At 39.0% G+C, this 72,089-nt stretch overlaps 1 protein-coding gene across 1 annotated transcript; it reads left to right on the plus strand.

The window, feature by feature from the left end:
- The first annotated feature begins 11,984 nt into the window (after window positions 1–11,984).
- On the plus strand, window positions 11,985–43,547 carry has2 (hyaluronan synthase 2). The gene is made up of 4 exons (XM_062064314.1): window positions 11,985–12,108; window positions 32,413–33,039; window positions 41,585–41,686; window positions 42,500–43,547. The coding sequence occupies exons 2-4, from the start codon at window positions 32,413–32,415 to the stop codon at window positions 43,424–43,426; spliced, it is 1,656 nt and encodes a 551-aa protein (XP_061920298.1). The 5' UTR covers window positions 11,985–12,108; the 3' UTR covers window positions 43,427–43,547.
- Window positions 43,548–72,089: the final 28,542 nt, after the last annotated feature.

Here is a 72,089-nt window from a genome sequence, read left to right on the forward strand (position 1 = left end):
ACTTATTCAATAAAAATATAGAAAACACCACCGGCAGCGGTAAAGTTTAGATCCATGAAGGAAAGAAGAAAGTGAATGAATGTTTATAACTAAATACATTTACATATACATAAAAATGTGTTTTCTTTTATATATATATTTTTTGAATTAAGTAACGTTTATGACAACCTTTGTCCAAAACACAATATAGAATGTGAGATATAACAGGCTAATGCATACATTTATCATTTGTTTTCAAAACGGTTACAAAAAAGTGAGACCCCAAAATTTTATTGAGGGACACCATTTTAAAAATTCCTACCACCAACACTGAAAGTGGGTCACTTACAAGCTGGGGTACCACTGTACTTGACCCCTGTGCAGGTCCTCAACATGATTCCATTCTAATAACATTTTGGGAGGAGGCCGACATTTTTCCCTTAGGTTTAAAAAAGATTATTGTAATGTTCTCTGCAGAGATGCAAGGGAATAATGAAGTGAAAGTTGCGATGTATTGAGGAGCACAAACACATGGTACCAATTGGATTTGGACTCCTGGTGTAACACTCAGAGAAGAGAGCGGAAAATAATCCAATGCAAGTCTCTTCAATACAAGCGTCACACCCAACTCAAATCCTTTTTTGTTGTGTGTGTCTGTTTCTAACATGATCCCACTAACCACATGACCCGTCATCCCGTCCTCTAAACTGTGGCCCGTTCTTGGTGCATCTTTGGTTGATTTTTTTGAGGAAAACCCTACTTAAAAACCAAACTAGATAGGTTTGTGTTTCTGCTTCAATTTTACTATGCCATGATTTATACCACTCAGCCTTTAAAACAAATGTGCTTTAAAGCAATTCCACACCTTGTAATAATATAATAAAATCATTTATGGGCAGATGAGCGGGTTTAAACATTTTTCTTTTTTTATTTAAGCAAGATGAAATACCTTAAATTAAGGTAACACATATTTGGTAAGTAGGGCTGTCAAGTGATTATTTTTTTAAATCAGATTAATCACACTTTTGAACTTTGATTAATCATGATTAATCACAGGTTATCATTTGCTTGCATAAATAAAATGTGCTTCAGTAAACACCCCAGTATTTGGATACACATGCAATTTTGTAGTCATAGAATGTCATACATGTGTGTCTTTTAAATGTTTTACTGAACAACAAGTCATTGATCTGCTCAACACTTGGTGACAGTAAGTATAGTAAGAATTAAGTGCACATTTTCAAAATCTTAGCAATAATATTGCAAACAAGGTACAGTTACTAATGGATGATGTAGTAAACACACTCATAAACAACTTTACATAGTGCACCATTTATATCTGCATTTACTCTTCTTTAGTTTAACTAGTTTTTTAAACAAACATATTTGCCTTTATTATTTATTTATTGTTTCAATGCTTTGGAGCATATGTTTTTTTCTTCTACTTTGTCTTCTTCTTCTCCAGATTTTTGCACAGTTTTCATCCGATTCAAACCATTCCGACTTCAAACTGTTCAGCCTATTCGGGAATCGCAGGCTTTTCCAAAAATTCACAGATTTCCCATAATTCCCGGTTTTCTGGGACATTTTTCCCATTTAAAATTTATTTTTCAAACTTTCACCATTTCCACACCAATTCACACCATTCCACTTTCAACACATTACACCATCCTGGAAATTCAAACTATTCTTTTTTCCAAGTTCAAAAAAATTCCAGGATTTTCCAGAATTCCTGGTTTTCCAAAGCCCTATTTCCACCCTTTTTTCTGGCGACTAACTCCTTCCACATTTTTCCAACTCATTCAAACCGTGCCACCGTCAAAACAATCCTCTTAATTAGGACAAAAAACAAAGTTGTTTTTTGAACTGGAAAAATTCCCGGTTTTCCCGAATTTCCAGAAATTCCGTAATACCATTTCTCAATTCAACATTTTACTACTTCAACATTTCTCGACCGATTGAAAAAATGTCAACACCAACCATTTTAACTCATTCAGAACATTCAAGTTTTTTACCATTGTCAAAACATTTTCTGAAATTCTTACATTTTGGGGAAATTCCCATTTAAATTAATTGGACATTCTTCAAATCACATTTTTCATCTGATTCAAACTGTTATTACAAAGTATTTAGCCTGTTTGGGAATTGTGTGCTCTACTTCAACAATTCTAAAAAACATTCCCAGATTTCCCATAATTCCTTTTTTTTTTAATTTTCCCCATTCAAAATTAATTGTCCATTTTTCAAACTTCCACAATTCCCACATTTTTTAACCTATTCAAACCATTCCAACATCAACACATTCCATTCATCCTGGACATTCAAACTAACACTTTCCCAAGTTCCAAAACCAAATTCCGGTTTTCCCGGAAATTCAAACTCTTCAACATTCAAACTATTCTGACTCTTCTCACCTTGGACAAAAACTATTCTCCCCTCCCCCTTTAGGCAGGAGACTACAGTCCATCCAGACCCACGCCTCCCACCACCTGAACAGTTTTTTCCCCTCGGCCATCAGGCACATGAACAATATCAAGATCTGATAGCTCAGTTACAGCTCATTTTTTTACCTATTCTGTGTTATATCTGTTTTATGTTGCACGATTGCACCAAGAAAAATTCCTAGTTTGTGAACCCGTTCTCAAACAATGGCAATAAAAATTATTCTGATTCTGATTCTGATTCTGATTCTGATTCTGATTCTGATACTACATGTTGTCAGCATTTCAGTTCAACTTCAGCATTGGCGCATTCACAGGTGATTCTTTCAGGAATTACCTCATCTAGTTGTATTTCCAGTTTTAACTGTAAATAATAAAAGATGGTCAAATACAACCAAGAAATACATATACAGTGTAAAGTATGAAATAAATTGGAGCATAACGCATTAGATATTAAAGAGCTCCTGGTTGCATGCTGACACAAGGTCATGTTGCAGATGTGCTGTCATCGTCTAACGAGGCTGTGAATCCGCTCACTAATCGTGTTTTTCTTCGACGCTTCATCGGAAAAGCGGTGATGAGAGTCCTCATCGCCCTGAGATCGGTAGGTTGGAGTTCAAATCCCAGCCGAGTCATACCAAAGACTATAAAAATGGGACCCATAACCTCCCTGCTTGGCACTCAGCAACAAAAGGTTGGAGTTGGGGGTTAAATCACCAAAATGATTCCCGGGCGCGGCGCTGCTGCTGCCCACTGCTCCCCAAGGGGATGGGACAAATGCAGAGGACAAATTTCACCACATCTAGTGTGTGTGTGACAATCATTGGTACTTTAATCTTTAATCTTTAATCATTCGTCGGCTGTGTTAAAAAGGCGAACTTCAAAATGTGGCTGTCAGAAAAGTCCCACACACAAAATATCAAAGGAGAGAAAATTATCGTGAAGACAGACTTTTCACAACCTCTCCAGCGCCCTTAAACACCTGCGGCCTTTTATTCAACACTTGATGGTGCTATGGGGGGGCGACGCTGACAAAGACCGCAGAATGGGACACAGGTGGAACCTCAAGTTTATACCTTTCTCACTCTGGGGTTAAAAACATGACCATTGACACCGCTGACATTTCAAGCAAATCATCTCCACATGAAAACACTTTGTAGGCTTTACAGATGTTTAAAACCATAACAGAAATCCTTAATGGTCATACAAATGAAAAAGTAAAAGTACTCAACGTAATGATTAAAGACAAAGTCGTATTGCAAAATGAATTTGCTTTCCAGGTGATCCTCCACTGATCTCACTTTTTGACAATAAGGGATGATGGCTATGTGGAGTCATTTAACATCATTTAACTTCTGGTGAATATTTTTTCCAGGCAGCACGGTGGAGCAGTGGTTAGTGCTCGTGCCTCACAATAACAACACGAGAAAAGCCGCCGAACAGTCCTCTATATTGCATGCCTTAACCAATTAAGTCACGCCCTCGTCTCGGGCCTACTGGGCGTGAGACCTGGGTCGTGTCCGCCACAAAACTATAATTAATAATAAGAGATGTGTTTTAAATGGAGGGCCAGTGGTGAGTGCTCGTGCCTCACAGCGAGAAGGTCCTGTGTTCAATTCCCGGGCTCAGGGTCTTTCTGTGTGGAGTTTGCATGTCCTCCCACCTCCAGACATGCACCTGGGATAGGTTGATTGGCAACACTAAATTGGCCCTAGTGTGTGAATGTTGTCCATCTGTGTTGGCCCTGCGATGAGGTCCAGGGTGTACCCGCCTTCCGCCCGAGTGCAACTGGGATAGGCTCCAACCACCCCGCGTCCCCAAAAGGGACAAGCGGTAGAAAATGAATCGATGAATATTCTTCCCTTAACATTCTTGTCTAAGCTACAGTCCTTCAAAAGGGATAATTAGCACACAAAGCAAAATACGGCCGTCCCGTCTTTCTTACGTCCAGTTAGTTCCTGGCTTGTCTGCAGTGAACACATTTTCGCAAAATAGGATTATTTTATTTTTAGAACATAAAAAAACAGTACATCTCATTCTAAGTACACATTTTTTAACATAGTTTGAGCTCTCTATACGTGAAATAACACCCATATAGTCGTCTTTACACTTGTTTCACCCAATATAGTAGCCTTGAGTGTGTTCTATTGTAGTACTCACTGGTACCCCGGAGGATTCTTTAAGCGTCATTGCTATGGCCACCACCCGGCCACTAAAACACGGAGATACTTCATCACATCCTGGGTAATTTCTCTTAAGTTACAACTGGAAATATGTTGAAAATGTGTGTTGTCCTGTCAAATAAGTGAGGAGGAGGATGAAAATAGTGCCCAATGACTTATCTTTTGTTAAATTTGTGAATGAACACAAGTGCCTGTGCAAATATTTAATCAGAATCAGAATCAGAAATACTTTATTTTCAGCACAATCCCATTCAAGAGCAAACAAACATTACAAGGAGACAGAACAGGATCGCAGACGCTTCTGCCAACTTCCGGCACCTTACAAAAAAGGTGAGAAACAGGTAAACAGGTAAAAAAATATATATATTCAGTCTTAGCCTGGGCCCCTGGAGAGAGGGTCCAGACTGAGGCCAAGGGGGAAAAAAAGAACCTCATAGCCATAGCACACATAAACATGTGTGTAAGAGGAAAACATCAAACATCAAAGAACACAAAGGACATTGATAGTTGATGCATCCACAATGTTCGCTCTGAGAAATGCTGTGCTAATGCACTATCAAGAAGAGATTAACCGACACATTTATATTCTATTGCCGTGTTGGTGGTCTGATGTTGCTCCCGTCCATTTCCAGGAAGTCAAAGTACTTGTGCATTTCCTTGTTTAAATAAAGAATTAGCAAGGTGAGCTTCGTATGTAAGTTAAAAAAGCAAAGTTGCATGTGGTCCCAAACAACAGGTGGCCTTTGCGATAATAGGGTCCATCCCTCTGACTAGCACGGTTGTGAATGGATCCACAGGAGCTTGGAGGCTATGTGTTTTTACTTCCCTGTACATAAACAATGCAGATCTGTAGGGGGTTTCTGCAGGCCAGATTTTTCCTGATCACTTTGGTTCGAAACATACTTGTCACACTTGTCGTGTGGTCCATTTATGGTATCATTGAGAGCCATGCAAAATGCAACATTTCATTGATATTGCACACCGCGTTGCCTTAAATCAGTCAGTCTCACAAATTGCCCAAGAAATCAACCACAATCAGTCTGTATAACATGCTGCCTTTTTGGTTTGGTTCTGAACCTCCAGGCACTGAAAGTTGTTTACTGTTTATCTGCAAATAGAGAGAGGAAGTGAGATCTTATCCCAAGTGGAATCTGAGGATGCTTTGGAAGACATGTTAATGCCAGGTGTGAACGGCGGCCTTGGAGACTATTAGTTCCGAGTAGAAATTTTGGTTGTGATGATTCATTTTCCGAGAGGTCGAAACATATGTGTGATAACTATATTACTGATGATTTTGTTGCTGTGTTTTGATTAAAAAACTAAGACCTCACGAAACAATGTTCTTCACTTCACAGCTGTGACAGCCTTTACTCATCATGGAAGAGAACTTCTACAGGATTTCTATCAGAGGACAATTAAGTTGAACAAGTAATCCTGCTGACTCACAATCTCTTTTTTATTCAATATCAAAGATATTTTATGCGGTTTAGGTCAGGATTCCTGAATTCACCCACACTGAACACATTTAACCATTTTGGAATGAGCTTGGTCTGCTAGTCCCACAAAGTTGAATCCACAGAAATTGTTCCAAACGTTTTGAAAAGCGTTATTTGATGAGAGAGTCATTGTTGATTTGATTGTTGGATTATGATACATTTGTACCGCCAAAGTAAGCTGCCCATGCAAGGCAAACGATCATGTATGCAGTATTAAGTATTTTGTGGAATATGGGTTTAAACAAACAAAAACATTTAAAAAAGATTCATCTCAATTATTTTGCAGTGCCAAATATACTGTAGTGGTTCACAAAGTTTGATTTCATGCATCTGCAGTGGGATTAAATCACACTCCGTATGTTTTTCATCACCCTGTCATCAGGGGCGTAACACCAAATTCTGGGCCCCCATACACAAGACTCCTAAAGGACCCACCAGGCCTGCCGAAACCTAAAGTCGCTACCCCATACACACACTTGGTAGGTTTACAAGCACTAAAAAACTCATTATTGCATGAATTTGGTTCAAACCAGCTATTTAAAACATGCCATCCATCCATCCATTTTTTCTATCGCTTGGGTTGGGGGGTGAGGGGGGGGGGTGCTGGAGCCTATCTCAGCTGCCAAAACCTTAATTAGGTTTTTGCTTCATAATAATGGGAACAATATATATTTATTTTTTTATCAGTTGTTGTATTTGTTTTTTCTTTTGATTGATTTACAAAAAAAAAAGCCAACAAAATTAATATAACTTGGCCTGAATATGAATTTAAATAATCATATAATCTATCATTTTTCACTTAAATATGATAACTCGTCTGTCAAGTGTTTCCGTTACTTTATACATGCAATTATTTACAGGGGTTAATATGAATAATAATACTGCATCATTATTATTGTGCTTATATTATCATTAGTGCATATCCTGGGGGTTAAGTTTCCCCCTGTCTTTAAAACTTAGTGACGCCTCTGTTTCTAACTTTAATCGAGGGTCCTTGAATGCACCACTATTATAGGAAATGAGACACAAAAGTGAAACTTGTACATAACTTTCTCCTATGCTGCCACAAATAGGTGTATTATATGTTTACCTTTCTTCCATCAACTCGTCTTTGTTCCAAAATGCTGGTGCTGCATGTGAATGCTTAAAGGTGAGCTTTTAATGACATAATGATGTGGCCATGGATGAAGTGCTGGCTGTCCAGAGTCGGTACCCGGGGTGGACCGCTCGCCTGTGCATCGGTTGGGGACATCTCTGCGCTGTTGACCTGTCTCCGCTCGGGATGGTGTCCTGCTGGCCCCACTTTGGACTGAACTTTCACAATATTATGCTAGATCCACTCGACGTCCATTGCACCGGTCTCCCTAGAGGGGTGGGTTGGGGGTATGGCGTCACCCACATCTGCGGTCCTCTCCAAGGTTTCTCATTGTCATCCCACTGGGTTGACTTTTTCCTTGCCCTGATGTGGAATCTGAACCGAGGATGTCGTTGTGGCTTGTGCAGCCCTTTGAGACACTTGTGATTTAGGGCTATATAAATAAACATTGATTGATTGATTGATTGATTGATGTCTGTGTTGAGTTAAATGCTCAAAGTTAGGTTTGCTGCTTTCCATGTGAAATAAACAATTTTACATGTTTGATAGAGGGTTGTAGATAGTCTTAGACATTCTTATTTTGATTAAAGCACCCTTATCATTGAACTTAATGGCTGTATTTATTTCATCTTAACATTTACCTACATATATGTCATTTTCATAAACTAAATATTTTAAATTTAAATCAAACATTATCAATTATGTAAGTAAATTGCGAGGGTTGGACATAATTGTAAGGCCGCAAATACTTTTGCCGGGATTGGTGGAGTTCGCGTGAATTGGCGATTGCAACATTGCAAATACCTGGAGTGTCTGCTTTATTGTAAATTAGATTTACAGTATTTGCAAGTTTATCTGTGTGTAGTAAATTTCAATAAGCAAAAAAAACCATCAAAATCATATAATATTACATACTGTAATTACATCACCAACTAATTTTTACCATTGTGTTACATGGCCTTTCCTTTTAACAACACTCAGTAAACATTTGGAAACTGAGGAGACCAATTTTTGAAGCTTTTCAGGTGGAATTCTTTCCCATTCTTGCTTGATGTACAGCTTAAGTTGTTCAACAGTCCGTGGTCTCCGTTGTCTTATTTTACGCTTCATATTGCGCTACCCAATTTCAATGGGATACAGGTCTGGACTACAGGCAGGCCAGTCTAGTACCTGCACTCTTTTACTACGAAGCCACGCTGTTGTAACATGTACAGAGTGTGGCTTGGCATTGACTTGCTGAAATAAGCAGGGGCGTCCATGAAAAAGACGTTGCTTGGATGGCAACATATGTTGCTCCAAAACCTGTATCTACCTTTCAGCATTAATGGTGCCTTAACATATGTGAAAGTTACCAATGTCTTGGGAACAAATACGCCCCCATACCATCACAGATGCTGGCTTTTGAACTTTGTGCCTATAACAATCTGGTTCTTTTCCTTTTTGGTCCGGAGGACACGACGTCCACAGTTTCCAAAAACAATTTAAAATGTGGACTCGACAGACCACAGAACACTTTTCCACTTTCCATCAGTCCGCTCGGGCCCAGCGAAGCCAGCTGCGTTTCTGGGTGTTGTTGATAAATGACTTTCGCTTTGCATAATATAGTTTTAACTTGCATTTACAGATGTTTTCAGTGGTTTTCTGAAGTGTTCCTGAGCCCATCTGGTGATATCCTTTACACACTGATGTCAGTTTTTGATACAGTACCGCCTGAGGGGTATAAAAGTCACAAGCATTCAATGTTGGTTTTCGGCCTTGCTGCTTACATGCAGTTATTTCTCCAGATTCTCTGAACCTTTTGATGATATTACGGACCGTAGATGGTGAAATCCCTAAATTTCTTGCAATAGTTTGTTGAGAAATGTTGTTCTTAAACTGTTCAACTATTCACAAAGTGGTGACCCTCGCCCGATCCTTGTTTGTGAATGACTGAGTATTTCACGGAAGCTGCTTTTATACCCAAACATGGCACCCACCTGTTCCCTGTTCCCAATTAGCCTGTTCACCTATGGGATGTTCCAAATAAGTGTTTGATTAGCATTCCTCAACTTTCTCAGTCTTTTTTGCCACTTGTGCCAGCTTTTTTTGAAACATGTTGCAGGCATCTAATTCCAAATGAGCTAATATTTGCAAAAAATAACAAAGTTTACCAGTTCGAATGTTAAGTATCTTGTCTTTGCAGTCTATTCAATTGAATACAAGTTGAAAAGGATTTGCAAATCATTGTATTCTGTTTTTATTTACGATTTACACAACGTGCCAACTTCACTGGTTTTGTATATATATATACTGTATATATTCATATGTAACCGGTGGTCTCGTCTTCTGCATTGTGTGTAGAATGAACATGACCGACACCAGGGGTTGCCGCTCAGCCATACTTTACTTGTGTTACTGATAATACAGAGAAAACAGTTGTTGTCAATAATTTTCTGCCAATCGTCAAGCCCCTCTCCCGTTATCGTGGACAAAAGGGCAAGTTTCGTACAACAGTGAAATAAAAACATACCTGGTAATACAGAGAATACAATTGTTGTCAGTAATTTTCTGCCAATCGTCAAGCCCCTACACAAATATAACAATACATCCATCCATCCATCCATTTTCTACCGCTTGTCCCTTTTGGGGTGGCGGGGGGTGCTGGAGCCTATCTCAGCTGCATTCGGGCAGAAGGCGGGGTACACCCTGGACAAGTCACCACCTCATCACAGGGCCAACACAGATAGACAGACAACATTCACACTCACTCGGGCCAATTTAGTGTTGCCAATCAACCTATCCCCAGGTGCATGTAGAACAAGAAAATGAACTCAAGTTCTTAACGAAAATATAAATGCTTTTCTGTCGTCACGTGGACGCCTACCTCTCCCCGTTATCGTGGACAAAGGGGAAGTAGGAAGGCGTGTCCAAAGAGACAGGTGTCACAGCAATTATTGCAGTAGGAGGGACAACAAGACAATGGTTCCACATTGACAAAACATCAAACAACCTTCAGGCATTTACACGTAACTTACACATTTTGTGTAATTACAACAATAATAAAACATTATATAATACATTATTTACATGACATAATTGACCATGTTACACATACCTCAACTTAAGAGTGCCCCAACTTAAGAGTGTTTTGAGATCAGAGCTGTTTCTCGGCTAATTGTTATGCTTTAAGTTGCAAGCAATAATTTGAGTTACAAGTATCCCCGCCATTAATGTCACAGTTACCATGACGTTACTAATGAAAAGTGTCACTCCTGCCTGTTTTATTAAGCCCAGAGAGAGGTGTCATGTCTTTGAGCAGGCAAAGTTTTCACCTCAGCTCATACTGGATATTGTGTATAGTAAAAAGCCTACTTAGCACAGTTCCAACACAATTGACATCATCATCATCACCATTTCTTTTTATTCCTTTCATGAAAATGCATATATCCAAGCCATTTACACTTCACACTTCCATTGTTTTGTGTTTCTTATACATTTCCATGATCAGAAAGGAGCAGATTGAAGAATAATATTCTTATATTTATCCGCCCCCTTTTTTTTTAAAACAAATTATTTAGAAGACTTTATCACTGTTCCCTCCACCAACACCCAAACTCCAACATACTTTTTAATTTTCATTTAAGCATTTTCACAATGACGCGTCCAATCAAAATCAAAAATCAGTTTGATATAATTCCAGTTTTGTCTTTTTGTAAGTCCTTTTAAATTCAAAAATATTTTTGCAACTTTTTAAGTCTTTCTTTAGAGAATCCCATGCTTTCACACCAACAACAGACACGCACATTTGTTTCAAACTTGACAGGAATGGAGCATAAAAAGCAATTGCACAAACTTTTTTTTACTGTCTCAGCATTTTCATACAGCTATTGCATCACTGAGTGACTCCCGCCCAGTAAGCACTTGTAGCTGCAGGACTATTTCAGACTCCATGGTTCTGAGTTGCACAGCACTGCCTGCTGACAAAAGCTTGCAACTGCGCCATCACGTGACCAAGGGTCCAGCTGCAACGACTGCAGCTGCATTTCTCCCACAGATGACTGCACTGTTATATCTCCACATCCAGCTGCATGTGGCCAAGTTATATCCCTGACCATTTAACAAGACATCTGTGATCACTGCAGCATCACTGACAGTCCCTGTATACTCACACTGCTCATCTCCATTTAATAGGGACATCAGACAGTATACACTTTTTCAAGGAGCTAATTGATGAGGAAAACAAAATCCACTTTTTTAAGTGCCAGACAAGGCACAGACATCCTCCCTCTCACTCCCTCCCCCTCTTTTCCTCTCTCAATGATCTTGAATGAGTGGGTCTCTCTCTCTCTCTCTCTCCTTCTTGCTTTCCTCTCCTCCTCCTCCTCACACACCCCCAAAAACCTCCCCCTCTTATTAAAACAACAGGCCAACCTGGTGCAAGCCGGTAAAAAGGGCTCTGGGGCAGCTGAAACACGACTTTGGGGCCACTTCTTCTTGGATGCTGCTGGGGAAGATTATTCTCACATGCCCACAGAGACGAACAAGCACAATTTGCATAAACTTTTCTTTGTTTTGTTTTGACCTTCTATTTAAAATAATGATGCTGTCAAATCTGACAGCTGCCCTTTTTTCCCATGTTTTGAGAATATGATTGATGGGGAACATATTTATGATTTGTATACGTTTATTTATGCTTTTCTATCTGGATGATGCCAAAGTTGACTGACATGTTGGCTAGACCACGCGTTGCAAGGATGCTGACTGCACAAATCGGTCAATATTCTTGAGCGTCTAACTTCAAGAACTTTTTTTTTTTTCTTTCAAAGCACATTTGAGAGGATCCATGAGAGTCTCACAGTTATCCGGTGAAAATTTTTTGACACACCACCGGAGTTGACCGCATCTTTTCCCCCTGCAGCAGCTGCTGCCTCAAGGTAGGTGGCATCATCACTGCCATCGTTATGTTGCTGCCTCTAACAAGCCGTATTTGACCATGTTTGACTCGGAAAACATAGATGACGTTCACAGTTTAGTTGTCTAAAAGAGCGCACATGCGTAAAAGTGCATTATAGGCTGATTTTACAATGAAATAAAATGTTTCTTCCTTATAATCACATCCTTTTCAAAACGTTCCAAATCTTTCTGAAACTGCAAAAAGTCTCATTAGAAGTCTAAATTGTGTGGGTCTTCGCCAGCTGTGCGTGCGCGTAAAACAATGTCAGCGCAAAAAAACCCAACTCATTTTCATTCATAACTAAACGGTAATTAAAACCAGTCCCTGAACGCAGCATTACGTCATTCGCTAGAGACGTATGCGCCAATGGGAGGGCTTCGTTCGGATGCCGTTTACGTCATTAAATGCGCGCGCAGTTCAAGACATTTCATTTAGACCACGTTTGGTTGCTGTTTATACAGATTGTGTTTAATAATTTAAAGAAATGACTTCTCATCCACTTTGGTAGTCATAATAGACAGTTAGTGGTTGATAAATGTGTATTATGTTAACTTATAAGAATAGCGTGGCTTCTCTAAACGATCCAAAAACACAATTACAATGAAACAAATGCAATATGGAAATGCTGCAAATTAACCCTTTGGGGGCATTTTAATTATCTTCAAAGTGAAACAAGACATACAAGTCTTTAAGTTTTTGTAGTGATCAACATTTTTTGTCTTACTTACATGTTTTAAACTGTTTTTTGGCTAAAATGTCTCAATGAACTTCAGTCCTAAACAAAATGTATATATATTTTAATTTTGACATAGTGTAGGTCTTTTGGTAAAATACTGTCACAGGTTTAAATTTGTAAATTAAAACAAAAATGTATACTAATAGACAACGGTGACATCAATTGATCAAAAGACCTTTAAAGGGTTGAAATAAAATTGACAAAAATATAGATTTTTTTTTTTATAGATTTGAAGAGGACTGAAGTTGAGACATTCGAGCCAAAAATAGGAATCCAAAATGGTTTTATGCCCCTTGAAAACTGAAGGGCTTGTATATCCTATTTGGCTTAGAGTCTTGAATGAGTATTGGGCGTTCAAATTTAAAAATGAACAAAAAGAACCCCATCCTGGGAAAAATCATGTATAAGGGAGTTACACAACAAAAATGATGCCCCAAAATACAGCAAAATGTACCGAAAAGACAACAACATCAGCCTTTGTCCTGTGGAGTTTAAAACATGCATTTAAACATAAAAACTGCACCATCAAAAGATACCATGATTACACACCAACTTTGTGTCTTTGTTACACTGACAGTAAAGTATTTATCTAACTAATGTTAACATGAAGACATCCCATTTGCAGCATTTTTGTTAGTCGTGTGTGTTTTTGTCAGTTGCAGAATTTTTATTTTGCTTTTTTTTTTTGGAATATTGCAACACAATTGCAGCATTTAAAAACAAACAAACGTTGTATGCGTTGTATGATGTTTGTGCGATTTCTGTTTGGGACCATTCTTCAGCGTTCTAAGAGACAATACACCACTAAACTCTTGTCAATATGTCCGTGTGCAGTTTTTGTCATCTTTGCATATTGACCTAAACCAAATGAATGCTAACATATTGTCCCTCTCATATTAGCCCTCGGGGGAGTTTGCAGCCTGGTGTCACAGAAAGTACTTTCCCATGCAGCAATGCACTGCAGATGTGTGTTATTGCAAGAGAGTGTTAGAAGTCTTGTTCACAGTCAAATACGCAGCTCATCAGTGTTACAGGATGTGCATCCAAATAGAGCAGAAAGCAGTTTAAAAGAGTAAGGCATTCCATGACTGGTCCCCATTAGGGCTCACGTGCCATTAGTGTGTGAGGGTCCCTTCATTGCACGGGCCCGAGGGGGCTGCTCGGTCACAACTGCATACTACATACATCACCACCTAGCTCATTTCTTTTGTACAAAAGTACGACAAAGGCAGCACTGCAGCCAAACAGTAAGAGTGAAACGGTGCCAGTCAGAAGGATGGAAATTATTATTATTATCATCGCAAAGGCCTCCTATTATTTGGGACCACATGCAACTTTGCTTTTTTAACCAGCATACACATCTCACCTTGCTACCTCTTGACTTGAAACAAGGAAATGCACAATTACTTTGACTTCCTGGAGGCCAGTAAGGTTGTGCAGCGCTTCACCACCTCATTGTGAGTCACACTGATGACACTGCTGAGGTTAAAGATTGACGGTATGCTGCAAAATAACCCAGTTACTACATGAACTGGTGCTTTGTAAGCTTCCTTTTTTAATCAAAACAACCCAATGTTGTCATTTACATTAATTCTTGGAGCTGATTTTTTTTTCTTAATCCCTTTGCCAGTGTGATATCCAAGATGATATCAATAGTATTTTCAACCAGTTAGCTGTCAGACGGTTGTCTTACAAGCAGAATAGCATTGTTTTAAGCATCTGAGTGACATAAGACAGACCCAGGTTGGATTTAACAAGTAGCATCAAAAAGTTGCTTAAATATACTGTATTTTTCGGAGTACAAATCGCACCGGAGTATAAGTCGCGCCTGCCGAAAATGCATAATAAAGAAGGAAAAAAACATATATAAGTCGCACTTTAGTATAAGTCGCATTTTTTGGGGAAATTTATTTGATAAAACCCAACACCAAGAATAGACATTTGAAAGGCAATTTAAAATAAATAAAGAATAGTGAACAACAGGCTGAATAAGTGTACGTTATATGATGCATAAATAACCTACTGAGAACGTGCCTGGTATGTTAACGTAACATAACATGGTAAGAGTCATTCAAATAACTATAACATATAGAACATGCTATACGTTTACCAAACAATCTGTCACTCCTAATCGCTAAATCCGATGAAATCTCATACATCTAGTCTCTTACGTGAATGAGCTAAATAATATTATTTGATATTTTACGGTAATGTGTTAATAATTTCACACATAAGTCGCTCCTAAGTATAAGTCGCACCCCCGGCCAAACTATGAAAAAAACTGCGACTTATAGTCCGAAAAATACGGTACTTGAAATGTGAGTGTGGATTTTTACCAATGGAGTTATTGTTGTGTGTAGTCTGTGGTCTGTTATGAGGCATGTACGGTGCATGCACTAAATGCTAACTAACATATGCATTTACCGTACAGGCCAAACGTTTGGACACACCTTCTCATTCAATGCTTTTTCTTTATTTTCATGGCTATTTACATTGTCACTGAAGGCATCAAAACTATGAATCTGGAGTTATGTACTTAACAAAAAAAAGGGGAAATAACTGAAAACATTTTTTATATTCTAGTTTCTTCAAAATAGCCACCCTCTGCTCTGATTATTTTTTTGCACACTCTTGGCATTCTCTCCATGAGCTTCAAGAGGTAATCACCTGAAATGTCTTTTTTTCACTTCACAGGTGTGCTTGAAGCTCGTCGAGAGAATGCCAAAAGTGTGTAAAGTAGTAATGAGAGGGTGGCTATTTTGAAGAAACTAGAATATAAAACATGTTTACAGGTATTTCACCTTTTTTTTGTTAAGTACATAACTCCACATGTGTTCATTCATAGTCGTGATGCCTTCAGTGACAATCTACAATGGAAATAGTCATGAAAATAAAGAAAACACATTGAATGAGGAGAAGGTGTGTCCAAACTTTTGGCCTGTACTGTATTTTGAGGGATACCGTTACCAAAGTGCTATATTTACACGTGTCGCACAAAATTTAAACACAGACAAACGTCTGCGATAAGATTACTTCCCAGCTGACATGAGTGTCATTTGCCAGAACCCTTAACCGCGGACCACAGTGGACACAGAGGAAAGCCAACTCCACCACAGTGCCTCCCCGCCACCCGCCTCCCCTCTTTAGGCGCCCGCCCCCCTGCCCCCTTTCTGCTAATTCCAACCCACTTTCTCACTGTTTAGTCTGAACAGTGCAGCTCTCTCCGCCTTCTTTTTGAATCGCTCGGCTCCTTCATCCTGCCTTCACTATTACTCATTCACAAAAAAAGCTCCATCGAAATGAAGATGTCCCCAGGCGTTCGACAGCGGAATTTGAACTTGAACTTATTCATCACCCCATTGTAAATTACAGTGTGTCCGGAAAATATTTGCGGCGTTTCACTTTTTTTTTTCCACATTTTGTCATGTTACAGACTTATTCCAAAATGGAATACATTCATTTTTGTCCTCAAAATTCTACATGCAATACCCCATAATGACATTGTGAGAAGTTGTTGTTTTTTTCACTGCATTTGCTCAACACTTTGTTGATGCACCTTTGGCAGCAACTACAGCCTCAAGTATTTGCTCGGCACACCTACCTTTGGGCAGCTTGGCCCATTCCTCTTTGCATCACTTCTCAAGCGTTGATTTTAAATACATTTGAATGGATTAAATGGGTTATACCTGTATAGCACTTTTCTACCTTCAAGCTACTCAAAGCGTTTTATTGCGTTTTCATCCAGGATGTCTCTGTACATTGCTGTGTTCATCGTTCCCTGTATCCTGACTAGTCTCCCAGTTCCTGCCTCTGAAAACCACCCTCCAGGGGCATGATGCTGCCACCACCATGCTTCACTGTAGGGTTGGTATTGGTCTGGTGATGAATGGTGCCTGGTTTCCTCTAAAGATGACGCCAAAAGAGTTCAATCTTTGTCTCATCTGACCCCAGAATTTTGTTTCCCATGGTCTGAGGATTTTTCAGATGCAAACTTTTGACTAAGAAATGGCTTCCGTCTGGCCACTGTATCATACAGGCCTGATTGGCGGATTGCTGCAGAAATGGTTGTCCTTCTGGAAGGTTCTCCTGTCTCCACAGAGGAATGTTGTCCAGTTCTTGGTCACCTCCATGACTAGACTAAGATGAATGCAGGAATGTACTGAGACATCCTGGATGAAAACTAACACTTCCCATCCAACCTAATGGAGCCTGAGAGGTGCTGCAAAGAGGAATGGGCGAAACTGCCGAAAGATAGGTGTGCCAAGCTTGTGGCATCGTATTCAAAAAGACTTGAGGCTGTAGTTGCTGCCAAAGGTGCATCAACAAAGTATTGAGCAAAGGCTGTGAATACATATGTGATTTTTTGTAATTTTTTAATCAATTTGCAAAATGTTTTAAACACACCTTTTCCTAATGTCATTATGGGGTATTGTGTGTAGAATTTTGAGGACAAAAATTAATTTGTTCCATTTTGGATTTCTGCTGTAACATAACAAATTGTGGAAAAAGTAAAGCGCTGTGAATACTTTCTGGATACACTGTACATCTGTTCAATAAAAAAATCAAAAAAATAGTGACCACTAGTGATAGCTGAATCCGTTGAAATATTTCAATGGTTTCGGTTGTATTCTATTGTATTCCCAATAGGGTTTGAATCATTGCAAGCGTAACTATAAACATAACTTTTGCAGGGTGAAGTAAAATAGATAGTCACAATCAACTCCCTGTCATGTTGTGAGATTTTACGTCCGCCAGTTGGCGCCTTGTCCGTCTGATTCCAATCACGTGAAGGAGGGTTGCAGTGTGTGCACAACAGCACACTGTAACCCCTACGACATGCAGGAGGGAAAGGAAAGTTAGTCAGTCGGTTTCCATGCCCTAAAATAGTCTGATTTCTGAAATAAATTGGCATGAAGTAAGAATTCTACTTCACGTGGCTATAAGTCAATCTGATCCTGTCTGTGTTGTGTTGGCCCGCAACATGCTGGGGGAAAAAAAACAGTTAAAATGTAATAAAAAAAAAGAGCAAAAAGATGTAACGTAATGACAAAAAGCTGAAAATGTTATACAAAATTTGAAAAGTCTACTTTATTGATTCCTTCATGAGAGTTCCCTCAGGAAAATTGAATTTCTCTTGCAGGAAGGTGCTACGAATACAATTGGGATAAAACATGTCATTAATTTGTTGATGTTTTACATGCAAAATGAGGCTTCCTAAAAATTGCCAGGCCCTACACAAGGGGTCCCCAAACTACGGCCCGTCAGCGTCCAAAATCCGCCCCGCGAATAATTTTTGTACTGGTACCAGTACCAAAATATTGGTATGGGGACAACACTAACTTCTTTGTCATTTCATATTCAAAACGGTAAAAAGAAACCAAGCATTAAGGAGATGAAACCAAATCAGGAAGAAGCTGAACCAAGTAAACTGAATGAGATAGACTCTTTAGTACAAAATATCTCAGCCAATAAAGCATCCAAAAGTTATATTCTCCACCATCCTGCATCAACTGTCTGGAGGCCCATTTCTACATTTAATGCTTTTTAAATGCATCCTGCAATCCAGCACGCACGCACGCACGCACACACACATTTTCTAGTACCTAAGGTCTCTGCTGAGTACTGCTGAAATAGGCTTGACCATAGATTTCAATTCATACAGTGCATTTATTACACCGTTACATCTTTTTACGTTCCGTTAGGCCTGGAAACTGGGCCTCTGCCCACAGGGATTGTTCCTATCACCCTGTGTGCAGTGCACATACTGTACATACACATGCTCAGAAGAAATAACACTACTTTATGGCCTTTATACTTACATAACATTTATACGAGTTATTGCAGCTTGTGGCCGGAAGGCTATGATACATCACCACATTCCAGTGCTTCCTGCGTGATTCCATATTCTACGCAGTTGCTGTTCAAATGTTTCCAAGCTGTCTTCAACACACGCTATTAAGTCATCTGAATGTATGCTTTGAAAATTGTATTCATTTTAGTAACAAAACTACTATTAAAGCTGCTGTGCTAACAGGTAATATAGATTCCATCTATTCCGCCAATAAAGCCCTCTAAAAAACACCTAAAAACCTCCAACAACGTTTTATATACATGTATTATGTAACAAAGTAACAGGTGCATTCGTAATACCATGTAATATTTACTGTATTTTGACCATATTATGCCTCGCATCTCAACATTTGCTATTTCTTTCACTAACAACTACTGTTCATGCTATAGTGAAACACTAAGCATCATGTAGCACTATTGCTAAGTGCTAAGCAGGAAATACAAAGTAGGAACAAAATAAAACAATCACTTACTGTACAAATTCTGCTCTCACTGGGATGCCGACTGACATAATCTTTACATCTTTCAGCACAATGCTTGTGTTCCTCGTTTAGATGATGAATTCATCATAATCCTCATGCTTCAGGTAAATAAAGCTGGGAGCAAAAAAGCGTCTTTACGCGTCTTCCTCATGATGTCTTCAGGTCTAAGTTGAATTTCAAAGTAGACCAACGTCTCGGCTATTGAACGCAACCTTTTTCTATACAGGTGTGAGGCTTGATTTATGATCTAGCACACATCAGTATGTCAATACTTGCATAAGCCAGTTGCCTCAGTGACCAAGGTACCAAGGTTACTAAAAGTAGTTCCTTGGCATTAGCGCTTATGATAGCAATGTTGCTAATACTAGGTTAATATGCCAGTCGCGGCATGTAAATGGAGTGTTGTTACTGGTTTTGAATGGTACTTGCGTTTTTTTTTTTTACAATTTAAAATACACAGAAAAGATAATTTGGTTCTGGTTTCACATAGGTGTTGCGAAAAAAAGTGGAGTTTCTCTTTAAAGGCCTACTGTGTACTAATCAGAGCCAATCCGAAGAAACTTACTGTGTCCCCTCTAAAAAAGTCTAAAGTTTAGACAAAATAACCTATTCTGTAACAATAATAACACTAAAATAACACACATTTGATCACATGGTGAGGGCATCACACTCTCTGGCACTACGACATCAGAGCATCCGTCAGGTTTGTGCAAGCAAAGTTGGAGCATGACCCCCGGATGCAGAGATGGCAGGTAAAAATGTAGTCAATGAGAGCAAGTGTGGCTCGGAAGTGCACAAAAGAGTCTACACTTGTTGGGATAGCAAACAATGGTCAAGTCTTCTGCAGAAGAACAACATAAAAACACTCTGATTGGCAACCAGGGAGAGGTGTGTCCTGATTGCCCATCAGGGACACAAGTAACACCAAAACAGTATAATAATAACCCTCAGTCCAAACTGTCCTTGAGGATTATGACCGCATCGATAAATTATCTACCTTAACCTAAATACAGTAGGTCTACGTAATGCAACATTTCAACTGCCTGGGGAGCTTTTTATCCAGAAAAAAACATGTTGCCAAAGAAACAATAGATAATGACATCACGTTGTCAGAAGTTGTAAAATATTGCGATTTTTTTTTACACAGTTTAATAGTTTGCAGTGTAAAACGTGTATATTAAAAGTACTAAATACACAAGAAGGGAGACACAATAGACTGCCTCGGATTGACTCCGAACAGGAGACAGTAGGCCTTTAAAGTGACCAATTAGAAAAGAGGGGAGTGCCCGTTGCTCAATCAATCAAAGTCAATCAAAGTTTATTTATATAGCCCTTAATCACAAGTGTCTCAAAGGGCTGCACAAGCCACAACAACATCACTCAGATCCCACATCAGGGCAAGAAAAAACTCAACCCAATGGGATACAATGAGAAACCCTGGAGGGGACCATAGATGTGGGGACCCCACATCTGCAGGGAGGCAATGGGTCCCATTTTTATAGTCTTTGGTATGACTCGGCCAGGGGTTTGAACTCACGACCTTCCAGTTTCAGGTCGGACACTCTAACCACAAGGCCATTGAGCAGGTGGCCTTGTGGTTAGAGTCAACTTCAACAAAAGTGCTTTTTGCTCATTGGCAGTACGCTGGCCTCTCACACTGGCGACCTGGGTTCGCGCCCCGCTCGGAACAGCGGTAACAAACACAAACAATCACGACACAAAGCTGAGCTGTTTGTGATGAACAGCTATGAACACCAATCATTACATTCCGCCATCAAGCCCGGAGGTCCCTGATTGAGTGGGGCCCTCGGGCTTCAGCCCAGGTAAGCCTGTGCATTAATGCGGCCTTTGACATAACTGGACATAAATTACCTTTTGAATGAATGGACACTAGCACAAACAGAGCAGTGCACGTGTTGATCAACGGAATGTTAGAGAAAACCGCCAAAGTGACATCTATCATTCCTCAACAACTTCAAAGTAGAGCAGTGCTCCATAAAGTGCAAGCTTACTTTCATGCTATCATGATATGAAAGAAGTAAAAACTGTAGTTTTCCGGAATTCACTGCTTGATACTTTCTCCAGCTCAGCAGATATTCAAAGCCGTAACAATTCCCAAATGAGTAATATTCAAACGTCAAGGCTGCTGCTTCTACAAACACATCCATCTGTAGTTGGGTTGCTTGGCCGGGTTATCTCAGATTTTTTTTTCTTCACGATTTTAAACAGTAAATGCAATCTCCTCCAGACCAATTTTAATATCAGCGAAACATGAGCTATTTCATATTTCTTTCATACAAACCATGCACTCTCCTCCCATGCTTGACGTTATTGTCACTTTGTGTGAGTTCGACTCAAGAGATTGTTCATGACATCACTCGGCGTCCAAAGCGCTGACATCAACACACAATAAATGGTCTTTATGCATTAATGACCGTCTCAGATCCTCCTCATTTTATGTGACAGGACCCGGGGTCCAAGTTTAGAGTATGCCGTGGGCGTTAACTTCCACACCGGCCCACTTGGTGGTCTGACCTTAGCGTTGGATCGTACGCCCAAAAGGGCTTATGACAAGCTGCAAAAGAACAAAGCCCCCTCACAAGTTGCCCGGTTTCCTCGCCAAATTCCCGAATTCACACATATCTGAAAAGTCTGACACCTTGCAGTTTGCCACACAGCTTTCGGCAAGGACGCCACAGCAGAAGAAACGGAACGGCTTACCCAGCGTAATCATTTCATGCATGGGAAGTGCTTGTAAATAAACATGCAAGGAGTCACGGAGCAACAAATTGTGTGTCAAGTCTGCATGTCATCCATGGGGTTGTGTAGTCTGGCTTCAAGCAGGATCTCCTCACTTCAAAACAAGCTAAGGTGTTGAGGTGGAAACTCTAAACCAAAGGCGTCAAACTCAATGCCCGGGGTCCAAATGTGGATAGCCACATCGTTTTAAGTGGCCCACGGAAGGCTGGAAATTATGTGCGTTGATAAGACATATTTGTTCCTTTAATTTTGACAGAAGAATTGCATCTATTGCAAACAATTGCATGAAATAAAAAAATTTGAGAACAATCTGACCATGCAAAAAACATTATATTAACAAACGGGGGTGTCCAAAGTGTGGCCCCCAGCTCCAGTTTTGTTGGCCCGAAGTATACTGTTGGACAAAAAAAATAACAGTGAAAATGTGTGTAAAAAAAATTGTGATGTAATGTGAAAAAAGCTGAAGATTTGATATCAATAACTTCTTCCATTAAGGGTCTCGTACTGAAAAGTCAAAGTATACATATTCTTTTTGTTTCGCAAAAAAAAGATTTAAAAAAAGGTGTTATTATTAGTTATTTATAGGCCCTAGTGTGTGAATGTGAGTGTGAATGTTGTCTGTCTATCTATGTTGGCCCTGTGATGAGGTGGCGACTTGTCCAGGGTGTACCTCGCCTTCCGCCCGAATGCAGCTGAGATAGGCTCCAGCACCCCCCGCGACCCTGAACGGGACAAGCTGTAGAAAATGGATGGATGGATGGAATATCAAAATTTTGCTTTTTCTCATTACAATACTTTTTTGTTATTTTAATGTTGTTGTTTACCTGTGTAATAATTGATAATAGTACACTCTGTCACCTATAACACAAAGCTGAAACTATAGACTATAAACATGGGACCCATTACCTCCCTTCCTGGCACTCAGCATCAAGGGTTGGAATTGGGGGTTAAATCACCAAAAATGATTCCCGGGCGTGGCCGCCGCTGCTGCTCACTGCTCCCCTCACCTCCCAGGGGGTTAACAAGGGGATGGGTCAAATGCAGAGGTTAATTTCAACAATCATTGGTACTTTACTTTACTTTACTTTATAAGTGTTGTCTTCAAACATATGAAATGTCGGTTTTAGCAATTGTTTTTACAAAATATATCTGTGACGGCCCTGCAATTAGGCGGCGACATGTCCATGGTGTACTGTGCCTTTCGACTGAGTGCAGCTGGGATAGGCTCCAGCCCCCACGTGACCCAGAGAGGGACAATCGATAGCCAATGAATGGATGAAAAAAATACATCAAAATGGTTCCCGCATACTTAGACTTTTACTGTGCGGACCCTTGTTTCAAAAAGTTGCGACACCCCTGTATGGTTAACATATATTCCAAATATTTTTGTTAGAATAAATAGCGAGTACATTATTCATTAATTTGTACGTAACATTGGAATTATTAAATCCATTCGGAATTATGTAATAACATAATGAGGCAATATATATATATATATATATATATATATATATACACACAGGTATATATATATATATATATATATATATATATATATATATATATATACACACAGGTATATATATATATATATATATATACACACAGGTATATATATATATATATATATATATATATATATATATATATATATATATATATATATATATATATATATATATATATATATATACACAGGTATATATATATATATATATATATATATATATATATATATATATATATATATATATATATATACACAGGTATATATATATATATATATATATATATATATATATATATATATATATATACATATATATATTAGGGTTGTACGGTATACCGGTATTAGTATAATACCACGATACTAATGAATCATATTGGGTACTATACCGTCTCTGAAAAGTACCGGTCCACCACCCCCCCGCGCCTCTGTCGTCGTCACGTCGTGACATCGTGACATTGCTGGTTTACAAGCAGAGGAGCATGTTCGGCAGCACACAATCACGGAGTACTTACAAGCAGACACAGTGTGTAGACAGAAAAGGGAGAACGGACACATTTAGGCTTAAAAACTAACGATAAAGGTGAAGTTATAACACTGAAAGGCCTTCAGGAAGAGGTACTTTAAGACATGGCTAGCTAGCTAGCGGCTAAAGTCCAGCCCCAGTCGGCATTGTTTTAGCTACTTCTAAATCACTAATCCTCGCCTCCATGGCGACAAATAAAGTATGTTTCTTACAAGTATCATCCCTGCAGGACGAGGAATAGCTAAACATGCTTCACTACACACCGTAGCTCACAATGTAAACAAACGCTATTGGTGGATCTACACCTAACATCCATTGTAATGATACCAATTGCAGGAGCGTATCTACTACTATGATTACGTCGATATTTTTTGGCATCACAACATCTTCTTTCGTTTAAAAAAAAATGTATATTTTGTTTATAAACTCTGGAAATATGTCCCTGGACACATGAGGACTTTGAATATGACCAATGTATGATCCTGTAACTATTTGGTATAGGATTGATACCCAAATTTGTGGTATCATCCAAAACTAATGTAAAGCATCCAAACAACAGAACAATAAGTGATTATTACATTTTAACAGAAGTGTAGATAGAACATGTTAAAAGAGAATTTAAGCAGATATTAACAGTAAATGAACAAATAGATTAATAATTAATTTTCTACCACTTGTCCTTAATAATTTTGACAACATAATAGAATGGAAAATGACACAATATGTTACTGCATATGTCAGCAGACTAAATTAGGAGCCTTTGTTTGCTTACTTACTAATAAAAGACAAGTTGTCTTTTATGTTCACTATTTCCATCCTTCCATTTTCTACCGCTTGTCCCTTTTGGGGTCGCTGGGGGTACTGGAGCCTATCTCAGCTGCATTCGGGCGGAAGGCGCTTACACCCTGGACAAGTCACCACCTCATCACTGGGCCAACACAGATAGACAGACAACATTCACACTCACATTCACACACTAGGGCCAATTTAGTGTTGCCAATCAACCTATCCCCTATTTTATTTAAGGAAAACTTGCAATAAGAAACATATGTTTAATGTACCGTAAGATTTTTTGGTAAAATAAAGCCAAAAATTAAATTTTTTGTGGTCCCTTTTATTTAGAAAAGTATTGAAAAGTACCAAAAAGTATCGAAATCATTTTGGTACTGTTACCGGTTCCAAAAGATTGGTATTGGGACAACACTAATATAATATTCACTGTAAAATGTGGCCCTCTGAGAGCAGCCATAACTGCAATGTGGCCCTCAATGAAAACGAGTTTGACACCTCTGCTCCAAACCCTCAGTAGGTGTTAATGTGAGCATGTGGTGAGTTGTCATGGTGGTATCATAATATGACATTTGTCACATTGTTATCCCATTGTGTTAGAATTACTACTACGTTGGTTGACCATAATGCATTTCATCCAAAGTTGATCCAACAAGAAAGGGTGAAGGGGTTTATTCTGCTTTAATTGTCTTGTAAAGTTGCATACACATGTATAATTCACACATATACACAAGCTGTGGGGGGTGAAATGCACTCTCAGCATCGAACAATTCATGTGTCTTTATATAAACAATACAGTTTGTTGTGGCGTAATGAGCTTTTATTTGTGCATTTGTCTTCAGTGAGCATGAATACAGTATGTATCAGGGGTTTTATAAAAGAGTGTTTGACATTAACAGCCTCGCTATGTGCCAGAAGAGGTCTGCTGCAGTGCTTGGGGGCTTCTCATCCAGTAATCAAATGAACAAGACATTATGTTGTAGCCAAGAGTTTACTGGACTGCTCTGCGGTCGGTTATTTGCTTCCTTCTGTATCGTTCTTTTCATGTCAATCAGCATCGCTCTGCCCTGGCTGTTGGATAACTGTATCGTTTATCCATTGCAATGTCTTTTCAGATTATTATAAGCTTTTATGGCAATTTGTGTCCCATTTACACAGAAGAGCAGCTGAAGTTCCGAGGTAACTGATGTTTAACTTTACAATCTCTGTGATTACCTGGTATCAGGTGGGGCTGCAGGTATTGATTATTTTAGTAATCGAGTAATCGATAAACTACACTTCATAAAAGGCTTGCCATAAACATCATTCTTCTTTTCCAAAAAATGCACATCATCAACATTGAAATTGCACTTTTAACATGTGCACACTAATAATTGCAGTAGCTATTGCAGTAGCCATGTGGGTCTGCACACCATTTTGTCTGGATTTGATCAATTTGTATCAGTTGCACTCATTTAAACGATTAATCCAAGCAACAGAATATAAATCAAATCTTATTTCTAATCATAATAATCAATGAATCACCGCAGCCCTACTAGCATCAGGGCTATTGAGTTTTTACTAGGGTTGTGCTGATCAATCGGCCAATGATCAGTATCGGACTATTTTGATGAAGAAGTATGCGATCGCTTTTAATGCCTTTTCATGTCGATCACAAACAAGAGAAGTATCCCATACTTCCTTTTTGTAAAGCAAATCGGTACAGCAGATATGGGCATCTACATCAATAATATGATTTGATTGAGTGACTGGACAGGACAATTTTAATACATTTTTATTACTTGGGACATTCCACGGGCCATATTGTGGACACTGGCCCATAGTTTGGGGACCCCTGTCCTAAGCTAATAATAATCAAATCCGTTACGAGAAATGTATTAATATCTTAAGAATCATTATCAAGTAGTATTATCACTGGAAGTCAAGGCTTAACATTTTACATGCGGAGAGCAAGCAGGAGCAGGAATGCTAATAGGTAAGCTAACCTAGCTTTAAACAACACCTTGGTAAAGTTTAAGAAGTATAGATGGAACTCAGGTCAGGGTCAGGGTAAACTTTATTGTCCCGTTAAGGACATTTATCTTGGGCATTGTGTTACATTATTGCTTCATAAGGCATACAAGATAATCACATCAAAACACAAATCAGTACTAGTGTATATAGTGTCTATACATATAATGCATATGTTCCTTTTGACTGTACATGTACTGTAAATGTAGAACGTTGTGGACCCCGACTTAAACAAGTTGAAAAACGTATTCGGGTGTTACCATTTAGTGGTCAATTGTACGGAATATGTACTGAACTGTGCAATCTACTAATAAAAGTTTCAATCAATCAATCAATCAAAAACTTATTTATATTTTTCACATGTGAATAATGCTGTATAATAGACTGAATTTATATTATTCACATGTAAAGAATACCCAAGTGTTTATTGTCTATTGTGAGTGAACTGTGGTGCTGAATTTCCCCCAGGGATCAATAAAGTACTTTCTATTCTATTATATTCTACGTTTGTATTAAAATGGCAACACAGCCACAACAACTGTGACAATATATAAGTAAAATATAATCAACTAATATACCAACAACTGGTTGTGTCAGCCTTGTCCCAGTTAACACACCACACATTAGAGGAGAGCGGATAGATCCATAAATTGGTGGTGTCGATATCATTATATGATTGATATGCCAGTGATCCGTTTGCTAATTTTGTTTTCTGAAAACTTTTTTTTTTTTTTTTTTTTGTTAATGTTTACCTCAGGGAATAATTTCCTGGACACAGGAAGATTTTGAGGGCAAAACCTAAAAGATTTAAATGAGCAGTCGATTGTAGTTTTTGCTTTTGTTTATTTATTGTGTACTGTTGACTTTGTTTTGATCAAAAAGTCTATGTAATGAAATAGAATAAGCAACTAGTTGTAGGATTGTTTTGATATAAAATATGACATGAAACTGTCAATAGTACTTAGCATAAATACATCCAAAAATGCACAGTTAATGCATTTGATCAGTATCAGCCAATCGCTTTCGTAGATGTTTGATGTGGGAATCGGCAGCATAAAAACATGATCGAAATATCCCTTCATGTCTGACACAGTAATACGATACACAAATCTAATGCTATCGTCATTTAAAGAAAACAAAGAAAAGCACAACATCTAATTAAAACCACTGACATGCCATCAGTACAATCTGAAGTTGGTCTCCCGGAGACAAGATGATATTAGGGTGGTTTGTTGTGTGTGTGTGTGTGTGTGTGTGTGTGTGTAGGTGTGTGTGTGTGTGTGTGTGTGTGTGTGTGTGTGTGTGTGTGTGTGTGTGTGTGTGTGTGTCTGTGTGTGTGTGCGTGTCTGTGTGTGTGTGTGTGACAGGCGCAGCGTTTTTAGGGCAAGAGTGGCAACAAGGTTTTTTTTGTGTGTAATTGCAGAAACTTTTGGATGCTTGTTTTTCATTTTAAGTCAAATTGTTTTCATGATTTCTCATCTGCTGTTGGACTTGTGCGTTTTCCTGCGTTTTGGTCGTATTGTTTATTCCACTTCCTCTCTGCCGTTTTACCTGTGGTTTGAGCTGTGGTGTACTCGGCGGAGTGACTCAGATGGTAGAGCGGCCGTCCAGCAAATTGAGGGGTCCTGGTTCGATTCCGGCTCCCGTCATCCCGGTCACGGCTGTTGTGTCCTTGGGCAAGACACTTCACCCACCTTTGCTAACCCTGGTGTAGGAATGTGAATGAATGTTTGGTGGCGTAGGCTTCTCTCAGTCTACCCAGCAGCTGTGGCCACAAATGTAGCTTACCACCACCGACGTGTGAGTATGGAGTGAATGAATGATGAGTATTCAGTTCTCTGTGAAGCGCTTTGAGTGTCTAGAAAAGTTAAAGTACCACTGATAGTCACACACACACTAGGTGTGGTGAAATTACCCTCTGCATTTGACCCATCCCCTTGTTCCACCCCCTGGGAGGGGAGCAGTGAGCAGAAGGTGGCCACGCTCGGGAATCCTTTTGGTGATTTAACCCCCAATTCCAACCCCTGATGCTGAGTGCCAAGCAGGGAGGTGACGGGTCTCATTTTTATAGTCTTTGGTATGGCCGGGGTTTGAACTCGCGACCTACCGATCTCAGAGCGGACACTCTAACCACAAGGCCACTGAGCAGGTTGTGCAGTATAAGTGCAGTATAAATCAAATCCTTGAGACACCTGCCCCATGTTTGCAGTAAGGAGTGTCCCCTACTGGTGAATCAGGAGATGTTGCTGGTTCATTGCTTATTGCGTTGTAAAGTGTTGCATATTTCCTGCACACTGCTCGTATATGTTTTTTGGGTTGTTGTTTTTTTTTTTTTACCATAGTTGCAACTTTATTTTGGTGTTCCTAATAAGAAAACATTTTTTCCCTGCACATCATCTACCTGTTTCTGCACCTTGGGGTCACACCATCAGCCATCATGCGAGCATGTGATACTCTTTCCCCATCCCTCTCTCACACCAGAGTGTTGAGCAGTTTCTTTGTACCTTATTTTTCAAATTAAATATAGTCTCTTATTGGCAATATTAAAAAATGGAGATTCATTTATATTACACTCAATATAATTATTTACCAATCGACAAGAAAATGCAAAGTTTTGCTTCTGAAAATGTTCCCTACCGGTGGGTGGAGACTCCTTGCATTTAAGGACATAGTCTTGTTAGAACAGAAAGAAGCTTTCCTCCACTGTTCCCATCAAGTTAGAAGGATAAAATTGCCCAAAAAGTTTTGGGGGACTGCTTGGTTATAATTCAGGCAGAAATAAATGGTAAATGGGTTATACTTGTATAGCGCTTGTCTACCTTCAAGGTACTCAAAGCGCTTTGACACTATTTCCACATTCACCCACTGATGGCGACCCATCAGGAGCAGGGGTGAAGCGTCTTGCTCAAGGACACAAAGGAACATGACAAGGTTGGTAGTAGGTGGGGATTGAACCAGGAACCCTCAGGTTGCTGGCACGGCCACTTTCCCAACGGCGCCACGCCGTCCCCGAATAAAACTTCTAGCCTAACCTCAATTGCTTCTTTACTCCATTCATATTTGTTGACTAATAGTTTATAGCAGTAATTGTTGTCATTTTTCTTCTTTGCAAGTATGAGGAGACACAGAGTAAATATGCAGCACTGGAACTCCCAAAAAGCTATTTGTCGTTTTCTTCCCACGGAGATATAAACAGATGACATCACAGGGTGGTCCGCTCTGTGCCGAGCCACGCTGAGTGGGTCTCCGTAGGTTTGCCAAACAGATGGAGGTAGCAACATAATGATTGCTGGAAACAACACTGCGAGCGCAGTCATTTCATAGAAGACTGTCATTCATAGCTGAGAGGAATAAACAGAGGATCATCTTAATTTGCTCCCGCAATAAAAAAGAAAAAGAAGTGACTTGTTGGATGAACACAGCTCCAAATCAGGAGAAGAATTTCAGTTCTTGTCTACTGTTTAAACTGAGGATTAGGGGATTTTGTTCCCGGCCTTGGAATACACTATAAATCAGTGTTGTGTATCGTGGGATTATATTTATACAATCTTATAACTGCAATTAACTTTATCATTAAATACTGCTGGTGTTAAAACATGTTACTGCATCTTTTGTAAGTTGCATAAGCTAAGGCAGGGGTCCTATATCGGTGGCCCGTGGGCCAAATATGGCCCGCCAAAGCCTTTCATTTGCCCTTCCAAACAACACCCAAATAATAAACTTAAACAGTTTTACAAAGAAAATGTGTATTCATGGAGGAAGTCCATCTTGGGTGGCTGGTTTGCTCAGTGGGTAATGAAAGGGGGACGTGGGTTCAAAAGTGAATGGTAACATGCAGGGCCATAGCACCAAATTCTGGGCCCCCATACACAAGACTCCTACAAGGTTCTCCATCCCACCCTAAACCCAAAGTTGCCGCCTCATACACACTTAGTATGTTTACATGCACTAAAAAACAAATTATTATTTGGATTTGGTTGGACCGTCTTTTAAAAAAAACAACTTAATTAGGATTTTGACTTTTTAAAGTTGAGGTTAACATATCTAGAACATATCTAGATAAACCCTCTAGATACACACACACACACACACACACACACACACACACACACACACACGCACACGTACGCACACTCACACACACACACACACACTTCAATGGGTTTTCTTTATTTTCAAAACTATTTACATTGTAGATTGTCACTGAAGGCATCAAAACTATGAAACCTGTGAAGTGAAAACCATTTAGATTAGATTTGATTAGATTTACATTTATTGGTCCCAGTTGGGGAAATTCATTTTCACTGCCGTACATTTAAACAATAGACATTACACATCACAAAACAAAAATACATTTAAGGTGACTACCTCTCGAAGCTCATCGAGAGAATGCCAAGAGTGTGCAAAAAAGTAATCAGAGCAAAGGGTGGCTATTTTGAAGAAAGTAGAATATAAAACATGTTTTCAGTTTTTTCATCTTTTTTTGTTAAGTACATAACCCCACGTGTGTTCATTCATAGTTTTGATGCCTTCAGTGACAATCTACAATGTAAATAGTCATGGAAATAAGGAAAACGCATTGAATGAGAAGGTGTGTCCAAACTTTTGGCCTGTACTGTATGTAAGTGTATATATATATATATATATATATATATATATATATATATATATATATATATATATATATATATATATATATATATATATATATATATATATATATATATATATATATATATATATATATATATATATATATATATATATATATATATATATATATATATATATATATATATATTTTTTTTTTTTTTTTTTTTTTTTTTTTTATTATTTTTTTTTTTTTTATTTATTTTTTTTTTTGCCAGCAACTTCAATATGAATTGGCCACAACATGAAATAATCATATGACCCGTCATTATTCACTTACATATGAATATAGATTAGTAAGGTTTCCCTTTATTTCAGAATGTAAAGTCGATATTACCTTATACACGTAGGATTATCATCTGTGGATCATGTGAATCATAATAATACATCATTATTATTGTTATTACTATATTTTTATTTGTGCATCTCCTGGGAGTTAAAGCTCTATTCGTGTCTTTAAAAACTAGTGATGCCTCTCTTTTTTTAACCTCAATCAATGGTCTTGGAACGCACCACAGTTACAGGCAATGAAATGTGAAAGTTGTGCATAACTTTCTCCTATGCTGCCACAGATAGTTTTCTTATATGTTTACCTTTCTTCTATCACCTCGTTCCAAAATGCTGGTGCAAAGTGAGAACTTAAAAGGTGAGCTTTGATGACATTGAGTGAGGGGTTCCATGCTAGTTATTTTTGCTAGATTTACATGCATTTTTGAAATAAACTCAACTCAAACAACTCAATATTCTTGTTTTTACTGAGATAGTATAAATATTAAAATCAAATTTAAGCACTCATAAATTAAGCTTGTTTTTGCTTCAATATTTATTGTTCCCTTGAAGATTAAATGGTCCCCAGAGAAAAAAATAGCATATGGACATGTTTTAACTGAATTAAAGGACTTTAAATGTACTAAAATGAAGGATTTTCCCCTCCATGCACAATTACTAATTCTTAAAAACAAATATTTCCCCAGATGAGTTGTCAACGAGTCCTCACCTACCTGCGGATATTTGGGACCACCATGTTTGGCGTGTCCCTCTTGGTGGGCATCTCCACGGCCTACATCATGGGCTACCAGTTCTTCACCACAGCCCACAACCACCTCTCCTTTGGACTGTACGGAGCCATCTTGGTTGTCCATCTCATTATCCAAAGCCTGTTTGCACTCCTAGAACATCGAAATATGAAGCGGTCCTTAGAGACGCCAATCAAACTGAATAAATCTTTAGCGCTGTGCATTGCCGCGTATCAAGAGGATCCAAACTACCTGAGGAAATGCCTGGTGTCAGTAAAGAGGCTGACGTACCCTGGAATCAAAGTCATCTTAGTGGTGGACGGGAACTCGGATGAAGACTTGTACATGATGGACATTTTCAAAGAAGTCATGGGATGGGACAAGGTCGCCACATATGTGTGGAGAAGTAACTTTCACAGCAGGGGCCCCGAGGAGACGGATGAGAGCTATTCTGAGAGCCTGCAGCAGATATCCAGACTGGTGCTTAACAACAAGTGCGTGTGTATCATGCAGAAGTGGGGAGGCAAAAGAGAAGTCATGTACACCGCCTTTAAAGCGCTCGGGAGGAGCGTTGACTATGTGCAGGTGAGAAGGTGCAACACTATCATGCAAGAAAAACATCATTAGTGGTTTAAAAACCACTGCAGTGAGAACTGAATTCCACATTTGTCTGTCTTTTCATTGTCAATCCCTTCCAAAGGGTCCTTCTTATGAAAACCGAAAACCATTGTTCCCGTGGGGAACAAAGTCACTCCAGTTAATTTGTTAAACAAACTCAAAAATGTTAACTCAAACCACTTCTTATGTAGATAATTATAGTTTTATACACAGAAAACAATGAATAATGCATATAAATGACACATTAAAGGCCTACTGAAATGAATTTTTTTTATTTAAACGGGGATAGCAGATCCATTCTATGTGTCATACTTGATCATTTCGCGATATTGCCATATTTTTGCTGAAAGGATTTAGTAGAGAACATTGACGATAAAGCTCGCAACTTTTGGTCGCTGATAAAAAAAAGCCTTGCCTGTACCGGAAGTAGCGTGACGTCACAAGTTGAAAGGCTCCTCACATTTCCCCATTGTTTACACCAGCAGCGAGAGTGATTCGGACCGAGAAAGCGACGATTACCCCATTAATTTGAGCCAGGATGAAACATTTGTGGATGAGGAACGTGAGAGTGAAGGACTAGAGTGCAGTGCAGGACGCATCTTTTTTCACTCTGACCGTAACTTAGGTACAAGCTGGCTCATTGGATTCAACACTCTCTCCTTTTTCTATTGTGGATCACGGATTTGTATTTTAAACCACCTCGGATACTATATCCTCTTGAAAATGAGAGTCGAGAACGCGAAATGGACATTCACAGTGACTTTTATCTCCACGACAATACATCGGCGAAGCACTTTAGCTACAGAGCATCGTGCTTGAATGCAAATAGAAACAAAATAAATAAATCCCTGACTGGAAGGATAGACAGAAAATCAACAATACTATTATTGGGGTATATTGGGGTGGTGTAGTTCGGTTGTTAGAGCGGCCGTGCCAGCAACTTCAGGGTTCCAGGTTCGATCCCCGCTTCCGCCATCCGAGTTACCGCCGTTGTGTCCTTGGGCAAGACACTTTAACCACCTGCTCCAAGTGCCACCCACACTGGTTTAAATGTAACTTAGATAATGGGTTTCACTATGTAAAAGCGCTTTGAGTCACTAGAGAAAAGCGCTATATAAATATAATTCACTTCACTTCACTTATTAAACCATGGACCTGTAAATACACAAGTTAATGCTTTCCAGCTTGGCGAAGCTTAACAATGCTGTTGCTAACAACGCCATTGAAGCTAACTTAGCAACAGGACCTCACTGAGCTATGATAAAAACATTAGCGCTCCACCTACGCCAGCCAGCCCTCATCTGCTCATCAACACCCATGCTCACCTGCGTTCCAGCGATCGACGGAAGGACGAAGGACTTCACCCGATCATCCGTGCGGTCGGCGGCTAGCGTCGGCTAGCGCGTCTGCTATCCAAGTCAAAGTCCTCCTGGTTGTGTTGTTACAGCCAGCCGCTAATACACCGATCCCACCTACAACTTTCTTCTTTGCAGTCTTCATTGTTCATTAAAGAAATTGCAAAAGATTCATCAACACAGATGTCCAGAATACTGTGGAATTTTGAGATGAAAACAGAGCTTTTTTGTATTGGATTCAATGGTGTTTCTGAATACTTCCGTTTAACTATTGACGTCACGCGCATACGTCATCATACATAGACGTTTTCAACCGGAAGATTAGCGGGAAATTTAAAATTGCACTTTATAAGTTAACGCGGCCATATTGGCATGTGTTGCAATGTTAAGATTTGATCATTGATATATAAACTATCAGACTGCGTGGTCGGTAGTAGTGGGTTTCAGTAGGCCTTTAAATGGATAAATGAACATTTAAAATAACTTTTACTTTTATAAAAGTGACCTATAAAGATTTTCTTCTTTCCTGATTTATAAATGTTGTTAAATGTTGGATACTCGTGTTAAACAAAAACAAAGCATCAAATCATAAGGTTCAAGTGATGATAGTTCATGACATTATGTTTCATGGTGCGCTGATTTTTCCAGTATTTCCTGTCCAGCGCTCATATTTTGCTTTCCATTTCCTGTCTGCCCTCTTTCTCAGCCACTTTATCGCTGGCTTGAGCATTGCTTGATTGATTGATTGATTGATTGATTGAGACTTTATTAGTAGATTGCACAGTACAGTACATATTCCGTACAATTGACCACTAAATGGTAACACCCGAATAAGTTTTTCAACTTGTTTAAGTCGGGGTCCACGTTAATCAATTCAGGGTATAAATATATACTATCAGCATAATACAGTCATCACACAAGTTAATCATCATCAGAGTATATACATTGAATTATTGACATTATTTACAATCCGGGGGATGGGATGTGGAAGGGAGTTGGGTTAGGTTTGGTTGACATCAGCACTTCAGTCATCAACAATTATATAATCTGAGAAATGGAAATTGAAACAGTGTAGGTCTGACTTCGTAGGATATGTACAGCGAGCAGCTTGTACTCACCTCCTCTTGATTAGTGATCAGTGGCTCATCAGGAGAGTTAATCTGCCAGTGTCACCTTCCTCACGACGCTGGTTTGTTGACTAATGTCAATTGTGTACCTTCAGATTTTTGCCTGACTAATTAGTCCTAATTAAAAGACCTTATTTTCTACACCTCACCTACCGTGTCTTAGTGGCGGGCCATGCGTTTCCCACCTAGGCCTTCAGTGATGTCCTACTTCAAAGATTACCTCTCAAAATACCATAATTTATGTCACCACATGACCATTGCTGGAGAAATACTATACAGAAACACATTTAAGCCCTACTGGTTATTTTCTAGCGCATTAAAAAAAAGCAATTAAAACGCATCAGCAATTAAAACATATCTTATGTGGTACTGTCAAAATTAAAATTGCAAAAAACATACACTACCGTTCAAAAGTTTGGGGTCACATTGAAATGTCCTTATTTTTGAAGGAAAAGCACTGTACTTTTCAATGAAGATAACTTTAAACTAGTCTTAACTTTAAAGAAATACACTCTATACATTGCTAATGTGGTAAATGATTATTCTAGCTGCAAATGTCTGGTTTTTGGTGCAATATCTATATAGGTGTATAGAGGCCCATTTCCAGCAACTATCACTCCAGTGTTCTAATGGTACAATGTGTTTGCTCATTGGCTCAGAAGGCTAATTGATGATTAGAAAACCCTTGTGCAATCATGTTCACACATCTGAAAACAGTTTAGCTCGTTACAGAAGCTACAAAACTGACCTTCCTTTGAGCAGATTGAGTTTCTGGAGCATCACATTCGTGGGGTCAATTAAACGCTTAAAATGGCCAGAAAAAGTGAACTTTCATCTGAAACTCGACAGTCTATTCTTGTTTTTAGAAATGAAGGCTATTCCACAAAATTGTTTGGGTGACCCCAAATTTTTGAACGGTAGTGTATTAAAAGTGAAAAATAAAATATTTGAACTCACTATTCGACGCCATATAAACCTGTGGTACTGGTTTTCCAAATTTCATCGCCAGTACAGCTGAGCTTGCTTCCGGGGTTGGCCGACATCGTCTCACAAGATGTAGTTTCTCTTTAAATATCCTTGTTGAAAATGGCCTTGCAAATATATATCTGCCACCTAATCAACGTTTTGTTCTCCTTCTCTGCTATCCCGGTCTGGCTACGGCGCAACACTTCCTGCTTCCTGCTAAATTGAAACTTGTGAATGGATACTCACTTTGGAATGACAAGTGTGTATCCAATCACAGTCTCGTTAACATCAGGCTACCTAGATAGGCTACTGTCAACAACTTGTGATCTGATTGAATGCAGCTGAGATAGGCCGCAGCACCTCCCGCGTTCCCGTAAGGGACAAGCGGTAGAAAATGGACGGATGGATTAATGGATGAATGTTTTAGTATAGAGACATTTAAGATTCTACAGGGGTTACTGTGTTTAGGTTTATGAAATGTTTATTTACTTTTAATTATTACTTTTAAGTTCTACTGCAGTCATTTATAAGGCTAAAACAGACAATGTTCTTCAATGATGACCAATCAGAATTTAACTGAATCTTTAATCTATGTTTTTCAGCAAAGACACAGTTACAATATTTTGTTCAATTTGTAATTGGCAGAAGAAACCTTTTAGCTATGATGTTAACACAAGTCTAAATACAACTTTCCTTGTTTAAGGCTCTCCTATAAAAGCACTGACTGTTCTGAAGCCAGCAATGTTAATACCCAAACTAAGGAGGCAGATGTTGTCGTACGAGGTGTGTTTCAGAGTGAGTTCATGGAGTAAAATGACCATTTATAGAGAAAATTGGTCAGCTACAAAAGCACCACAAAGACAGAAAGTGGACAGAAGTTTGAAGTTTCTTTTGCTCACTGGTTTTTGTCATGAGCCGATGCCGGGTCATGCTTTGTTTAGTTTAGTATTTCCTTAGTTGTTGTTTAGTTCTGGTTCAGCACTCTTGTTTGTTTTCTTTGTTGCTATGGGTGATGATTTTTGTCACCTGCCTCTGATTAGTGGTCGGAGCGCTCACCTGATCATGGTCACTAATCAAAGAGCTATTTATTCCTGCCTGGCGCCATACTCTGCCTGGCGGTCTTGTTCGCAATACGTTGGCATTGGTTTTCATGAGAGTTTTGTTATGATCATGTTTTGGTCTGTTAGTGTGACTACCTCAGTTCTGTTTTCAGCACCCATGGGTTTGTGTTTTAGTTGCCATGACTGCAGATTAGTTTCACCTGCCTCGGATTAGTGTTTGGGACGCTCACCTGCTCCTGGGCACTAATCAGAGAGCTACTTATTCCTGTTTTTCGCCACAATCAGTCTGGCTTCCTTGTTTGCACTACGCAACAGTGACGACGTCTTTTATTTGCTTCCATGCAACCCGTTACGTTAAGTATTTTCTACGATCTTTGATTCCTGTTCCTGTGCTAAGCTTCGCCATAGCTCCCACGCTATCGGCACGCTTTTCGGTCTTTTTGTATTTTTGCATGATTTCATGGACAATAAATCAATGTCTCACCTGCACATCGCCTCCGGAGTTCCTGCTGCATCTTGAGAGAACGATCCACGGAGTAAAATCGCCTTCGTTACAAGTTTAGAATTACTAGCTTCTTGCTCCCGTTTTTGCTAAGTCTTGTTGTTAAGCCTTCCCGTGCCATCGGCACATTTTCTATTTTCGTATTTTTGCCTAGTTAGTGGAGTAAATTATTCTTTTACCTGCATACTGTTTCCCGACTTCCTTCTGCATCTTGGCGAAACAACCACCGCAAAACCATACGACCCCGACGTGACAGTTTTGTCAAAAATAGAAACAGCTTAATATGTTAGGTGTGTGTACAGTTGTCCCTCGTATATCGCGGTTAAATGGGAACGGACATGACTTTGGTAGACACATTTTCACAGAGTAGGATCAAATATTTTCATAGTTACTGCATAAAAAACTGTTTAAGACCTTCCAAATACATTATTTAAATCATTACTGGAGCCCTCTTAACACAAAATACCTCCCATTTAGTCCCCTTTACACTCCTTTCACCCAATATAATAGTCCTGAGTGTGTTCTACTGTAGATTACAGTACTTGGATCCTCCAAGCGTCATTGCTACGGTCGTCACCAAGCCACTAAAACATGGTTGTTGTTTAGTTTTGGTTCAGCACTCTTGTTTGTATTCTTTATTGCCATGGGTCCTGATTTTTGGGAAACAGGAAGTTCAAACTTCATCACATCCTGAGTCTTTCTACTAAGTTGGAACTAGGCTTCAGTGTGCTGAAACATGGTCCTAAGTTGTTCTGCAAAATCTTGGTCAACTTGACAGTCGATTTATGATTATTAGTTGTCATGTAAGCATTGCGTGTCTGCATTGTCATTTTGCATCGCTCCGGGCAAAACTGTTTTACTGATGTCGAAGGTGAAGTGCATCAAAACCGTGCCCAACGTTGACCTCGGCACTCGGACCCCGTATCTCAGCGACTGTGTCACAGACCTGGGGGTAAAGTTCGACTCAGATTTTAAATTCGAAAAACAAATCAGCAGCGTCGTACAAAAAAGCTTTTATCAATTACACCAAATAGCAAAAGTTAAACCGCTTCTATCAGGACATGATCTCGAGAAATGAATCCACGCCTTTATCTCTACTCGTCTAGACTACTGCAATGCCATGCATGTAGGCATTAGCCAGGCCTCCCTCGCCCGCCTGCAGCACCTGCATAACTCTGCTGCTTGTCTGCTAACACAGACCCACAGACGTGAGCACATCACCCCTATTTTAGCGTCCCTTCACTGGCTCCCTGTGCGTTACCGAATCAATTTTAATCTCCATCTATTTGTTTTTAAATGTCTAAACAACCTCGCTCCAACATATCTCTCCGACCTCATTCAGCCTTACTGCCCCACCCGATCCCTAAGATCAGCCAATCAGCAGCTACTGACAGTCTCTGACACAAGGCTGAAGCTTAAAGGGTGACAGAGCTTTCGCCGCTGCTGCTCCCAAGCTCTGGAACGACCTACCTCTGAGTGTTAGACAAGCCTCCTCTCTTCCTGTTTTTAAATCTCTCTTAAAAACATACTTTTATTCCATGGCTTTTAACACTGAGTGATATCCATCCTGCTATGGCGCCCCATAATACACCTGCTGTGAACCTGTTTTTATGTTTTTATGTTCTAGTTATTTTATTTATTTATTTTTTATCGTGCTCTGTTTGTGTTGTGTTGTGTTTGCTCGGTTCTCGTATTATCTTTTAACCTGCCCATTGTACAGCACTTTGGCTACCCCTGTGGTAAATTTTTAAATGTGCTTTATATATAAAGTTGAACTGGGCAAGAAAGCATTTAGGTTTTCAGCACCAAAGGCTTGGAATAACCTACATTCGAATATTAAACTTCAAACCCTTGTTACATTGAATGAGTTTAAGGCTTCTGTGAAAGGATTGCAGTCTACCTTGTCTGTATGCACATGTGTTATGTGAGCAAGTTTTAATGTTGTAAATGTGATGTTTTATGTGTTGTTTACTGTTTTTAATGTAACCTTGCTGCTGCCCTTTTGGCCAGGTCTCCCTTGGAAAAGAGATCTTTGATCTCAATGGGATATTACCTGGTTAAATAAAGGCTAAATAAAAAAATAAATTAAATAAAATATAAAAATTGGCTTGTTCTAGGTAGCTACCAATGCAGCTAATGGGAGCAGTCAATTCTAGCTCTAAATCACTTTAAAAATGCACTCAAAAACCACCAAAAATACTTCATTAACCTGTATAATGACCAATCTGTAGCGACATTGTTATCGTAAAAGCCAACACCGGGGAACTCTTTTTCTAGCGCAGTAACACATCGCCCTGCTACGATATTAGCCGTAAAACCTAGGTACGGCAAGAGATAAGCTAGCTTCTATGTCAGCACAAAACACGTTTGAGTTTGTAATGCACAACACTGAGATAAGACACCAATCTGTACGGTCAGAAAAACACGAACAGCTATATTACAGTATCTGTAAAGTATTAGCCCACATTTCATGTTTTGTTTGTACACAGCTGAGCTAGCCAAACAGCGTATGTACTGTAGTCGTAATGACACGCATGGCGTGCTGCGTGTATCATGGTCGATATTATAGCGACTCACTCGATGGACAGTTGTTCGTCTGGTCCAGCTGGCCGGGGACGTTTCCTGTTGATTTCGGATAAGCACTCCATTTATGTTCGAAATAGCTTGGCTCCAATTTCCATATTCATAGCATCAAAATCGCTTTCACCTCACTCTCCCGGCTTCCGTCTGTTCCAACCGTCTCACTCTTCCTTTGTGCATCTATAAGCAGCAGTATATTTAGACTCAAAAGTATAAGGTTGTGAATCATCATTTGTCCAAAAATAGTCGTCGTTTGTAGTCTTCCAAAAGTAGGAACACACATTTGTTGCCAGAAGTCAGACGTGCGCTTCATGGACACATAAATCAATGTGCGGAAGAAATCAGTCCCGGAAATGATTAAAATACTGTAAATATTGAACATATGACATATTGTTATGAAGGTGTCTGTTACTACATTATATATAACCTTGAAATGTGTATATACAACGTTGATGGAGGGTTTTGAAGTTGTTTTAGAGGGCTTTGAAGGCTACAAAGGTGACTGCCATTAGTCGCATCTTTCTAGCGTTTTTTATCATCTTTGAAATCGTAAGAAAAAAAAAAGACAACTGTGTTCTTGTCTCTCATAATGAATGTGAACGATAGACAAAATTCCAAAAAAAGTGCAGTTCTCCTAGAACCCGTAAACATAAGTCCCTCTTGGTGCCATAACATAATAATAGAAAATAAGACAAACACTGCACTGTAATACATATAACTCATAAAAAATACCAATAATCAAACACTTAATTTTCGCCAAAAATGTACAATATGCAGTTTAAAAAAAGACGTTTAAAAAAATAATAAAATCTGCAATCTATTTGAATCACAATGTAGTAGTGAGCTTGAGTATTGCACATTAAACCTTGACATTCATGGCTAAATATAATAATTTCTCCTGCTTTTGTGTTTGTAACGCAGGTGTGTGACTCTGATACCATGCTCGATCCAGCATCATCCGTGGAAATGGTTAAAGTTCTTGAAGAGGATCCTATGGTTGGCGGTGTAGGTGGAGATGTACAGGTAAAATAGTAGAAACTAAGATTATAAATGTCAGGCTATGTTCACACGGCAGGTCAACTCCGATTTTTTTGCCCATTTGTAACATGTATTTTTTTAAATTTTACATCAATATGAACAGTACAATTTCGATTCTTTTCAAATCTGACATCGGATATCTAGCCAATGCGACTGCAGTCTGAAAGGATATTTGCGGTCATCTGACCGATACATCATTGAAAGGTGAAAAACATCACCATTTTTGCCAAAGCTGACATATGCAAAAGTAAATGCTAGACAATGGAGCAGAAATTAATCAGTGGTGAAATTCTGATATTTTAGAATTAAAGATTCAAATATAGGAGGACTTATGTCAATGTCCCATCGCTCTGCTTCCTCACCCACACGCTCCTCCTACATCCCCAGAAACTACCATAGCTAAAATGCATGCCCTCTTCCTAAATCTTATACATGGAATAATAGATGTTGACTGTGGTTGCCCAAAACCGTTGAAATTACCATAAATGAGCAAGGACGGCATGACCCCAACACAAATCGAGGCCATGTTTACTTCCGTGAACACAGAGCTCAATGTGTGACGTCATGTTTTGTGTGCAAGTGCATCAGTTCATAGACGCATTCTGTTCACATTACACATACAAAAAAGTTGCACATTATTTTGGTAACGTGCACAATTATGTAAAAAGATGATAGTTAATAAAAAAGAATTAATTGGGGATCATACCGTGCAATGTGAATGTAACTTCGTTCTCCAGGTGGTATGTTGACATCTTCATATCTCTTGCTTTCTCCCATTGCCTGTCCATCTCTCCACAGATCCTAAACAAATATGAGTCGTGGATCTCCTTCCTGAGTAGCGTACGATACTGGATGGCCTTCAACATCGAGCGAGCTTGCCAATCTTACTTTGGCTGCGTGCAGTGCATCAGCGGGCCTTTAGGAATGTACCGGAACTCACTCCTGCATGAGTTTCTAGAAGACTGGTACAATCAGACCTTCATGGGATCGCACTGCAGTTTTGGGGACGACCGCCATCTTACAAACCGAGTTCTCAGTCTCGGATATGCAACCAAGTACACTGCACGGTCAAAGTGCCTAACAGAGACACCCATTACTTACTTGCGTTGGCTGAATCAGCAGACTAGATGGAGTAAGTCCTATTTCCGAGAATGGCTTTACAACTCCATGTGGTTTCACAAACATCATCTCTGGATGACCTATGAGGCTGTGATCACTGGGTTTTTCCCATTTTTTCTCATCGCCACTGCGATCCAACTCTTCTACCAAGGAAGACTCTGGAATATTCTGTTATTTCTTCTCATTGTTCAGGCAGTGGCCCTGATCAAGTCAACATTTGCCAGCTGTCTCAGAGGCAACATCGTCATGGTGTTCATGTCCTTTTATTCTGTACTGTACATGTCAAGCCTGTTGCCAGCAAAAATGTTTGCAATCGCAACAATTAACAAATCTGGATGGGGGACCTCGGGAAGGAAAACAGTTGTGGTGAACTTTATTGGTCTCATCCCAATATCAGTTTGGTTTACCATCCTCTTCATCGGGATTATCTACACGACAATCCTGCAGACTAGAAAACCCTTCCCTGAATCAGAAATGCTTATTCTGTTTATAGGAGCAGTTGTCTATGCCAGTTACTGGGTGATGCTTTTGTCTTTGTATGCAGTGCTCATAAACAAGTGTGGTAAGAGGAAGAAGGAACATTACGATATGGTGCTGGACGTATGATTTCTTTAGAAAACTCCTTATTTACCACAAATATGGTATATTTCTTAAAGATGCTCCTCTGATCTGGAGTTATGTGTTGAGTTAAACAATGGGCAAGTCCAAAATGCTCAAACTTGAATGGCAAGAGTAAAAAAACAAGAAACATGACAGTGGCTGCTTTGTGTTCATTCAGGAGTACCATAGCATTTATAATTGTGGTACGACACTAACAATTACCCTGCCTATATTTATTGTTACTGGTTTTGTTCATCTGAAAAACAGCTTCTATTGCAGTGGTTCTTAACCTTATTGGAGGTACCGAACCCCACCAATTTCATACGCGCATTCACCGAACCCTTTAGTGAAAAAATAAATAAATAAAAAATTCTAATTCAAGACAAAGTTATATGTTTTTTTTACTGGTGCAAAAAATAAACCACGCATGAACATCCTCTTGTTCAAAGAACAAAACCAACACATGAACTCACAACAAATTACACATCTGCAAATCAGATTGAAAATTAGAGGTAACATTGTTTGGAGGTATCCATAATACGCCGATAGGGAGAAGTTTCTTGACCTCCGCGGCGCAGGCTCAGCCGAACCCCTGAGGCCGGCTCACCGAACCCCTAGGGTTCGATCGAACCCAGGTTAAGAACCACTGTTCTATAGGCTTGCTACAGTTATCGCTGATGACTCAGTATGGCTAAATGAACCATTTTGTGTTGGGAGCAAGAATGCAAGACTTTGTATAGCTACCTCTTAGACTTGTCATGCTCACTGGGCTTCACTATTACTTTAGCATCCCCGCTAAAGAAACTGTGAATCATGTGAATTGAGGTTTTATACTGTATAGTTCAACTCCAGAGCCCAACTGTGCAAATTTGTTGAGCCTCACTAGAAACATTCATGATGCCTTGCCAGGTTGTGCATTTTACGGTCAATCAAAATTTACATTAAGAGGGAACTTCACTTCTTATTGGAATTTTGCCCATCATCCACAATCCTTATGTGAGACAAGAACACATAACTTTCCCTTTCTGCACAATCTAAATAGTGAAAAACTGCTCGTAAGAAGCACCTAACAATGCAGGTAATGGGGATACTATCTATTTTGCCTATAAAGCCATCTATGTTATGAGCCGTTCCCCGTGTCATAGTTTATTTACGTTTTTGATTCACGTGTGGTTTAAGTTCTGTTTCAGCACCCCTCTTTTGTGTTTCTCGGTTGTCATGGGTGCTGATTAGTGTCACCTGCCTCTGATTAGTGTTCAGGACGCTCACCTGTTCCTGGGCACTAATCAGAGAGCTATTTAGTCCTGTCTGTTGCCTCACTTAGTCTGGTGCTTTTGTTTGCTTCTATGCAACGAGTTACGACGTCTACATATTCTATTCCTGAGCTAAGCTTCGCCCTGTTCATGTGCTCAGCTTTTCCTGTTGGCTATTCCGTTAGCTTAAAGTGTCTACCAGCACAATATTTGTGCTGTCCTTGTGTAATGGGGGCCGGTCAGTGCGGCTGTGCCATGTGCATGTGTGTAAAGCTCACACCCCGACAACTTCAAGAGTGTGCTCGCTGCCGAGTTAGTCAGACCGGGTTTTTAGCTCGGAAGTCAGCACCTGACCTCTCATGCGGACGACCAGGGTTTGCGTCCCTGTGCGGAATGGGATAAAGGTAGGGGGCCAAACCGGCTGGGTTACACTTGAGCCAGTAAATTCATAATCGTTGTAACTCCTTAGATAAAAAATGCTTCCTATCAATGCGCTTCGTTTGTTGAGCGTCAAGTTGAGAGCCATATGATAAAAATTTGGTAGCTTGTGGATTTTCATAGTTGACCAACTCCTTGGCTTGGTGCCACAACCTTCTACGACACAGGTGAGAGTCGTGATTTATAATCTACTATTAACTTGTAGCAGCTCAAGGTCTTTCTTGTACTTTAGTTTATGGAGGGTAGCAACCAACATTATTAGCAGCTAAAGTTAGCTAGTAGCTGGCTGCTCGCTAATGATCGGAGTAGCAGTGTGAGCTAGGCAATGTGTCGGTGTTAGCGCTCATAATAACAATGTCGCTATAGCTTAGTTAATATGCAGGTCATAGCATGTAAATGGAGCGTCGTTGGCGTTTTTTATAGGAGGAAAAGATGAATCCCATTACTAATACTGGCAGTTTTCCAATAATTAGGACACATTGAAAAGCAAAACACATGTGTGTACTTGTCACACGTAGGGATCGTGGATGATGGGCAATATTTAAAAAAAAAAGTCCAGTTCCCCTTAAATGAATATAAACGGCATATATGGTATCATTATGACGAATAGTGTCCTTGCATAATCTTAGTTGTTCTGGATGCCATAAAATGTCGTACCTTGTCAGTGTTTTTTAGGGAAGAGCCAAATCAGGCAGAGGAAATGTTTTCAGAAACGGCTATAAAACTGACAGCTGCTTCAATTCTGTTATTGTCTTCAAGTCATATGGGGACAATCTTGTTCATCTGGCCTTCTTTACTTTATGAACTAGTAAATTACCTTAGTGAATTAAACCAATTACTCCACATTATTATGACAAGACAGCACTTGTTGAGTGTTAAGTGTACTGTATTTATGTACTAATACATTTCTTTAAATGTAAAAGTGTTTTATATATATATATATATATATATATATATATATATATATATATATATATATATATATATATATATATATATATATATATATATATATATATATATATATATATATATATATATATATATTTTTTTTTTTATTTTTTTTTTATTTTTTTTATTTTTTATTTTTTTTTATTTTTTTTTATTTTTTATTTTTTTAAATAAAATTATTTCATGCTAGTGCACATATTTTTGCAGTTAGTTGTGCTGTGTCTAATTTCTGTTGAATGAAACCAAAGGCATCAAAATCTGAAAACCCATTAAACAGACTTTTGAATGTCTAACTTAGAAGTTTTGTTCATACACCTACAGTATATGTAGGGATGGGTACCATTTACATTTGAATCGATTTGGTACCATTAATACTGTGTGTGTGAATGGGTGAATGTGGAAATATTGTCAAAGCGCTTTGAGTTCCTTAAAAAAAGGTAGAAAAGCGCTATACAAGTACAACCCATTTACCATTTACCATAACTTGGTACCTGGGAATCCATACCGGTACTCAACGCTACCAATTTTCGGTACTCAGTAATGATAACTGTGCTGTCCAGTTGTTATATCTTGTTTTCTTACCCTTCTGAGTCTCATTTGGAAGTATTATAAAATAGACTTTGCATGTAGTTGCAAATCCAAGACATTAGATGGCAGTAGTGTATAGGCTACGGTGTGAAGCCAAGTCAGGAAATAATCATTGCCATTAGGCTTAATCAAGTCTTTTGTTGCCCCCATATAAGTATTTCAACTGTAAGTACTGTACTTATTAGACATTTGCTGATTGATTGTAATGAGCACCTTAGTTATAGTTTTATTAACCAAATTTGGAGGTGTTGAAATTGCCACGTAAAATTGCTAATGCTAATCAGTAGCATGTCTCGGGCAAGTGTAAATTAGCATCAGGCGAGTGTTTTCTATCAAATATACTTGCTTTGTTGGCATTAATAATTGCAACATTACCTAACCGCAGTTTGGCTATGTCCGCTCTGAGTGCTGCTTGAGTGCTCGCTTGCCGGCCGAGTGTTTGAGCCAGTGTTCTGAGAAAATGTTCTACCCAATGCTACTGAGCATGCGGATCAATGATCCGATCTGATCAATCAAGTTGTCCTCGAACAATAGCAATAGCAATTGAAATAAAAATCGATGCTACATTGTGGTTATTTTTAGAATTATTATTTTTTTTACATATCAAGAAACAAACTAAAACAAAAACGGTATAAACCTTGAATAACCTAACCTGCACGGCTGGTTGAAAGAGCCATATTGGACCAAATATACAAAAAACAAATCTGTCTGTAGCAGCAAAAAATTAAAAGCTGTATATAAGTCTTATAATGAAGGCAACACATGACTTAAGTGTCTATATTAGCTATATTAGCCTACTATCAAAATGACTACGTGTCGCAGGCTGAGGCAAATCTTCGTTGACAGAAATGTTGAAATTTAATATTTATTCTACACATTTTTACAACATTAGAAACCATTAGTAAATCAGAGGCTACTCAGAAGGTGAGATAACTCCTGGAAATTACTGGCTTTTAATGGCCAAAGGTATAGTAAGTAGTGTGTCCAAGTTAAGGCTGTCTTCTTTTAATAGATTTATTACAATCTTTGGCAAGATAGGTAATGTTTGCTGTGGTCTGGAACAACATGGCACATAAACAACTACCTGAAATGCAGCCAATATTACATACAGATCATGTGTCATGAGACATGCAAAACTAAATTATATACAAAGAGGATAAAAGTAAAGGATATTAAACAAGCTCAAATATATCTACAATTGAGGCATTATGATGCAATATGTACATACAGCTAGCCTAAATAGCATGTTAGCATTGATTAGCTTGTGCATTCACGCACAGCATGAAACTTTTGGTGGACAAAATAAGACAAAGAAGGAGTGGAAGATTTTACACGTAAACAGACTGTTGCGTCACAGTCCACACTATGGTGAGTTCAAGAACCGCCGAAATTAGTAGGACGAAACGACGATCACCAAATACTCTCATCAGTGAAGCATGCGCACAAACATATTAAACAGTGGGCTTTCTAACAATTGGGAAGGTTTGTGTCATGTTTGTCCTCAAACAAAAACATCCGAAAACAAAAATATTATTTTCCCCCCATCTTTTTCCATTTTCAATCATTTTTTAAAAATGCTGCAGGGAGCCACTAAGGCGGCACTAAAGAACCGCATGCGGCTCGAGAGCAGTGGGTTGCCGACCCCCGGTCTATACTGTATAGTGACAGAATGAATATCAACAGTAGGTATTTTGACAGGCTCATATATGAATAATAATAAAAACTACAAATGTACTTGTTTTGGGACCTATTTCAGAAATGTACTGAAAATGTCATCAAAATTACGCAACCCGTTGCATTTTTTTTTCATGAAGTAGCACATTTTTTCAGTCTGCAACCAAACCTGATCTCATGTGCAGCAAAGGTATCAAAATATGTCACCATTTGATTTTACGTAAACACCCAGTAATACCAAACCTATAAATTTATAGAATTCGACCTCCATCCCTACCCATATGACTTGAATGCAGTATTAATCTATACGTTTACAAAGTGAAGAATCTCAAACTGATCACTAATTGGTAGATCTAATCTCATCCAGATCGGGTGAACATGTGACCAGAAAAGAGACTGTGTGTAATTGCTGCTGTGACAATTAAATGTTTTTCTTTCTTTTTATTACAATCAATTGTTGAGAAAAAAAAAAAAGGAGTTTAACACTTTTTTGGATCTGACATAACAATCTATTACATTGTAAAGATTATTTCCACTTACTCTTGCTCGCTTACTTGTGTTTGCATGTTTCTGCTTCACTGCGTTGTGAGATGAAGATGAAATGTTTTTTACTTCTAGGAAGGGAGCAACTTAATGGGATACATGTTAAAAGGAAAGTGAACAAATTGGGGGAAGAACCAGAATTCTGGAGTGAAATGTGTTTGCTATAATAAAGCCAGGAGAAGACACGAGTTTAACCCCGATGCACTTTTACGTCTCTCCGTTGTCCTTTGCAACAATGCATGGCATAATCAAGATGAACTACCTCAGTGGTTCTCCATGCAGGATGCCATACAAAGACTTATGCATTCTGAAGGGCTCATCTTATTTATGACCTGTTTGTTAAAACAAGTGTGCTTTTTATACGCAGTTTTAAAGCTGGATTTCTCTGCCTCGTCGGCCTTTTTGCTGTAGCCGTTTACTTAATGTCACCTGTATTTGTATATGAACATAGACATGTTGATTCTATTTAGCTTGGCTACCAAAGATTCCTTATTTTGTTTTTGTTTTTCTAAAAGAAACTGTGTTTTGTGCTTTCAACTGTTCTGACAATGACTTGTTTATCTGACCAAAAAATGTGAAATTATGAGCTGGGGAATTTTTATCTGCAATAACGGCAATAAAAAATGCAATTTGTTGGAATTAAGTTATTGAATTCAAGAGGGAAGATGAACCTGTGATTTTTTTGTTGTTGAAAATCCGACTATTTATATTTGAATATACTTTTTTGCTTGTAGCATTCTGGACATGTAAGAATGTACTCTTGGCAAAAACATTTTTTGTAATATACAATAATCCCAACATTTGTAATTACCATGCTTATTTAATTCAATTTGATATTGAAATGTGTCACTCTATAGATGCATGGAGACTTCACATAGATACAATTTACATTCATCAGGTGAACATAATTGGCTTAAATAAATCAGTTTTGCAGCAATATTTCAGAATGAAAATCCTTTTTCACCTTGTGAGGTTCGGTACAGTACAACATGTTTTTTGTTGTTGTTGTTCCTTTTCAATTTTGAAAACCGATCCTTTAAACATGGGTTGTCAAACTCGTCACCTGCAGTGGTTTTAAAAATAATTTTGTGTTGTGCCGAATAAAACTTTGATTGGATTTGCTGTTGGTGGTGTTTTCATTTAATCAAGATTTTGCACACATAAATAACATTGAATTTCACGAATGTGTTACTTCTGTTTCAGTTACCCCTAAAAATTTTCTCTGCATTGTACTTTAGAATAATGATCTAGTAATGATCTAGCTTTATAGCAACTTAATTAGTGGCTCCAGACAGGCAAATATAAAACGTGTAGATCATATTAATGCAGTAGCAAATTGCATGTGCGATAAAAAAGCTCTGCTGCTGCAAAACACACTCCACTGCACACACATGCAGTAGCCGTTCTAGACAGAAATATGGCAGCAGTATGTTGACCCAAGGAATTCTCTGCAACCATTTGCCTTAACTTGTTCCATACCACTCAGGAAAGCCACCGACTTACGCCCATTTTTACAGCATCTGTAAAAACTAGTATTTTTCTGCCTGACGATAATACTGAAACAAAATGGGGGGATTATATCTTTAGCTAATCCGTATTGAATGCTACGTTTTAATTAAAACCTTTAAAAATAAACACTGAAGAAAACAACTGATTGATTGATTGATTGACATATTGACAGATTGACATACTACATATAAACAGTCATTTTTAGCAACAGCTAGACCACATTTTGAAACATTCTCAATAATTCTTATTTTTTCAAACAAAGGTTGCTCTATAAAGATTGTATATTGTTACACGCATGCATTATGGGATGTATACAAAACCAAATACCAGTAAAGTTAGCACGATGCGTAAATTAAAACCGAATACAATGATCTGCAAGTCATTTTCAACCTATATTCAATTGAATAGACTGCAAAGACAAGGTACGTAACGTTCGAACTGGAAAATGTTATTTTTTGCAAATATTAGCTCATTTGGAATTTGATGCCTGCAATATGTTTCAAAAAAGCTGGCACAAGTGGCAAAAAAGACTGAGAAAGTTGAGGAATGCTCATCAAACACTTATTGGTGAACAGGCTAATTGGGAACAGGTGGGTGCCATGATTGGGCATAAAAGCAGCTTCAATGAAATGCTTAGTCATTCACAAACAAGGATGGGGGAGGGTCACCACTTTGTGAACAAATGCGTGAGCAAATTGTCGAACAGTTTAAGAACAACATTTCTCAACGAACTATTGCAAGGAATTTAGGGATTTCACCATCTACGGTCTGTAATATCATCAAAAGGTTCAGAGAATCTGGAGAAATCACCGCACGTAAGCGATGATATTACGGACCTTCGATCCCTCAGGCGGTACTGCGTCAAAAAGCGACATCAGTGTGTAAAGGATATCACCACATGGGCTCAGGAACACTTCAGAAAACTACTGTCAGTAACTACAGTTGGTCGCTACATCTGTAAGTGCAAGTTAAAACTTTACTATGCAAGGCGAAAGCCATTTATAAACAACACCCAGAAATGGTGCGGGCTTCGCTGGACCCGCGCTCATGTAAGGCAAGGCAAGGCAAGGCAACTTTATTTGTATAGCGCTTTTCATACACAAGGCAGACTCAAAGTGCTTCACAGACAACAAAGTGAAATGAAAGAAAATAAAAGCAAAATTAAAATGCAGACAATAAAAATAAAAACAGTGCAGACGTTAAAAGTTAAAAGATTAAAAGATTTAGCTGAAAGCTAAGGTGAACATAAAAGTCTTCAGTCTAGTTTTAAAAGTAGTGAGAGTTGGGGAGAGTCTGACATCTTCAGGAAGTTTATTCCAGCTATGTGTTGCATAGTGACTGAATGATGATCTCCCTTGATTTGAGTTTACTCTTGGAACCGCTAACAGATTGGTCTCAGAAGATCTTAGTGATCTAGAGGGCGTATATAGTGGGAGCATATCAGTGATATACTTGGGCCCTAGACCATGTAGTGATTTATATGTGAGCAGGAGGATTTTGAAATCTATTCTCTGATGTACAGGGAGCCAATGTAAGGATTTAAGAATTGGTGTAATGTGCTCACATTTTTTGGTCTTTGTTAGAACTCTAGCAGCAGCGTTCTGAACAAGCTGTAGCTGCCTGACAGTTTTTTTGGGAAGACCTGCAAGGAGACCATTACAATAGTCTAGCCTACTGGTAATAAAGGCATGTACAAGTTTTTCTAAGTCTTGAGCTGACATGAGCCCTCTAAGTCTTTTTACATTTTTGAGGTGATAGTAGGCCGATTTTGTTACTGATTTGATGTGACTGTCGAAATGTAAATCAGAATCTAAAATAACCCCAAGATTTCTGGCTTTATTTGAGGTTTTCAGGGACAGTGATTGAAGGTGTTGGATGACTTTAAACCTTTCTTTTTTAGCACCAAAAACAATTATCTCAGTTTTATCTTCATTTAGTTGTAGGAAATTTTGGCACATCCAGTGTTTGACTTGCTCAATGCACTGGCACAGAAGATCTATGGGGCGATAGTCATTAGGTGATAGCGCTACATAGATTTGGGTGTCATCGGCATAGCAATGATGGTCAATGTTATTATTTTGCATGATTTGTCCTAGTGGGAGCATATAGATGTTAAATAAAGTCGGCCCCAAGATTGAACCTTGGGGGACTCCACACGTTACGTTGGTTGGTTCTGATACAAAGTCACCAATGGAAACAAAATAGTTCCTATCTTGTAGATATGACTTGAACCAGCCTAAAACTGTGCCTGAGATCCCCACCCAGTTTTCCAACCTGTCCAAAAGTAATGAGTGGTCGACAGTGTCAAATGCAGCACTGAGGTCCAAAAGCATTAATACTGAAGTTTTGCCAGAGTCTGTGTTTAGACGGATGTCATTTATAACTTTAAGAAGGGCCGTCTCTGTGCTATGAAGAGGTCGAAATCCTGACTGGAAGTTGTTGTGGCAGCCAGTAGAAGCCAAGAAGTGATTTAGTTGTTGGAGGACAACTTTCTCAATTATTTTACTTATGAATGGTAGATTTGAAATTGGTCTGTAGTTGTTGATAACAGAGGCATCTAGGCTCTGCTTTTTTAGAAGAGGTTTAATGACTGCAGTTTTGAAAGCCTTCGGGAAATTGCCCGATTTAATAGAATTATTAACTATTTGCAAGATGTCTGTTGATAGGCAGTCAAAAACATTCTTAAAGAAGTTGGTAGGTAAAACATCAAGGCAGCAGGTGGATGACTTTAGAGCTGTCACCGTTTCCACTAGAGTTTTAGAGTCTATGGTATTAAAGCTTGCCATCATTGCTGTGTTACTTTTGCCTAAATGGGGTGGTGATCCAACTTTTTTACTTGAGATATTGATGGTGCGTCTGATGCCTTCAATTTTATCAGTATAAAAGAATGCAAAGTCATTGCATTTCTGCGTGGAATGGAGTTCGGCTGGTATTTGTGTTGGGGGTTTAGTCAGTCTGTCAACGATTGTGAATAGGGTTTTGGCCTTATTTGTGTTGCTGTTTATGATATTGGAGAAGAAAGTTTCTCTAGCACTTTTTAAGACTAAATTGTAGGCCTGGAGGCTCTCTTTATAGATGTCATGGTGAATATGAAGTTTTGTATTCCGCCAGATTCGTTCAGCCTTCCTGCACTCTCTTCTCTGGGCTGTTACAGCAGCAGATTTTCTCCAGGGTGCCTTTTGCTTGCCAGAAATCGTTTTAACTGTAACAGGTGCAATGATATCTATGATATTCACAATTTTGGAATTAAAGTTGCTTACAAGATCATCAGCATGACATGGGTTTAGAGGTGGTAGTGAGGAGATGGCGTTTTTAATGTAAGATTGATGCAAAGTGGAAAAGTGTTCTGTTGTCTGACAAGTCCACATTTCTAATTGTTTTTGGGAACGGTGGATGTCGTGCCCTCCGGAACAAAGACGAAAAAAAACATCCGGATTGTTATAGGCACAAAGTTCAAAAGCCAGCATCTGTGATGGTATGGGGGTGTATTAGTGCCCAAGGCATGGGTAACTTACACATCTGTGAAGGCACCATTAATGCTGAAAGATACATACAGGTTTTGGAGCAACATATGTTGCCATCCAAGCATCGTTATCATGGACGCCCCTGCTTATTTCAGCTGCTGTGACAATTAAATGTTTTTCTTTCTTTTTATTACAATCAATTGTTGAGAAAAAAAAAAAGGAGTTTAACACTTTTTTGGATCTGACATAACAATCTATCACATTGTAAAGATTATTTCCACTTACTCTTGCTCGCTTACTTGTGTTTGCATGTTTCCGCTTCACTGCGTTGTGAGATGAAGATTAAATGTTTTTTTTACTTTTAGGAAGGGAGCAACTTAATGGAATACATGTTAAAAGGAAAGTGAACAAATTAGGGGAAGAACCAGAATTCAAAAGTTCAAAAGCCAGCATCTGTGATGGTATGGGGGTGTATTAGTGCCCAAGGCGTGGGTAACTTACACATCTGTGAAGGCGTCCATGATACCCCTGCTTATTTCAGCAAGATAATGCCAAGCCACGTGTTACAACAGCATGGCTTCATAGTAAAAGATTGTGGGTACTAGACTGGCCTGCCTGTAGTCCAGACCTATCTCCCATTGACTGTTGAACAACTTAAACTGTTCATCAAGCAAGGATGGGAAAGAATTCCACCTGAAAACTTGAAAAATTGGTCTCCTCAGTTCCCAAACGTTTACTGAGTGTTGTTAAAAGGAAATGCCATGTAACACAGTGGTAAAAATGTCCCTGTGCCAACTTTTTTGCAATGTGTTGCTGCCATTAAATTCTAAGTTACTGTATATTTGCAAAAAAAGAATATTTTCTCATTCGAACATTAAATATCTTGTCTTTGCAATCTATTCAATTAAATTTACATTGAAAAGGATTTGCTAATCATTGTATTCTGTTTTTATTTACGAAATACACAACGTGCCAACTTCACTGGTTTTGGGTTTTGCATACTTTTTTTTTTAATTTGACGATATCATGCCATCTGAATCCGTCTGGACTTTAGACTCCAATAATTGACTTGTCAAAGTGGAGTATTTTCGTCACTTTGATGCATTCCATGCACCCCTCCCAGAGTACTTTCTCACAATAGGTCAAAGCTACTTTTATTCAGGTAATATAAGTAGAACGCAGCAGCCAAGTTACCTCCCTCTTCCTTTTCCTCTAATCTGACCCGCCTAACCACATAATGAGGCTCTTTCACTTGGGCTAATTGAGTTAAAAACTCCCATGTGTTTTTTCTCTGACTCAAAGGGTTGTTGTTGAGTGCACATAATTTTTATTAGCACATGAAATACCTTCTTGCCATTGGTTGTGTAAGTTTTCATGTTGTGAACAATCATTAAACAAAACCTTTGATATTATCTTGTGTTTTTCGTCTTGCAAGAATCTAGCCCTGAATTTGCAGAGTGACTCTTAAGTAGATGACACTGGTAGAGTCCGGACATCTGCTAATCACAAATAATGACCACCCACAGTTTAGCGCGTTCTATAGTTTTCCCTCACATATTCTTCCGAATCGACTGATTTTAGATTTTACTGCATTCATCTGAATTATTCTTAATGTAGGAGTCATGTTTTTGTAGACCGTTGTGCACTTAATTTTCTGCCTATATCAGCATGTTTCTGTGTGGGAGAACTTCAATAGATTATTCAATGAATATGCAATGAGATTCTAAGAAGCCTGTAGTTCTAGTTTTACAAATTGTCCAGCAGAGTGACCAAAAAATATGTAAGCGTGATAATATACACAAAAAACTCTCCCTCAGACATTGTAAACTATAATTCAAGATACATTTTCCTACTTTGACTTTCTACTCAGACCTAAATTCAAGAAGCAAACATGTTATCATCAGTCTTTTCGAATTTGAAATGATGACAATAAAGTGTCAACTAGTTTTTAATTTAATGTACATTTAAAACACATCTCTGTGGTCTACGTCAGCGTTTTTCAACCACTGTGCCGAGATACAGTCTGGTGTGCCGTGGGAGATTATCTAATTTCACCTATTTGGGTTAAACATATTTTTTGCAAACCAGTAATTATAGTCTGCAAATGATGTGTTGTTGTTGAGTGTCGGTGCTGTCTCAAGCTCGGCAGAGTAACCGTGTAATACTCTTCCATATCAGTAGGTGGCAGCAGGTAGCTAATTGCTTTGTAGATGTCGGAAACAGCGGGAGGCAGCGTGAAGGTAAAAAGGTATCTTATGCTTTAACCAAAAATAGACAAAAGGTGAGTGCCCCTAAGAAAAGGCATTGAAGCTTAGGGAAGGCTATGCAGAACGAAACTAAAACTGAACTGGCTACAAAGTAAACAAAAACAGAATGCTGGACGACAGCAAAGACTTACAGAGGAGCAAAAACGGCGTCCACAATGTACATCCGAACATGACATGACAGTCAACAATGTCCCCACAAAGAAGGATAAAAACCACTGCAATATTCTTGATTGCTAAAACAAAGTCGATGCGAGAATTATCGCTCAAAGGAAGACATGAAACTTCTACAGGAAAATACCAAAAAAAGAGAAAAAGCCGCCAAAATAGGAGCGCAAGACAAGAACTAAAACACTACACAGAGGAAAACAGCAAAAAACTCAAAATAAGTCACGGCAGGTCGTGACAGTACACCTACTTTGAAACAAGAGCTATAGTGATGCATGGTTGGTTATGGTTTAAAGTCATATCCAACAATTGCGACAACTTTTTACTGTCAATTGAGTTCAATTTTTTTATGATTTCTGCTGGTGGTGCACCTCCAGATTTTTTCAACGCAAAAAATGTGCCTTGGCTCAAAAAAGGTTGAAAAACACTGGTCTTCATAACATATACTTGTGGAGTTTTGGTCAACATTTTGCACACATTTTTCCTTACAGCCATCTCTTCAAGCCACTTTCTGACTGTCTCTTATAAAAATGAGTCTGTCAGTCTCAAGGTTGTCTTTTCAGATGCAAATTAATCCCTCCACCCCATCCAGCTGACTGAGACTGAGTACTCACCCTGTCAGCCATTTTTGTAGTTTTCAAGGTACATTTCTCCCTACTTACCGAAAACTATCATACGCTAGAATTACAAAAGACTACTTTTTATTGGAAATGGCAACAGAGGTAGATTTTAGCATCCAACAACCGTACATGAACGAGGTAAAGAGGAAAGTGAACGAGAAACTTCACAACCGAAGGTTCAAATGAAAGCATCTCAAATGTTTGTTTATTAGCTCCCTCTTTCAACTCCTTCCAGTGCGATGAAGCTATAAGTATACAGACCATTTGATATTATAATGTCTGTCTTACTATTTAAATTGACTACTGTATTTTCCGGTCTATGGAGCGCACCAGTATTTAAGCTGCATTCACCAAATTTTAAAATAAAAAATATTTGTATATATATTAGCTGCACCGGACTGTAAACCATAGGCATATACTGGTACGAACATTTTTGTGAATGTTTATTTATATACATTAATTGTTTCCAAACAGTGTCTGTAACACGGCAGTAAAACGGTTGATCAAACAAAACAGAAGTCATCGTTATGGACCCACTAGCTGCCGAAGTTTGCTTTCCAATCAGCTAAACAGACTAAGTAACTCTAAGGTGACATTTTGGGGAATTTATGAAACTGAAACAATACAAAAAAATGTGTGTTAGCATATTCGCTAATGCTAACAACGATAGCTTGATTACATTACAATAACATGTGCAAATATGCATGAAAACACTCCTACAAACATCACACATGGGAGGGATTAGTAAGTGTAATTTTTTTAGTTATATTGTAAGACTTACAATCATTCGTTAGAGTGAAGAATGAGGAATTATTTTGAGCAGAACACTATGGACGATTATACTTTCGGTTCAAGGCACGAAACAGAAAGTACATTTTCAACCCACAGCACCTGCAGTAATCAAACTCATCCAAAATCCATAAAAATCCATAAATTAGCCACACCGTTTTATAAGCCACAGGGTTCAAAGTGTTAGAAAAAAGTAGCAACTCATAGTTTGGAAAATACAGTAAGTCTTCCAGGCGTAATATAGCATTATACTTAGCCTGTTTAACTAAAATACTACATGCTAATGTATCATTACAAATTGTCATATATCTTCTGTCATTGGACTTACCGCTTCATTGTATCCAACATTGCCAAGATTGTACAAACAGTCTCTGTGAATAAATGTAATTTTAGGTAAATCCTTCTGAAGATAGTATATTGCCCTTGGACCTTAGTTCTTTAATAGCGTTCAAATATAAGAGAGGGTGGGGGTGAGCTATGAAGTAGAGCAAATCAGATGATTTTCCTTGGCAGATGAGGAAGATGAATTTCTCAACGGCGGAACCAAAACAAAAATGTGTGGATTTAACATGTTCCACATCGTAATATGTAAATACCTGGGGGAAAGTGAAAATGACACATTTTATTTTTGACGCTATATGATACACAACTGTCCGTAAGCTATGTGTATTTGCAGCATCTCTTTATCTGGTACATTCACTACATCAAGATCGTACTTCTGGATGCGCATCATCAATCTTTGAAGTCTTTTGGGTGCGCTTAGCAAAGGCTTTCTCACAATTGATTGTAACGGCTTGTGTTCACTTTGAACAGTCACTTTGCGGCCGTATGTATACTGGTGGAACATTTCCGTGCTGAATACCATCGCTAGAAACTCTTTTTCTATTTGGGCAGAGCCCTGTTCTGTCTGTGTGAGTGCTCTGCTTGCAAATGCAACAGGCTTACTGTTCTGCAACACTGTGTCTGAGGCGTCGCACTGAACAGTCAATTCCTCTTTTGGGCTGAAGTATTTCAGCACTGCCGCATTAACAATAGTCCCCTTCAGTTTGAGGAACGCCTCATCATGTTGCACTGTTCAGTTCCACTCACAGTCCTTGTGTGTCAGCTGTCTCAACACCTGACATCGGTCAGAGAGATGTGGCTAACACTTGGCAAGATAATTTACCATACCCAGTAGCCTCTGGACTGCTTTCACATCTGCTGGTTTTGGCATCTGTGTGATAGCACGCACCTTTTCGGGATCTATTTTCAGTCCATCGGCTGTCAGGAGGTGTCCAATGTATGTGGCCTCATCTTGCCTCGGTTTGAACTTTTCTGAGTTCAGTTTAATCCCTTGTTGTCTGCATCGGCTCAGAAAAAAACTCAATTTCTCAACATGATCATGCTCAGCTGCATCTCGCGTCTCCCCTTGTCCTGTGATCAATACGTCATCGGCAATAATGTACAAACCAGGCAAATCCTCTAACGCTTGTGAGCTTTCGCTGAAAGATCTCAGGGGCCAGACTTATCCCCAATGACATTCTTAGCCATCTGTAACGTCCAAATGGAGTGGCAAATTTTTTCAGGTAACTGGACTCTAGCTTGACATGCCAGAAGCCACTATTGATGTCACACACTGTAAATACTTTGGCTTTGGACAGGTCTGGAAGTGTGTCTTCAATGGTTGGTAACGGGAAATGGCTGAGTTTTAGAGCTTTGTTCAGAGGTTTTGGATCGATACATAGTCTTAGCTTCCCATTCTGCATTTGTACAACCACCATCCCACTGATCCAGTCTGTACTGCAATCCACTGGGGCAATGATTTTCCTGCGTTGTAGGTCCTGAAGCTCGTCTTTTAGCGGCTTCATCAAGGCGACTGGAACACGTCTCTTTGGCAGCTGCACCAGTTTTACCAATCTCCATTTTGTATTCTCCTTCCAGACAGCCATTTCCAGTGAACACATCAGCATACTCTGCTTTTATCTGCCCCATTGTCCATTGTGTACTGGAAGGCTTCTTTCTCTAAGGTGACTATGCTGTCTATTGCAATGATATTTTCATAGTGCATCTTTATCAGTTTCATGATTTAAAAAAAAATGCTTGGAAGATGTGGCTAATGGGAGTCACTGTTGTAGCCTTCAAAGCCCTCTAAAACAACTTCAAAATGGTCCATATATATACACAATGCAAGTATATATATAATGTAGTAACTGACACGTTCATAACATTAAGTAATATGTACAATATTCACCGTATTTTGGTACGTTTTTTCATTGCCAAAACACATTTCTTCAGCGCATTTATTTCTGTATCGATAGCAGCACTTCCGTAAACAAACGTGAGTGTGTTGTAATCATGGCAGACTTGGTGATAGACAACGAAGATGACTATTTTTGGACATATAAGGATTCACAACCTTATCTTTTTGATGCTGAATATACTGAGGATGAACTGCTGCTTCTAGAAGCGAGCACGAAGGAGGGGTGAAATGTTGGAGCAGACAGAAGCCGAGAGAGTGAGGTCGACGTGACTTCGACGGTGTGAATGTAGAACTTGGAGCCAATCTGTTTTGACATAAATGGAGGTATTACCCAAAGTCAAATTGAAAAAACTTCCCTGCTCTGCTGGACCAAACAGACAACTGTCCACCCAGTGAGTCACTTTAATATTGCTCATGATACACGCAGCACATCGTGCTTGCTATTACAACTACAGTACATACATTGTGAAACTAGCTGTGTACAAACAAAACATGAAATGTGGGCTAATATTTTACAGACACTGTAATATGATTGTTCATGTTTTTCAGTCTGTACAAATTCCAAAAAAGATGAATGCTGCATATTTACCTGTGGACTTTCTTGACACAGGACATTTTGTTTTGGTGCATTTGAGATATTGTTAAATACAAAAAAAATAGCCACTCCCTATTTGTTAAGTGGTTAATTGAAAATGTATTTGCAATCAGATAAAATGTTGCAAATCAGTGAAATGAGAATAAGTCAATAAATAATACATAATGTACAAAATAATACTCTGATTTAAGGGGGAAAAATGGGTGTATTACTCCAGGCACTGTCAAGAACAATGAAAAAAACAAGAACATTGAAGGTGGGAATGAATGGGGTAGAGGGGCCCACACCGATATTCTTTCAGTACAAAATGCAATGGAAGCCCTAGTACCAACGTGCAAGAAAAGTGGGTTTTGCATAAAATGACCCCTTAAAATATGTGATTAATTATTCCCATTTTTATGTATCGGCTCTTTTAAAAAAAATGGTGAAATCAACTCTTGTGAAACAAACCATCTGGCATGGGCCACCAGGGAGCTTGAGTTGGATGATACCCACTATTTACTCATGTCATAGAAGATGATGTTCTTGTTTTTAAATGTGAAAGAGGAAGCGGAGGAATTCAACAAACTGTACCTTTTATCGATTGTTGTTCTATCCAATACTGCTGTTTGTTTCTCTACCTGTCAGGCCCTTACAACAGCAGTTTTAATTATTATTTTACACCAACACCGAAGTCAGTGGGACCTTCTTATCGCCTCCTTTTATATGTTCTCAGTGTTACACTTTAATGACAGTTTAGAGACAAAGCGACCATCCCCTCCTGAATCAAATTTTGCACAAATGAAACCCAGTAAATAAAGACTAAATCTCTGTTGGAATTGTCTTGCATTGTTTGCCATGAGTTTAGTTTTTTGAATGTTGTAATAATGTAATTCTTACAATTGATGACATTAAGGATTCAACTAACATCAGTATCATCATTTGCAATTCTTGCTTCCCTTTACTGCTGTTTGGTAGCTGTGAATAACGAAGATGTTGAGATTTTGTGGGATAAAACCCCCGAATCCCCTCTGGGGGAAACGAAAGTGAAACAATTAAGATGGCGAAAACAAAAGAGACAGAGACCATGACACATAATCAGTAATTAAGATTTATTGTTTGAGGCTGCTTTGAGAGGCACCACAATGACACTATTGTTGAATCAAACTCCAACTTTATTCCAGCTAGTCCAACTTAAAAAAAACAACAATTAAACCTGAATCTGCATCTAATTTGAATAATTTCTTACAGGAAACTGGTGTATTCCAGTTGCCATGGTAGTAGCTCAAAATATAAACATCTCTCTGGTCTAGGGATCGGCGATATGTGCCGGTAATCCCTATTGTGATGAATATTGCAGCATTTTGCAATAATGATATATAGCACTATATTAAGTAGTATTTGGCATATATATATATTATAATACAACCATTTCAAAACTTTTTACAGGTTTCTCCTCCGTTTGCTGCAATGCTCAGTGTAGTTGCTTTGTGTATTATTGTCTCTCTAGACTCACATTAATCCAATTAATAATTTCCTGCTCATAACTGCTCAGTGCTTACTGTATAAATCTTAATTACTTTAACTATTAGAACTACATTTCTGGGAAAGTGTGCTAAGCACTGTTATTTTGCTACTTTACATTCAAACTAGTTTAACAATTAGCATGGCTTCTTGCCTCCTTCTGCTCTATTTTACTCTGTGTGTTGTCTCCAGTGATAATGCAACTTTAGTTGAAGTTTATTTACCACTGTGGTGATGAGTATTAGGAACTTAGAGGAGCGGTTGAAGTTTGTTGCTTTTAATTTTGTGGTACACGGCTAGACTGTGTCACCAACAGATTCACGACAGAGTGACACAATTAACATTGATATCATAGGCCAAATTTATTCCATCATTTTTAATCACAAAACTCTAATCTGGTTATAATCTGACAATATGAAGTTGTTAATATTAACAAAGAACCCTGGCATACCGTGGGGTTAATTTTCTTAAACATGATGAGTCACTGCTCAGTAGCCTTGTGGTTAGAGTGTCCGACCTGAGATCGGTAGATCGTGAGTTCAAACCCCGGCCGAGTCATACCAAAGACTATAAAAATGAGACCAATTACCTCCCTGCTTGGCACTCAGCATCAAGGGTTGGAATTGGGGGATTAAATCACCCAAAAAATTTCCCGGGCGCGGCCTCTGCTGCTGCTCACTGCTCCACCCACATCCCAGGAGGTGAACAAGGGGATGGGTCAAATGCAGAGATTAATTTCAAGACACCTAGTGTGTGTGTGACAATCATTGGTACTTTAACTTTAACAAACCCCGACAAAATGAATATCTCTCCTCCAGTGGAATTCCACACAGTGGAATGCACTACCAACAGACCTTAAAATTCCAACTTCTCTACTAAATTTTAAAACTGCCATACAATCCTGGCTCAGCTCAACCTCTACCTGATCTGAACCAAAATTGATCCTCAGCAACTCTTCGAAGCATCAAGCAGGTTTATATGTGGTTATAGTGTATATATAGTTTCTCATTCTGTTTTGCACACTCTTGGAGTCAACATGTGCATAGTCATGTACATAGTGTCATGTACATAGTGTGTATATACCCCCCCCCCACCCCCATTTTTTGTATATATTGTGTTTCAAATAACCTTTACATGTATACTGTGTATATGTACATAATTTATCCATTTTTCAACGTAATTGTTTTATATACATGTTACAAGTTATATATATTTTGTAATTGAATGTATCAAATGTGATGAATATTTAATGGACCACAATGGAAATAAGCCTTTTGGCTTTTTGTGCCATCCATTTGCCTTTTTAAAGCATTACATGGATTCAATTCTTTAAAGATGTCAATAAACTTCTCAATCAATCAATCAATCAATAGTTCCCGTATGAATGAAAAGGCCATTTTCCCAAGTCTTTTCGCAATATGTATTTTCAAGTTGGAAGTTCCAATGTGCAGTTTATATTTGAGTATTATAGTATCTGATTATCTCAACAGAGGCTGATCTGACATCCAGTTTTAATAATAACAAAGAAGTCACAGGAATCAGTTAAACCAAACATGGATTTATTCTGGACTGTATTGAACAACCTCAACAATTACAGATGTGTTTGTACTCTTCAAAGTGAGAGTTCCAAAGACGTGACTTGGCATGGCTGCATGTTGCAAGCGTGTTGGCCAAAGTGATTACAGTATGAACTATTGGCAATTGAAGAAGCACAATTGTTTCTCTGGACTTTATTATGGGTGGAGAGTTGATGCAGTATGTGTAGCTGATCCGAAATTTAATTTCCAGCATGTGGCCGCTACGTTTAGACATGCATTCCTTTTTCAAGTTATTACAACAAATGTTAGTAATGTGCGATACCACAGATTTTCTTTGCGATCTGATACCGAGTAAAATTCAGGCTTGGATTCGGATACGATATTTTGTGAAAATATTTCAATGTGTCTGGTAAGACTTAAAAATGTGTGAATTTAAAGTGTTGCTGATATATATATATATTATCGCAATTCACTAAGTATTAAAAGTATCTAAATTTTGATGTGAAAATCGGTATTAGAGCATGAAGGTCTGACATCCTGACTCTTTCTACAAAGTCAAATGAGGAAGGAGGACAGATTTATTGTTGATGATTGATAATTTGGCATTAGGGAAGATATTGGTTGTGGTGTTTTGGAGAAGTTATGTTTGAGGGTTTGCATTAGGTAATCATTACACATCGACCAAACACATATGGCCTGATCTACTAAAGGTTTGCATGTATTGAAACACGTGCAAACTTGATAGCACACGCACAGCTGATCTATTAAAGTACGAGAGTGGAAAAACAAGTTGAATATATATGCTTAAAGGCCTACTGAAACCCACTACTACCGACCACGCGGTCTGATAGTTTATATATCAATGATGAAATCTTAACATTGCAACACATGCCAATACGGCCGGGTTAACTTATATAGAGAAATTTTAAATTTCCCGCTAAACTCCCGGTTGAAAACATCTATGTATGATGACGTATGCGCGTGACGTTAACGGTTGATACGGAAGTATTCTGACCCATTGAATCCAATACAAAAAAGCTCTGTTTTCATTTCATAATTCCACAGTATTCTGGACATCTGTGTTGGTAAATCTTTTGCAATTTGTTTAATGAACAATGGAGACTGCAAAGAAAAAAGTTGTAGGTGGGATCGGTATATTAGCAGCTGACTACAGCAACACAACCAGGAAGACAGAGATGGATAGCAGACGCGTTAGCCGGCAAACTCACCTTAACTTCCTCCGTCTCGCCGACCGCCTCTGTGATCGGGTGAAGTCCTTCGTTGCACCGTCGATCGCTGGAACGCAGGTGAGCACGGGTGTTGATGAGCAGATGAGGGCTGGCTGGCGTAGGTGGAGAGCTAATGTTTTTAGCATAGCTCTGTGAGGTCCGGTTGCTAAGTTAGCTTCAATGGCGTCATTAGCAACAGCATTGTTAACCTTCGCCAGGCTGGAAAGCATTAATCGTGTATTTACATGTCCATGGTTTAATAGTATTGTTGATTTTCTATCTATCCTGACAGTCAGGGGTTTATTTTTTTTGTTTCTATATGCAGTTAAGCATGATGCTATCACGTTAGCTCGTAGCTAAAGTGCTTCACCGATGTATTGTCGTGGAGATAAAAGTCACTGTGAATGTCCATTTCGCGTTCTCGACTCTCATTTTCAAGAGGATATAGTATCCGAGGTGGTTTAAAATACAAATCCGTGAGCCACAATAAAAAAAGGAGAGAGTGTGGAATCTAATGAGCCAGCTTGTACCTAAGTTACGGTCAGAGCGAAAAAATATATGCTTGCACTGCATTCTAGTCTGTCACTCTAACGTTCCTCATCCACGAATCTTTCATCCTCGCTCAAATTAATGGGGTAATCGTCCCTTTCTCGGTCCGAATCGCTCTAGCTGCGTTGAAAACAATAGGAAAATATGAGGAAGCGAACAACCGACTACATCACGCTACTTCCGGTAGGGGCAAGGCTTTTTTTTAATCAGAGACCAAAAGTTGCGAACTTTATCGTCGTTGTACTATACTAAATCCTTTCAGCAAAAATATGGCAATATCGCGAAATGATCAAGTATGACACATAGAATGGATCTGCTATCCCCGTTTAAATAAAAAAAAATCATTTCAGTAGGCCAGGGGTCACCAACGCGGTGCCCGCGGGCACCAGGTCGCCCGTAAGGACCAGATGAGTCGCCCACGGGCCTGTTCTAAAAAAAAAAAATATATATATATATATATATATATATTTATTTTTTTTAATTAAATCTACATAGAAAAAACACAAGATACACTTTCAATCAGTGCATCAACCCAAACAACCTCCCCCATGCACACTCATCCACACCCACTCACACAAAAGGGGTTATTTCTTTCTGCTACCAATATTCTGGTTCCCACAACATAGACAACACATCTGCAAGGGACACAGTCCCTGAAGCACACATGATTGTATAGGCTGCTGGTCCACTAACATTTTCATTAATTACTATTTTTTATGTAGTTATTTTTATATTGTTTTACTTTCTTTTTTATCCAAGAAAATGTGTTTTATTTATTTATCTTATTTTTATTTTTTTTTTTTAAAAAGGGCCTTATCTTCAACAGACCAGGTTGTCAATGAAATTAGATTTTTTTAAAGGGTTTTTTAAACCAGGCCCAGTCCAGATAATGTCCAAGTCGGACTCAGCAACACACACCTTCATTCATGTACACAGAAAAAAATTAGGGAACACAACAGATTGCATATAATTTATAAACAAAATTACATTTTCAAAATAAACATTTATGTACAGTCCAGATTATGTCCAGGTCACTCAAATTAGGGAACACAACAACAGATATCATATAATCCATAAACATAATTATACTTTCAAAATAAGCCTTTGAGGACTTCTCATCTTTTTTTAAATGTTTTTTGGCATCATTATCGTTTTCAACCATGTAACTTTCTAAAGTTAGAAAATACTGAATAAGTGTTTTAAAGAAAGTAATACTAAGTGAATATTTGTTTTTGGCCTTAAAAATAAACATTTTACCGAGTACTATAATTAAATTGACTAAATCATGATTGTCAATGAACTCTCCTAAAATAACAGAAACCACATTAAGCTTCATAAACAAACCAATCCTTAAACACATTTTTTCAACTTCCACCCAAAACAAAGACACAATATGACAATACCAAAACAAATGCAGGGTGGATTCAGGCTCCTGAGAACAAAATCGGCAATCATCTGACTCTGTCATATTCCATAATTTTAACATTTTCCCTGTGGGTAAGAAGTTATAAATAATTTTAATTTGAAAATAACAATTTTGCACATTGATAGTGGTTTTATAGATTAGTTTGAATATGGCATCCCATGGCAACGGGCAGTCAAAAAAGTCCTCCCATTTTCCATTTGTGTTGTATGAGGCAGCCTTCAAAGATTTCTTTATTAAATAAAAATTATATATTTTTCTATTTATTTTAGTTCCTTTTTGCCAACTAGAATTTCTTATTAGAGGTTTACAAACTAATAATTTAGTAGTTCCATAATTAATTATTTGTTTCCATCTTTTCCCAATTACTCCAGTTAGTTGATAAAATGAAAAGCTTGAGCAAGCATCACCATACATAGCTCTAAATTCATCATACTTCATAATTTTACCATTCTCATTGATAATATCATTGACAAAAATGATTCCTCTTTCAAACATATTTTTCCAAAAGAAAGGCTTTCCATCTATTACAATATTAGAGTTCATCCATATTAACTGCTGCAAAATATCGTCTCTTTTTTCTGGCACATAAAATTGAAAACACCACTATGAGTGGATTGTTTCCTTTATGAACCCTGCCATGTTTCCCAGCAGACTCTCTGGGAGGGGATCACTTGTAAAAAAGGATACAATTTCTTTTGATACAGTACATGTTTTTTGTCCAACAGGACATTTGTGTACCACTCAATGTTTAAATACATCTTTGGAACAATTGATGCTTTTAAAGACAGACACATAGCTTCAAGGTTGAGAAGTTTCAGGCCCCCATATTCATACTCTTTGTACAAAACCTTTCTTTTAATCTTTTCTGGTGTGCCGTTCCAGACAAAATCGAAGACCCTCCGCTCATAAATCTTAAAAAAGTTTTGTGATGGAGCTGGTAATGACAAAAACAAATAAATAAATTGAGGAATAATTAACAAGTTGGCAATAGAGATTTTACCATACAAGGTTAGGGATTTCCCTTTCCATAATTGCATAATTTTGTCCAGCTTTCTTAGTCGATTATCATAATTTACTGAGCCTAGATCTTCCAGATTTTCTGGGACAACAACACCAAGTATGTTAACTGGTCCATCTGTCCACAAAACAGGCACTTTGCATTCCATTCGAAAGGACGTTCCCTTTAGATTTCCGATCCTTAACATTTTACATTTATCATAATTAAGCTTAAGGCCAGATTGCTGTGAAAATATGTCCAAAAGATTAAGAAGGTTCCGCAAACAATGAGGAAAAATCTTATCTTTGTGAATCAGCCTTTTCTGACATGAACTTCATCAAGAACAAACACAGAACACGCCTCACTGATGCACATCTGCAAGACTCACTCAGAGTTGCAGTGTCAAGTTACACACCAGAGTACAACACACTAGTTAACAGCATGCAATGCCAGGCTTCCCACTAACTGACAAAGAAACAGATAACAGATTTGGTGTCTAGTTCAAAGTGTGACATGATTTAAAAATTTGAGAGTTTACTTTTGTTATTATTTGTACAAACATGGTGCAAAGTAATTCATGATTTGTTAAAAAAATGTTACAAGACTGTCTTAGAAGTGATCATTTGAAAATGTTCAATTTGAAAAATGTGCACTTAGAGAAAATATAAAAATAAAGTGTTGCATATTGATATTTATCTGTTTCTATATATATCTATTGTGAGAAATCATTAAGATGATCAGTGTTTCCACAAAGATAAATATCATTAATTATTAATAATAACAGAGTTAAAGGTAAACTGAGCAAATTGGCTACTTCTGGCAATTTATTTAAGTGTGTATCTAACTGGTAGCCCTTCGCAGTAATCAGTACCCAAGAAGTAGCCCTTGGTTTCAAAAAGGTTGGTGACCCCTGCAGTAGGCCTTTAATTGTGTTACAATCCGCAAAGTATATGACAATACAGTCTAAACATCACAAAATGCCACAAATTCAGTCAACCATTTTTAATATTCTGCTCCGAATACCTTCGGCTATTTCCAGAGATTTATGTCACTGTACTAACACTTCTGCACTCTGAGCATAGTATCAGATTGGTCATACTGGAAATACACAAAAAATTGAAAAACATGTAGAAAGAGATGTGCTGTCTATCATTCACAATCCCTATATAAGGCATGCACACATATGTTTTTGTTTTTTATGCTTTCTGAGTCATAAATAAATAAATACATCAAAAGTACGCTAACAATGGAGTCTATGGGGGCTCTCTATTTTGCCCACAAAACTCTAAATAACCATCCAAAATCCGTAAAAAATACTATATTTATACAAATATTAATAATGTTGTTAATATAAGCATTAATGCCCACAAAGTATGTTTAGCAGTCATAACCAAGAGCTAACTGTAGTTTATCCTGCAGTGGACTCAAGGAGAGTGTTGTGCCACACGTTCCTGGTCCCTCCCCTGCACGCCATCTAAGGGCAAGGGCCGGGCGTCTCTCTCAGCCTGCTGCAGCCAGCACAGGTGTGGCTGGTTCCAATCAGCCCAGCTGCTCCACATCCCAGCCATCAGAGAGCAGCCTACATAAACCGCTGAGAGCCGGCGCCCGACGCTTGAACGTTGACTCCTGTGGTCAGTATAGACAGCATTTAGAATTACAGTTATCTAGTAGTATTCTGTGAGTTAGTTAAAGGAGAACTTGGTGCTCGTTTGTTCCATGCTGATTCTGTTTTCTGCTTCGTTCCAGGCTCCCTCCTCCACAAACCCAGTGTCTCCCACGCCTCGCCGCCTCCCCGGGATCCCTCCGCTCCTCCGTAAAGTTTCATTAAACTCTGTTATACTTTATTACTGCCTCCGTTGTCTTTGTCCTTGAGGGTCCCTGGTACATTTGGTTCAACAGCTCTGGTCGAGCCTAACAGAACGTTCAAGCCAAAATGAACCAAACCGGGTCCTCAGGGACAGAGGGACAGAAGAACCCTGAATTACGAGAGCTTGTGTTTGGCCAGGCCACACAACTGTCCACTTTGCATGAAGAATTGAACAAAGCTTTTCCCACTGTTCAATCCCAAATTGCTGTGCTTGAGAAGACTTCACAAACTACTGTTGGTAATGTGGCTGCTCTGTCTGGCCAAGTGAATGACATTTCTGGAGTCTTGCTCGGCATACAGAAGACCCTGGAGGTCCTTACAGCACATGTTTCAGCTGAATCTAACTCTGCTTCAAGTTCTTCAAACCAGCCTGTTAACCCCGTCCTCCCCAGCACACAGCAGCCTCAGTCTGAGCCTGGCTTAGTCAGTCCTAGGCCATTTAATGGTGATTTTGGTCATTGCAGGGGCTTCCTGGCACAGTGTGAGTTACTTTTTACTCATCAGCCATCCAAATATACTTCTGATGGTTCGAAGATTGCTCTCATCATGTCCCTCCTGGTCGACGACGCTCTTAATTGGGCTATTGCAGCAGTAGAGAACAACCCTGTCTTTGCCACTAACTACTCTCAGTTTAAGAGTGAGTTTCAAGCTGTGTTTAACCACCCTACTGACGGACAAGATGCTTCCAGCCGTTTGCTAGTTATTCGCCAAGGGTCACGTTCTGTGGCTCAGTATACTTTGGAGTTCCGGATCCTTGCTGCTGAAAGCCAGTGGAACGACCACGCCCTTCTTAGTGTCTACCGCAAGGGGCTGAGTGATTCTATTAAAGATCTTTTGGTCCGTGACAGCCCACAGACTCTTAATGAGCTCATATCCCTGGCCCTTAAGATGGGAACACGACTTCAGGAGCGCCATGCGGACCGAGCCCAACGAAGCTCTCCTCCTCCTGGGTCCAGTCGCTCTGCTTCAGTGACCCGCACTTCACCATCTCCTCGCTCCACTCCACAACCTCGACAGCTTATGCTCCCCCCTGCTCCCTCTTCACCCGGGCCTGCCGAGCCCATGGAGATCGGCCGGTCCCGGCTGACACTAGCTGAGAGGGAACAAAGGCTCACCAACCAGCTGTGTCTTTACTGTGGTGAGCCAGGACATTTCATCAAGGTCTGCCCGATCCGCCCAAAAGACCCAGCTCGCCGGTAGGGGCTATACTGGTGAGCCAAACAACTCTTCCCCAGCCCAAGAATCATTCCAACCGACTTTTCCCTGCAACCTTGACCTGGAATGAAGAGACACTGTCTGTTAGTGCCCTCATTGACTCCGGTGCAGACGAGTGCCTCATGGACATCTCTTTGGCTCACCAGGCGGGCATTCCTTTAGTTCCTTTAGATCGCACACTGTCTCCCCAAGCGATCGACGGACACTCCATGGGAACTATATCCTTTTCCACAGAACCCCTCACACTCACTCTGTCTGGAAATCACTCTGAAACCATCCGCTTTTTTGTTCTACACGCCCCAACAGCGCCCCTGGTGTTGGGTAGACCTTGGTTGGAGAGGCATGAACCTCACATCTCCTGGGCCTCTGGTCGTATTTTGGGCTGGAGCACCGCATGCCATGCAACCTGTCTGCGCTCCGCCCTGTTCCCTTCAAGCAGACCCAAACCCATGTCCTCTCCCCCCGACATCACTGGTGTTCCACCTGTTTATCATGACCTTGCCTTGGTATTCAGTAAGGATAAAGCACTCTCACTTCCTCCGCACCGGCCCTATGATATTGGCATTGACCTCCTGCCTGGGGCTCCCTATCCTAAGTCGCATCTCTACAACATCTCCCTACCAGAGAAGGAGTCGATGCACAACTACATTGCGGAGTCCCTGCTCTCTGGCATCATCAGGCCGTCGTCCTCGCCTCTGGGGGCAGGCTTCTTCTTTGTAGACAAGAAGGATGGTGGTCTGAGACCTTGCATTGACTATCGTGGTCTCAATGACATCACAGTGAAGAATAAGTATCCACTTCCCCTTATTAGTTCCACTCTTGAGCCACTCACTCATGCCCGAGTGTTCACTAAGCTTGATCTCCGCAATGCCTACCACCTAGTTCGGATCAGAGACGGTGACGAGTGGAAGACGGCCTTCAACACCCACCTTGGCCATTTTGAGTACCTTGTGATGCCTTTTGGGCTTTCCAATGCCCCGGCGGTGTTTCAAGCCCTCGTGAATGATGTGCTACGAGATATGCTAAACATCTTTGTGGTGGTGTATTTGGATGACATCCTTATCTTCTCCAGGTCTGTGGAGGAACACCACCAGCATGTCCGCCTTGTTCTCCAGCGGTTGTTGGAGAACCGCCTGTTCGTCAAGGCTGAGAAGTGTGTCTTCCACTCTGACTCTGTGACATACCTTGGCAACGTTGTGGAAGCTGGACAGATGCGTGCGGATCCTGCCAAGGTCAAAGCCGTGGAGGAG

This window comes from Entelurus aequoreus, linkage group LG11, assembly GCF_033978785.1.
Source record: "Entelurus aequoreus isolate RoL-2023_Sb linkage group LG11, RoL_Eaeq_v1.1, whole genome shotgun sequence".
Lineage (NCBI taxonomy): Eukaryota > Metazoa > Chordata > Actinopteri > Syngnathiformes > Syngnathidae > Entelurus > Entelurus aequoreus.

Excerpts from the sequence above, each read along its gene's own strand:
- has2 (XM_062064314.1), top strand. The coding sequence starts at position 32,413 with ATGAGTTGTCAACGAGTCCTCACCTACCTGCGGATATTTGGGACCACC. Across the intron at positions 33,040-41,584 it reads GGAGCGTTGACTATGTGCAG|GTGTGTGACTCTGATACCAT; the intron begins GTGAGAAGGTGC and ends TTTGTAACGCAG. Across the intron at positions 41,687-42,499 it reads GTGTAGGTGGAGATGTACAG|ATCCTAAACAAATATGAGTC; the intron begins GTAAAATAGTAG and ends ATCTCTCCACAG.